The sequence below is a fragment of the Bos indicus x Bos taurus genome, chromosome 21, assembly GCF_003369695.1.
Source record: "Bos indicus x Bos taurus breed Angus x Brahman F1 hybrid chromosome 21, Bos_hybrid_MaternalHap_v2.0, whole genome shotgun sequence".
Lineage (NCBI taxonomy): Eukaryota > Metazoa > Chordata > Mammalia > Artiodactyla > Bovidae > Bos > Bos indicus x Bos taurus.
Genome location: NC_040096.1, coordinates 19,857,306 through 19,928,733, shown reverse-complemented (window position 1 = coordinate 19,928,733; position 71,428 = coordinate 19,857,306). Strand labels below are relative to the sequence as shown.

The 71,428-nt window shown below is 46.2% G+C and overlaps 2 protein-coding genes and 1 pseudogene across 2 annotated transcripts; all 3 read right to left on the bottom strand.

The window, feature by feature from the left end:
• Positions 1-13,449: 13,449 nt before the first annotated feature.
• On the bottom strand, positions 13,450-14,817 carry LOC113880088 (annotated as a pseudogene).
• A 3,191-nt stretch (positions 14,818-18,008) lies between these two features.
• On the bottom strand, positions 18,009-31,860 carry LOC113879851 (myeloid-associated differentiation marker-like). Its single transcript, XM_027521676.1, has 2 exons — positions 30,595-31,860; positions 18,009-18,094 (listed from the first exon to the last, which is right to left on the bottom strand). Exons 1-2 carry the CDS (start codon positions 31,473-31,475, stop codon positions 18,064-18,066), a joined length of 912 nt encoding a protein of 303 aa, XP_027377477.1. The 5' UTR covers positions 31,476-31,860; the 3' UTR covers positions 18,009-18,063.
• Positions 31,861-33,580: 1,720 nt separating this feature from the next.
• On the bottom strand, positions 33,581-48,221 carry LOC113879850 (myeloid-associated differentiation marker-like). The gene is made up of 2 exons (XM_027521675.1): positions 47,198-48,221; positions 33,581-35,205 (listed from the first exon to the last, which is right to left on the bottom strand). Exons 1-2 carry the CDS (start codon positions 48,107-48,109, stop codon positions 34,999-35,001), a joined length of 1,119 nt encoding a protein of 372 aa, XP_027377476.1. The 5' UTR covers positions 48,110-48,221; the 3' UTR covers positions 33,581-34,998.
• Between the last annotated feature and the right edge of the window lie 23,207 nt (positions 48,222-71,428).

Genomic DNA, 71,428 nt, shown 5'->3' with positions numbered 1-71,428 from the left:
AAACTTTTTGGTGCAGTAATCCTTTGTTTTTGTTTTTCCTTTTCTTTTTTATTTTTTAAATTATGAAAGTATGAGAATACATTTGTATGAGACTAGGAAAATACAGAACAAATTTTATGTAGTTCTGCTATATATTACTGGAGAAGGGGGCTGCCATCTATGGGGTCACACAGAGTTGGACATGACTGAAGCGACTTAGCAGCAGCAGCAGCAACTCTATATTACACTTATTTCTTTAAGTAGATAAATTAAGATTTTTAGTTGGAGTTTCAATATCAAACTTTCAAAAATTAATAAAATGACTACCCAGAAAAGTAGAAGGGTATGCATATGTGCAGGCTAAGTTGCTTCAGCCGTATCTTACTCTTTTCGACCTCGTGGACTGTAGCCCACCAGGCTCCTCTGTCCATGGGATTCTCCAGGCAAGAATACCAGAGTGGATTGCCATGCCCTCCTTCAGGGGATCACCCCAACTCAGGGATCAAACCAGCATCTTCTGTGTCTCTTGCACTGGCAGGAGGATTCTTAGTAGACCTGAAAGCACCATGAATCAATTCAACATAATTAAGATTTATACAATTTTCACATAAAAGTAGGATACAGATTCTATTTGGGTTCCCATAGACTATAAACTAGGAGACACCAGAACATATCCAGGGACATAAAACAAGGTGCAAAATTTCATGGTATAAAGGTATTGAAATCATACGGAGTCTGTTCTCTTATTACTGTGGAATTACGTTAGAAATCAATATCAAAAGATTTGAATATACCTCCATATATTTTCAAGTGCAATGTGACATTTACCAAGAGAGACATTTGACTTAGCCATTGAAAACCTCAGTAAAGTGAGAAGACTGAAAAAAACACAGAGGGTGATTGCAGAGAAGAAAGCATTTAATGAGAAGTTATTCTCAAAATGAGAAATTAATATCAAAGGTATTTTTTAAAACCCAGGTATTTGGAAATTAAATGTCTACTTTTAAGTGATGGATGTACCTAAGAAGCCATAACAAGGCAAATTAGCAAATATTTGTAACAGAATAAAAATGAAAAGAGAATTTACCAGAATCTGTTGCATTCACCTGAAGCTGCTCAATGCAACTAAACACAATGTGTAATCTTGAATAAGGTATGAAAACAAATAATGGACACTAACATTTGTGAAATTTGAATAAAATCTGTTCTTTAGTTAATAATACTATATCATTTGTTTATTTCCTGTTTTGTTTTTTATTTTTTTACAGCATAGTATTTCTTCATATTCTCAGAGTTGGATTAGAAGTTTCAAGCCTCGTTCAATTTTTAGAAAAATCACTAAGATAATAAACTTTTAGACTTTTAGCAGTAATACTAGATGCCAAAATACATGGAATTTTATTGAAGTTTTGAGTGAATATAAGTTAGAAATCTAGCATTCTATTCACATGAAGTAAAACAAGTGGAATCAAAATAATCTTTTAGCTAGGAAAAAGTTCATACATTTTATAAAATAGTTACCACATTATACATACTATATATACACACACATATATATCTGTATACAAAAGCTTTTCCACTACTCTTGATAAAGGTTTGAGAAAGAACAACAACAACAAAGAGTTGGAGAAATTGGAAAACATAAACGAATTGAAATGAGAGTACCGCACAGGAAATAGAAAAAGTGAGACACACCAGATCAAAGTAAGAGGTCATCGTATAGTCCGGTTGTTTTTAAACATGGCTGGTCATTAGAAACACATTTAGAGCTTTGGAGAAAAAAAGCAGTATGTCGGCATTTGTAGTTTTCAAAAAATTCCCAGATAATTTTGATATGCATCTGGATTTTAAAAAGTGGTACAGATTTTTCTACTAAGAGGTACTTTTAGTGACACAGAATTCTACTATTTTCTGTTGACCAATTATGATACAATGATATTAAGTGAATAGTAGTTACATAATCATAATAGTAAAGGAAGTTTATCAGTTTTCACAATCAATAGCCAGGCAAAAAATGAAGAAGATTACAATTGCCAGCCATAATGGAAACATGATTAACCTAACAGTATAAAATAATTACATACAATTTTGGGGGTAAGTAGCGTGATGTGGTAAGCAGAAGTGCATACATGCACAAGTTTCCATCTGCCCAGCCAGTCTATGTCTTTTGATTGGTGCATTTAATTCATTTAGATTTAAAGTAATTGTCATGGGTCCATGTGCAGATTGGAAAAGATTTTTCAGATGTGAGGCAGAATGAAAGGAGAATAAAGTTTATTAGAGTGAGAAACTCTGTTAGAACAGTGGGCCAATACAAGGGAGAGCCAAACCCTTTCAAACAGGCTAGTAGCCAATTTTTATAGCATCAAAACAGAGAAAATTTCTACTGAAATGGTGGCATTAGGTGATTGGTTAGGTTGCTATGGGGTAGGTAATACGCTGGGTATTTTTCTTAGTATGGGGTCAGAGAACTAGCCAGTTTAGACCCAGAGGCTCATGGCAACAGTTGCTATGGGGCTTGGTCAGTTCCAGAGATTTTTATCCTGTGACCTTGGTACAGGGCTCCACACCTGTGGCCTTGCTATACAGTCCCACATTCCCCCTCTTTTTATTTATGGACCAAATCTTTACCCCTTAACACCCTGCTCATGAATAACTGTCTACCTATCCCTGTCTTGAGCCATGGGGACCCAGGTCATTGGGGAAAGGGCCGATGACTGCCCTGGCTTCTTCAAGCTGGACAGAGGCATTGTGGGTTCCTGGGTCCCAATGCCTGATCTCGGTTAGGGTACATTTACAGAGGGAGATGAGAATCCATGGAATGATAAGGCTTCTTGTTCCACCACTGTCTGGGTGTTGGCTGAGTGATATTCTTGTTGTACTACCAGTGGGAGACTTAGTTGTATTCTAGAAGAAAGAAACTTAACAAGCAGGTTAAGGATTTATGGCCCAAAGATTAATAGAAGTAGAAAAGCTGCCAAGAGACTAGCCAGGAGAACCAGAACCAGATGTTGATCTGTGATGTTAGTGTTTCTCTAGGTACGAGAAGATGCAAGAATTTGAGCTCATGAAATTCTTTACCTGAAAACACCTGACTATCTGAAGGCCTATTCTTCCAGTTTTTCTCAGAGCACAGAGTGCCTTATTTCTGATCTCCACCCTGAACTCCTTTCAGGGGGTGTCAAAGGTCAGCAGCTTGCAGTGATCATGATTTAATTCTTTGTAGAGGCAAACAGCAAGTGCCACTTTCCAGTTGACAGAGCCCTTCAGTGTCATAAATTTGACTTTTTTGGGGGGGCATTTCATGGCCATTGTGTCCCACAGTTCTAGGAATGCTCATTCCCAGTTCTGTCAAAGATTGCCGAGACAGGCCACTCACTGTGCTGTTACTGGACCAGGCCTCACAAGTAGCAAAAGTCTCTGGACCATACCTGTATTTCTAGCCTCTTGGTCCAGGAAAATATTCTCTCTTGTTGCTTCTTCCCATACCTAGAGTTAGATTTTTACAATTCCTGATCACATATGAAACTACATATCATCATTTTATCAGAGGCTCAGTCACATATTTGATAATGTAAGAAGCAATTTTCTGAAACAGGCAACATAGAAAATATAGCTAGCTATTATTGGTAAGATCTTAAGCAAGAATTTAAGTCAAGAATTTCCTTTAGGTATAGCCCAGTATATCCCCAGGTCATGTGACCTGGTTTGGTAAATGATTATGTATAGTAAGTCACTTCAGTTGTGTCTGACTCTTTTTGCAACCCTGTGGAGTATAGCCCACCAGGCTTCTCTGTCCATGGGATTCTCCAGGCAAGATACTGGAGTGGTTTGCCAGGCCCTCCTCCAGGGGATCTTCCTGACCCAGGGATTGAACCCTCATTTCTTATGTCTCCTGCCTTGGCAGGTGGGTTCTTTACCAATAGTGCCACCTGGGAAGCCCCAAAGACTATCAGTTCAGTTCAGTTCAGTTGCTCAGTCATGTCTGACTCTTTGCGACCCGATGAATTGCAGCTATTGACTAGTGTTAATTTCCTGTTTGTAGATCTTGGAGCATCTGATCTTTATTTAAAGACTGATTACTGAGATAAACTTTAGAAACAAACTTAGACTGTCCTCTTTAATAACTTAAACCTTTTAGCAGTATAACATAAACAAGGAACTATCTCAGAAATGAGTCAAAGTAAACACAAACATTAATTAACAAAACTAAAACTTAATATTTAGTTAGACATAATTGTGTGTGGGGGGGTGGGGGTGGGTGGGGTGGGTATTAACCCTGCAGTCTGGGAAGGCTTTAACCCATCACATAAAAATGAGGTTTGTCAGGGATCTGGGGAAAGCCAAGCAGCTGTCTTGGATTTCCCACAGCCCTGACTGATACAGCTATTGTTCACCCATTTTTAATTCCCGGATTTAGGAGTAGACTATTGCCATGTTTAAGGACATCAGGATAGCCAAAGTCTGACAGTGAGGGGTTAATATTTTGAAGAAGCAGAATGAGCTTTATCTATATGCACCATAATCTTTATAGATTACCGGGGTCCAGCCCCGGTTGGATCCAGGGATTCCCTCAGGAGGACGGCGTTGGCGATTAGAATAGCAAAGCAGAGATTTATTAGATGCTCAATAATAACTGGTTTACACGGAAAATCAATATAACCTGTGACACCAGGTTAGCTCTGACCACGGAGGCCGCAGGCGCCCTCTCGAATAGTGGAAGGTGCCCCACCTTAGGCACCTTCTCAAGTGGGTCTTAGAAGCCCAGGCAAGTAAGTGGTAGCAGAGGACCCCCGCGCTCCAATTATTTTGGCATGAAGGAAGAACAGAAGAGAAAAGGAGGAAAAGGAAACAAGAAAGAATGACACGGGGAGACCGAATTTCAGTGAACAAGGCCCGCACTTTATTTTCCAAAGTAGTTTTTATACCTTAAGTTGTGCATAGAGGATAATGGGGGAAGGGGTAGAGTCACGCAAGGTCAGCAGTCCTTGATCCTTATGGAAGCCAGGCTTTCTTCCTGCAAACTTATCATATGCAAAAGTTTTAGGTGATTTACATCATCTTCTGGCTAGGAAGCCTGTTAACATTTTATGACCCTTTTCCTCAGAAAACTTATTTTTCTCTAAAGGTGATTATTCTAAAGTCAGGCGTCACCCTCCAAAAGCATTAAAGTTGCATACCTATAGGGCAAAAGTGGTGGGCTATAACAAGAAAAGAGTTAACTCAAGGGTCTAAGGTTACAAACATTAAAGCTGCTACTTACATTTCTATACACCAACTATATTAATCAATACACTCCCAGGGACACAGTAGGTAAGGGATATGGAAACTTGGCAGCAAGCATTAACTCAACAAAGAAATCCTCTACTAGTTCTATTTTACAACTTTAACTCTCTGAGAAACTCTGCATTGTTAGACTATCTTAAGCTTCCTGTGCCTCTAGTGGTTGGGAGGCTGTGAATCTGAACAAACCTGTCAGGCAAGCAAGAAAGTCATCAGAAGGGTTTGAATTGAAACACTCCTATTATGCCCAGGAGACTTATTAACTACAGTTTTAAGTTGATTTTCTTACAGAGAAAGGTGGTCGGAGATAGCCCCCCTTTAATGTCAGAGGAGTTGGTGAAAGTCGTGAAGTAGTAAAACAGACTCTGGTTTTGGGGTAGATGCTCAGGCAGGCCCAGAGGGGCACCCCTTGAGTTCTGGCTCGCCTTGCCCACCAGAACTCTCCCACATGGCCTTGCCATAGGTGGGGACTCCCGTGCTGGCTTCCAGCAATAGATCATTGTGAAATAATGCTTATTTACTTTACCAGAGTAAGAAAAGCTTTTAAAAACAAATATAAATCATTTAAAGGTAAAGAAATTCACAAAGTCTGTTATTAAAAGCCACATTTCAAGAAAACTTTGTGTTATGAACAGAAAAAACAAAACTAAATTTCACTCTGGCACCAGTTTACTATTAATTACAACATTTATTTATCTGGTTAATCTTAGAAAGTTTTTTCCATAAACCTTGAAGAAGTAGCAGTATTCTTGCAAAGGCATCAGAGTGAAACCATTGAAGGCACATTTAGAATCAAATTGCAATCAACAAAGCAACTTGGTCATTGCTGTGACATGTAACACTTTAACATGACAACAGAATTATAACTGACATTTTACCAGAACATATTAGATTTTCATGAATTCCGTATAATTTCTAGGATATCTAAATTAGTAACATCAACCAGACAATATAACCTGAGAAGATTCATCACTCCTCTACTAATACTTCCCAAGTAATTTAACATGTCAAATGAACCCAAATACTTGAATATCTCTTTGTGATGTCTCAGGGGCCCTCTGAAACACTCCAAAATTAGCTAGAGGTCCAAAGAACTTCATTAGAATTTAATTTTAGGAAGTTTTTCCAAAAATATCTAAAGCGTTTATAACAGTCAGATTGGATCATATAGGTCACTGAAACAATAGTTATTTGCTTACCCAAAGTAACACAAGATTTCAAAGGTAAACACAGAACAGATCACTTTAGAGGTAAAGAAACTTAAAACCCATTATCAAAGGCAGTTCAACATATTAAGAAAACTTGTATTATACACAAAACTCTTTTCTTGGGGTCCACTTTTCGTAAACCTTTTTTTTTTTTTAATCTATCACTTTGTTCATTTAGAAACAGCTACCTGTAAGTCAGACCTACTTTCTTTTCTCTTAATAAAATGAAATTTCATTCTTTATACCTTCTTTATTAAAAACATACATCCTACTTTCCTTAAACAACCATCAGCTGTCCTTTAGATTAGAATTCTGTAGATTTGTGAACATAAATACCTGTGATGATTTCTAAAAACATTTGTTTTCTTATAGAGAACATCTCAGGATGACACCACACATATTCATTAATAGTTCAGAATCTCTAGTTTCTCTGTAAGAGGAAGTTAGTGCTCAGTAATTAATGTTTCAGAAACTTATTTTATTTGGAAATGACCTAGCTATTTAGTAAACTTCCATCACTTAGTTTAACAAACCCCTAGAAATTCAAGTTGCCTCAATCTGGAGAGACTATTTCAAACAACATTCCTAAAGCATAATTATTCTTAATAGAGTTTATCTAAAAGCTCTTATCTTTTTCACATTTTCTTTCTTGAAGAGTTTTTTTGGACTCCAGTCACTTTCCTCGGTGACAAATTTGTGACAGATATAATAAGGTTAAACTTATATCAAACCTAGGTATAATGAAAATGTTATGTTTAATATAAGTGACTCTTAGACATGTCTACATTAATTAGATCACTAAACAAACATTAATGCCAGATATTTAATACTGAATATTTCCTAGTTTATGTGAACCTGAAATTAATTTAGGTTAATTTCTCTTGTATTTAGAATTGTTTGATTTGTAAGTGCTTACTTTTCTTTGGGTCACTTATGCTAGAGCTCATTTACAACCTAACCTCAGTAATATTATCCAAAGACAAAGACATACACTGAGACATGCATAAACCCAGACAGACAGACATAGATCTCACAGTTATCTGCTGGAGATTTAAAATGTCTCTTTGCCCTCTGCCCCCTCCCCCGCCCCACCTTTTTTTCTTGGCTTGAAGTTTTAATTTGCTCAAAGTTGAAGTCTCAGGCAAAGTGGTCTGTAAATTTCACGCATATGACAAGAGTTAACTTCAAACTTTCTCCTAGGCATAATTTTGTTTAACAAGCTAGCTTTTTCATGCAAGAACCAGTTTTGTAATTTCAAAAGATTTCATTTTAACCAGTTTTCTCCAGAGTCTACTATCATGGCCACACTATCTTTTTCCTGCTGTCGTCATTATCTCACAGCTAAATTTTATGGAGTGCTCAAATTGACTCTGATAACAGGGGCTGATTGACTGATAAAAGTTGTCCCAGCAGGAATTACCCCTCCGGGGAAACGTGGTGTGGTCCTAGTTTGATCAGAAGAATTTGGAAGGGAAAAGGAACTTGCAGGAGTGGGAAAAGCTTGGTCCCTCCCCACCCTGAGAGATAGAAGTTGGAAGGGGATTCTTTAGAATGTTGCTGCTGCTACTGCTATAAGTCACTTCAGTCGTGTCCGACTCTGTGCGACCCCATAGATGGCAGCCCACCAGGCTCCCCCCTCCCTGGGATTCTCCAGGCAAGAACACTGGAGTGGGTTGCCATTTCCTTCTCCAATGCATGAAAATGAAAAGTGAAAGTGAAGTTGCTCAGTTGTGTCTGACTCTTAGTGACCTCATGGACTGCAGCCTACCAGGCTCCTCTGCCCATGGGATTTTCCAGGCAAGAGTACTGGAGTGGGGTGAAATGTTTTTGATCCTTCAGGCTTTTGATTATGGGAGAAAGTCCTAGATCAAAGGGAACCTCAGAATCCTTTCTTTGTGTCCAACAATAGAGATCAAATGTGGATAGGAAAGGTCAAGCAAGGGTCATCTAGGAAATCTGATGGAGGGGGAGACAGTGGGGGGTGAGGGGATAGGATGGTCACAAAAGGACAGTGGTTTGAGTCCCTCAGATCTGGATTCTGATTAAGGGCCATGAAGGACTGAACAAAACGGACCTCTGAAAACTTTCCCTGCTTTGGCTACAACCTAGTGTGCCATTCAGAGGCCATTTTTCATCCCCTAATTTGTACTAGGGCTAGGTCTTTTTGAGATTTTTCAGGGTCAAATTTTTCCAGTTCCTGATAATATGGTCAAGGGGTGAGTCTGAGAGAGGCTCTTGGGACCTACCAGAATCAGCTCTTAGCCTGCATGCATAAAATGGGAGTTCTGAGAGTCACTGGCTGACAGAAAGGCATCCCTTTTGTCCCAGTGATCTCTCCATGCGGGTAACGGCACAAAACGGCCGACTGTCCCAACAGTCAGGTCTGATGGTGAGAGGTGACCCCTGGGAATTGTGCAGCTGAGGCACCATGTGTTAGCTCTAGGAAACCTAGAAGACCTCCTAGAACTAAGACCAAAAGAGATGTTCTGTTCATCATTTGGGATTGGAATGCAGAAGTAGGAAGCCAATAGATACCTGGAGTAACGGGCAAGTTCGGCCTTGGAGAACAAAATGAAGCAGGGCAAAGGCTAACTGAATTCGGCCAAGACAATGCACTGGTTATAGCAAATATCCTTTGTCAACCACCCAAGAGACGACTTTACACATGGACATCACCAAATGGTCAATACTGAAATCAAATGGATTATATTCTTTGTAGCTGAAGATGAAGAGGCTGTATACAATCAGCAAAAACAAGACCTGGAGCTGACTGTGGCTCAGATCATCAACTTCTCATAGCAAAATTCAGGCTTAAACTAAAGACAACAGGGAAACCACTAGGCCAGCCAAGTATGACTTAAATCAAATCCCCTATGAATATGCAGTGGAGGCAATGAGGCAAGAACACTGGAGTGGGTTGCCATTTCCTTCTCCAATCATATTGTATAGGAAGCAGCAAACAAAACCATCCCAAAGAAAAGAAAACCAAGAAGGCAGAGTGGTTATCTGAGAAGGCTTTACAAATAGCTGAAGAAAGAAGAGAAGTAAAAAGTAAGGGAGAAAGGGAAAGGTATATCCAACTAAATGCAGAGTCCCAAAGAACAGCTAGGAGAGACAAGAAGGCCTTCTTCAATAAACAATGAATAAAACTAGAAGAAAACAACAGTAAGGGGAAGATTAGAGATCTCTTCAGGAAAATTGGAAATATCAAGAGAATATTTTGCCCAAGTTCAGTCACTCAATCATGTCTGACTCTCTGTGACCCTATGGGCTGTAGCATGCCAGGCTTCCCTGTCCATCACCATCTGCCAGAGCTTTCTCAAACTCATGTCCATCACGTCAGTGATGCCATCCAACCATCGCATCCTCTGTTGTCCCCTTCTCCTCCCACTTTCAGTCTTGCCCAGCATCAGGTTCTTTTCCAATGAGTCAGTTTTTCACATCAGGTGGCCAAAGTATTAAATTTTCAGCTTCAGCATCAGTCCCTCCAATGAAAATTCAGAACTGACTTCCTTTAGGATGGACTTGTTTGACCTCCTTGCAGTCCAAGGGACTCTCAAGAGTCTTCTTCAACACCACGGTTCAAAAGCATCACTTCTTTGGTGCTCAACTTTCTTTATAGATCAACTCTCACATCCATACATGACTACTGGAAAAACCATAGCTTTGACTAGACGGATATTTGTTGGCAAAGTAATGTCTCTGCTTTTTAATATCCTGTCTAAGTTTGTCATAGCTTTTCTTCCAAGGCTTTTCTTTCTTCACCCAAAGATGAGCACAATAATGGATAGAAATGCTACAGAGCCTAGTAGACACTGAAGAGATCAAGAAGAGATGGAAAGAATATATGGAAGAACTGTACAAAAAGATCTTAATGAACTGGATTACTATGATGATGTGGTCAGTCACCCAGAGCCAGACATTCTGGAGAGTGAAGTCAAGCAGGCCTTCGGAAGCACTGCTGTTAATACAGCTAGTGGATGTGGTGGAATTCCAATAGAGCTATTCAAAACCCTAAAGGATGATGTCATCAAGGTGTTGCATTCAATATGTCAGCAAGTCTGGAAGACCCAGCAGTGGCCACAGGACTGGAAAAGGTCAATCCTCCTCTCAATTTCCAAGAAGGGTAGTACAAAAGAATGTGCTAACCGTTGGACAGTTGCATTCATCTCCCATGCTAGTAAGGTCATGCTTAAAATCTTGCATGCTAGGCTTCAACACTATGCAAACCAAGAACTTCCAGATGTCCAGGCTGGGTTTAGAAAAGGAAGAGGAACCAGAGATCAAATTGCTAACATTCACTGGATCATAGAGAAAGCAAAGGAATTTCAGAAAAACATCTACTTCTGTTTCATTAACCATGCTAAAGCCTTTGACTGCATGGATCATAACAAACTGTGGAGAGCTCTTAAAGAGGTGGGAATAGCAGACCATTTTACCTGTCTTCTGAGAAACCTGTATGCAGGTCAAGAATCAACAGTTAGAACCCTGTGTGGAACAATGATTGGTTTAAGATTGAGAAAGCAGTATGACAGGGCTGTCTGCCGTCACCTTGTTTGTTTAGCCTATATGCTGAGCGCATCATGAGAAATGCTGGGCTGCATGAGTTACAAGCTGGAATCAAGATAGGCAGGAGAAACATCAACAACCTCAGATATGAGGATGATGGCATTCTAATGGCAGAAAGCGAAGAGGAACTAAAGAGCCTCTTGATGAGGGTGAAGGAGGAGAGTGCAAGAGATGACTTAAGACTAAATATTAAAAAAACTAAGATCATGGCATTTGGCCTCATTACTTCATGGCAAATAGAAGGGGAAAGTGTGGAAGTAGTAATAGATTTCCTCTTCTTGGGCTCTAAAATCACTGCGGATGATGACTGCAGCCATGAAATCAGAAGACAGCTGCTTTCTGGCAGGAAAGTGAAAGTGAAAGTGAAGTCACTCAGTTGTGTCTGACTCTTTGCAACCCCATGGACTGTAGCCTATCAGGCTCCTCTGTCCATGGGATTTTCCAGGCAAGAGTGCTGGAGTGGATTGCCATTTCCTTCTCCAGGGGATCTTCCTGACTCAGGAATCGAACCCGGTCTCCCGCATTGCAGGCAGACGCTTTACTGTCTGAGCCAGATTCAGAGATATGGCAGGAAAGCTATGACAAACCTAGACAGTGTGTTGAAAAGAAGAGACATTACTCTCCCAACAAAGGTCTGTATAGTCAAGGCTATGGTCTTCCCAGTGGTCATGTGTGGTGGTGATAGCTGGACTATAAAGAAATCAGAATGCAAAAAAAAAAAAAAAAAAAAATCAGAATGCCAAAGAATTGATGCCTTCAAACCATGGTGCTAGAGAAGACTCCTGAAAGCTCCATGGACAGCAAGGAGATCAAACCAGTCAATGTTAAGGGAGATCAACCCTAAATACTTATTGGAAGGACTGATGCTGAAGCTGAAGCTCCAGTATTTTGATCATCTGATGCTAACAGCTGACTCATTGGAAAAGTCCCTGAGGCAGGGAAAGATTGAGGGTAGAAGGAGAAAACAGCATCAGAGGATGAGATGGCTGAATGGCATCACCAATGCAATGGACATGAACTGGGGCAAACTTCAGGAGATGGTGAGGGACAGGAGACCTGACATGCTGCAGTCCATGGAGTTGCAAAGAGTCAGACATGACTGGGTGACTGAACAACAACAAGGAACCATGTGACTTGGACAGGGAAAGACAGAGATCCCTGGGAGCAACTGGGTGACTCACCATTTGGTGATTCCCTGAAACATGGAAGGCACTCTTAGGATAGCTCGGAGGCAACACTTAGGTACTTGTAAATCAATCCAGACTGAAAGGGAAAGAAGTGAAAGAGACAGGGAAGATAGGTGGAGAAATCTGCCTCACAATCCTACAGGAGAGGCAGTGGCCAGGGGTGGTGGACTGTGATTTGTTTGAACCAATATGTGCCTGATATGGTACACCGAAGTTGTCTTGCTCGGGGTGGATGCCCTTGTGGCCTTGTCCATTCCATGACCCACCCACCACCCACCCCCACCACAATCCGTTATCCTTTCACAGAAGCCTTCCAGTGACAGGTGCCCTAGTGGCTTTTAAGTGCCTGACCTGTGCCCACACAATATTGATTGGCCTAGTCCTCAGTTGGAAAGTAGTAAATAAGAGAGACCCTCACTCCTTTGGGTTTCAGCTACTGGGACAGATTGAGCAGTGGGGCCTTTGGAACACATCAGAGGGTAACCCTGGCCAGAGTTCCTCAGCTGCTTCCACAGTCACTTGCCTGTTCATAGAGGGTCCCTACGAGAAAGGAGAGGCAAGGAGGTGGGGAAGAGACTCCAAGTCCTTGTACAGGCCACCAAAATGTTGTGGTCCATGCATGGGTTGGAAAAGAATTTCCAGACATGAAGCAGATTGAACAGAGAATAAAGTTGATTAGAGCAGGAGACACTGTTAGAACAGTGGACTGGTTCAAGGGAGAGCTAAACCTTTTCACAGGCTAGCTACCAATTTTTATAGCTTCAAGACACAGAAAATTCCTACTGGAATGGTGACATTAGGTGATTGGTTAAGAAGCTATAGGGTCGGTATTTTACCTAATGTGGGATCAGGCAACTGGCTGGTTTGGATCCAGAGGCATGGCTTGGACCAAGCACTATGTGCTTGGTCAGTTCCAGAGATTTTTATCCTGTGACTTTGGTACAGAGCTCCACACCTGTGACCTTGGTATAGGGCTCCACAGTAATTATCAATATGTATGGTCCTATTACCATTTTTCTTAATTGTTTTGGATTTATTTTTGTAGATCTTTCCCTTCTCTTGTGTTTCCTGCTTAGAGATGTTCCTTTAGCATTTATTGTAAAGCTAGTTTGGTGGTGCTGAATTCGCTGAACTTTTGTCTCTAAAGCTTTTGATTTCTCTGTAAAATCTGAATGAGAGTCTTTCTGCATAGAGTATTCTTGGTTGTAGTTTCTTCCCTTTCATCATTTTGAATATATCATGCCATACCTTTCTCTCTCTCTCTTTTTTGCCTTTCATATTTTCTTTGTATTTCTCTTCAATAGTTGCTTGACCCAACATCTTTCTGTCTGCTCTATACAATGAAAATACAAACTAAATGAGAATAGAAAAAATAAATAAAGCACTAAATTGTACGAATTACAAGTCTGTTCCAAAATATATTTACATTAAATAAAATATGCATTTAAGTAAGAGATCTACAGTGAATGACTCTGCATCCTGGGAACCTAGGCAGGGCTGGCATTCGTGGGACAAGCTAAGAGACTTCACACCAATCACAGTTTGTAGGAGGTTTCTGATGTCCAATCTGCAAGCTACACTGAGCGCGTCATGAGCATCACCTGTGCAGGGACTGACTGGGGGGAGGAGAAGCAACTTTTACCTCGATGCTGAGTTCATTCTCATCAACAGCCTATTCAGTAAAGTTTCAAAAAAGTAAACATGTTAAGGTAAGAAGACAACTGTTTAGAACCCCAGACACATTTTCTGGCTGTATTTATGCAGAACTCTCCAGCTACAATGGGTGGTCGTGAAGACATTCTTCCTCATGACAACATGGTCACAGGACTCGGATGACCCAGCGAGACTGAGGGGAGCCGAGGACTGTGATACAAGTCCAGTTTTGGTTTGGGACACTCTTCTCATGCACAGTCCATGGCCCTGCAGTCCTCTCCTCCTACCATCTGGCATGGCACTTAATGTAGTCTTCAGCTTTATTCTGGAAGTCCTCCTTGTCCCACAAATGATGTTCTACAGCTTTGATATTCAGTGGATCATCAAAATTCAACAGATCAATAAGCAAAATTTTAATCCCCAAACAACATCCTTCAGTGTCCTCTTAGGGGCCCGGCAGGTGCCATCAACTGGATGTTCTCTCAGTAAACTGAGACATATCTCTCCTGTTTCTGTATGTTGGGGTGCCAGATCCAGGTCAAGCATTTCACTTTGGGAGGCACCATGTTGTATGCATTGGAGACTTCAGTTTCAAGCTGAAATTTTCCATCCTAGTAGTAACTCTTCTCTGGGGTGACAGTTAGCTGAAAGCAATGAAGCTTGTTTGGATCAGGAAAATGCACTTTATACATACAAGGTAAATTAACTTCAAGTTCTGCAACCTCTTTAACAAGCAGCCTGTCTCTCACAGACACTAGCCGAGTGGAGTCAGTGGCTGTGGCTGACTCTTCAGCTTGCTTGCCAGCATCAACATCACTACTACCTTTATCCTGGGCACCCCGAGACAGGCAAGGCAAGCCCGGTGCCCAACACCAGCTGGCCAGCTGGCCACAGACAGCAAGCCATGGCCCCTCACAGCCACACCAGCTCTGGCCATGTCATTCCCTTCTTGCTTGTAGAGTTTCTGTTGAGGAATCAGCTGATAACCTTATGGCAATTCCCTTGTATTTTATTTGTCATTTTCCCCTTGTTGCTTTTAATATTTTATCTTTGTCTTTAATTTTCATGTTTGATTACTATGTGTCTTGATGTGTTCTCCTTGGGTTTATCCTGCCTAGAACACTCTGTGCTTCCTGGACTTGGCTGACTATTTCCTTTCCCATGTTAGGAAAGTTTCCAGCTATTATCTCTTCAAATATTTTCTCAAGTCCTTTCTCTCTTTCCTCTCCTCTGGGACCCCTATAATATGAATGTTGGTGCATTTAATGTTATGCCAGAGGCCTGGAAAATCCCATGGATGGAGGAGCCTGGTGGGCTGCAGTCCATGGGGTCGCTAAGGGTCGGACACAACTGAGCGACTTCATTTTCACTTTTCACTTTCATGCATTGGAGAAGGAAATGGCAACCCACTCCAGTGTTCTTGCCTGGAGAATCCCAGGGATGGGGGAGCCTGGTGGGCTGCCATCTATGGGGTCGCACAGAGTCAGACACGACTGAAGTGACTTAGCAGCAGCAGCAGCAGCAGCAGCAGCAGTGTAATGTTCGTCTCTGTTTGCTTGTTCTTTAGTTCTTCTAGGTCTTTGGCAAACATTTTTTGCATCTTCTCCACTGGTTTTCTGAGATCCTGGATCCTCTTCACTATCATTATTCTGAATTCTTTTTCTGGAAGGTTGCCTATCTCTACTTCATTTAGTTGTTTTCTGGGGTTTTATCGTGTCCTTTCATCTAGGACATAACCCTCTGCTTTTTCATTCTGATTAACTTTCTGTGATGTGGTTTTCATCCTAGCTGCTGTGGAATTAGTGCTCTTCTTGCTTCCTCTGTCTGCCCTCTGGTGGATGAGGCTAAGAGGATTGAGTAAGCTTCCTGATGGGAGGGACTGGTGGAGGGAAAAGCTGGGTCTTCTTCTGGTGGGCAGGGCCATGCTTAGCAAAACTTTGATCCACATATTTGTTGATGGGTGGGGTAGTGCTCTCCCTGTTAGTTGTTTGGTCTGAGGCAATCCAGCCCTTGGGTCTGTCAGCTCTATGGTAGGGCTAATGGTGACCTCCAAGAGGGCTTATGCCAAGGGGTCCCTCAAGGACTCCTGCTCCCATGCCCCTGTCCCCATGGCAAGCCATTGCCAAACCACCCTCCACGGGAAACCCTCCAACACTAAGAGGAGGTCTGGTTCAGTCTCTTGTGGTGTCACTGCTCCTTTCGCCTGGGTCATGGTGCATGCAAGATTTTGTTTGTGACCTCCAAAACCTCCTTTGTTTCCTCTAGTCCTTGGAAGTCCTATAATCAAATCCTGCTGGCCTTCAAAATCAAATTCCTTGGGGATTCATAGTCCCTTTTTCAGATCCCCAGCCTGGGAACCCTGACATGGGACTCAGAACCTTCATAACAGTGGGAGAACTTCTTCAGTATTATTGTTCTCCAGTTTGTGGTCGCCCACCCAGCAGGTATGGGGTGTGATTTTATCACGATTGTGCCCCTTCTACCATATCACTGCAGCTTCTTCCTTGTCTTTGGGTTTGGGATATCCTTTTTTGGTGGGTTCTAACATCCTCCTGTTGATGGTTGTTCAACAGTTAGTTGCAATTTTCATGCTGTCACAGGAGGAGATGAGCACACATCCTTCTACTCCGTCATCTTGAATCACCCAGCCTGTATCTTACTACTTTTTATATCATATATCCTAGAGATATTTACTTATCATCGTTGGAAAAGATTCCCTCTTGCACTATGCCATGGTTTATTAACTTGTATCCTAAAGATGAACACGTGGGTTATTTCCAATATTTCCTGTCTTATTTTCAAGTGAGATCTAGAGTGGGAGTTTCATTCATGCCAGGCTGCTCTAATCAGGACAAGGAAAATGGGAAGAAGTGGTCAGTACACAAGAGATAAGAAAACCAAGGAAAACCAGAAAAGAGCAAAAAAACAGAAAATTCAGAGAAGATGAGAGAAACAAAAAAAAGAGGCAAAACAGGATGAGGGCAACCACACAAAACAGGAAGGAGACAGAACAGAAGGAGAAAAGGACACAAAAAAGAGAGTGAGATGAATGGGGAAGGATGTGAGTAGGGAGAGAGAAGAGACAAGAAGACATCAGAGCTTGGTAAAGATGCATCTGGTAATCAGAGAGGCTCAGGAGTCCCCAGGCTAATCTTCAGTCCCTACAGAAACCTGGTGGGCCCAGTACACCAGGTCAGCCACGCATATCAGCAGGTTGAGGGCTGTCAGAATGGCCACAGCCATTCCTCATTCCAGGTGCAAATGTAATAGATGAGCCCATCGATACAGTCCATATAATTGGATTGCTGGGGCTGCCCGCCAAACTTCTCATTGAACTGGTAGAGCAGCCAGAGGACCAGAGTGCTGACATAGAGGAGGACAGAGAGCAGGGTCAGCAAAAACTGGAAAATGGGGACAGTCACAGGCAGCCTGTATTCCCATCCAACCAGGTTCCCCAGGATGGTCAGGGCTGCTGGGAAGAAGCAGATGGAGTACACGGCGACACACCACTCCAGGGCCAGCTGGTGCAGGTACAGGGAGGTATGGCTAAAGAACGTAAAGATGAGACAGGCCACGAAGGTCTCCAGCACTTTCAGCAGGCCTGGCATGGTGTGCACATAGCAGGGGATCTCACTGAGCTCATAATACTGCCATGAGCAGGCCACTTCCATGGCATAAAATACAGAAGCAACACAGGAGAATGCAGTGGCCACGATGGCTCGGTCCTGGTAAGGGCCATAAGGCAGGAAAGGGACATGAGTGGTGGCACAGATGATGAAGGCCAAGAGGCAGAGGAGGGCAACATAGCAGGTGTAGATGATGGTAAGTTGTACCAGAAGAAAGGAAAGGGGGACTGGAGCTTACACAGCTCTACAGTGGAGATGATGAGGATCATGGCAAAACAGAAGCGCCAGATGGACATGAACCAGTTACCTACGGCCCCCCTCAGGATGCCCATGTTGACCACGAGGGAGAAGACCATGCAGGTGCAGAAGAGCTGCGGCAGGCGGAGGAGGCAGCACATGACGTCCAAGGCACCTTGTCTCGAGATGTCACCCTGAAGAACATGGTGTTGTGATGGTCAAGCTGGTCACAGTCACCAACACGGCAGTGGTCTTCCCTGAGGACCCATCAGAGAAAGATCCGGCTCTGGAGGTGAATTAAATCAAATTCCTGGAAAAGGCTCAGAGTCCTGTGATGGCTGAGGCCCAGGATCTGTGGAGTTAGAACCAGTGGCTCAGATACCTGGGATACCAGAACAACCGCTCCAGAATTACATTCCCCACCCATCACCCTTGACATTGTCAGGAGACCTGTGTTATCCCAAACCTTCTACTGGGTTAGGTCTGACCTCAAACCATTAACGTTTTGGACCTCTTGTGCTGCGTGCCATTATCTATGGGGGCCCAAGGTAAAATGGTCCTTATATACAATCTGAAAATTTCAAGTCTCTCCAAATTGAAAAAGATTAAAAAAAAATTATTTGGTAAGCAAATTTGATCAAAATGTACATGAGACAATTTATGGTCATTATTTACATCATTTACTGTTAATGTTCCAAACTGCAGTTGCTGAAACACTAATGTGTTTCATTAGAAGGTGCTTTCAGACTCTGGGGTGATGCTATGTTCTATAGAGAACTATCTGGTCATCTGTCTGAAGCTGAAAAATTATGAGCTCTAGAGCATACCTGAGCCCAAAGATAAAGATAAAGGACTGTGGATTCTACTGCTACTCCCATGTATTGATGAGAGTTAGCCGAGAGACTCAGGTACCTTCCCCAAGGTCAAAGGTTAGGAGTGAGAACCCAGATAAAAACACCAAAGCCATGGTTTGAGCACTTTGCTCTACAACCCACATGTCATCAGGGCCGTGGGTGGGAGCCCAGGACCAAAGCTCGGGGCTTTGAGACCCGACACACCTTCGGGGCCATGGCCTCCTTCCACAGCAACTTGGAGACACACGTGCCCTGGACCTATCCTCCCTACAGCCATCACTTGAAGGAGCTGCCATCTGAGGGGACACAGCCTCACCTGGAGGAGGGAAGCTTCAGAAGTGAACAGGGAGGAGCCATGGGGTGAGAGCAAGACCATGGGGACAAGATGATGTGGGAAGTAGGGACTGTTCTGAATCCCCTCTCTCAATTTTGCCATCACATGTGACTCTTGCCCACTGGGGAGGGGAGACTTCAACCCAGCATGACTCCAAGGTGGGGCATCATGGAGGAAACACAGAATAAATTAACATAATGTTTGGCTCTGAAGCTCCAAAGCTGCCATCCAGATGGGAGTCTGGAAAGATTTAGGAGTAGTCCTACCTGTGAGGATTCTCCTGGCCTGGGAGACTGGTTAGCAGCTTCCAAGCTGGGAAAAAGGGATTAGAAATGAACAAGGATGCTGTGTTTGATGCTGATGGGGGCCTTTCAGGGTATCCAGGGAGGGGATGGGGATGGACGGATGATCACCCCCTTTAAAGGGCAGGAGATGAAAGAGGAGGCCCCTGATGGACCCCTGGGAGGAGACAACCCTGAGGATGCTCCTGGGACTTGGGTGGGGGCAGGGGGCAGGGGGGCGCAGAGTGGAGATGACTGGGGGGAGCCCAGGGCCCCAGTGGCCCCGAGGCAGCCCATTAGGGGTCTTCTGACCCAGAAGAGACGCAGGCATGGAGCCAACCTTCGCCATGGAGGAGGGGCCTGGACTGGAACTGAGACAGGAGAACAGGGGCCTGAAGGGGTTTCAGGGCTGTGACAGGGACACGTGGCCAGAGTGGCAGGGACCCTGGGGACCATGGAATTGCCCAGGTCACCTGCCCAAGACAGTCCGCCAGCCAGGGCTGCAGTCCTGCTCACACAGGGGCTCCTCCAGGGTCCAGTGTTGGGGGAGTGAGGCCCCTCCCAGCCCGCCCCCTCCTCAGGGACCGCTGCCCTGTTTCCAAGGGACTTTTTGCTGAGAAGCCACCAGGGTGGAAGGGCCAGTGCCGCATCCAGCTTCCTGCGATCAGGGGCCTTGTCACTTTTGCGATAATAAACCCTGGGACAAGCTGAGGCTGGAAAGAGAAACATAGAGCAAACCTGAGAACCTTCCTGGACTCACAAAGCTCCTTGAGGCCCAATAGCCAGTGGAGCCCTGAAGCCTGCTGGCCTCCCAGTGGGCATGCCAGGGGTGGGGAGGGATACTGGGGTGAGGGAGGCAGGCGGTGTCATGATGCCTATCCCCCAATTTGATCCCCACCTAATTCCAAGAACCCATCTACAATTCTGCCTAGAACTACAAGAGATCTTTGGATCCTTTTAATGCTACAAAGGGAGGGTTGCAGAAGGAGAGGTGTGGGGATTCCAGCTGGGTGACCCTGGGTAAGGCCTGTGACCTCTCCGGGCCTTAGTTTCCCCTACTTGAAAAGTAGGAAGTTTGTTTGAGTCTCCCCAGTCTTCCTCCAGTAAAGCATCTGCCTACAATGTGGGAGACCTGGGTTCAATCCCTGGGTTGGGAAGATCTCCTGGAGAAGGAACTGGCAACCCACTCCAGTATTCTTGCCTGGAAAATCCCATGGACGGAGGAACCTGGTGGGCTACAGTCCATGGGGTGGCAGAGTCGGACACGACTGAGCGACTTCACTTTCACTTTCCCCAGCAGCCCGTCCTCCACTGTAATCTGTGAGTGTGGACATGGTGCCCTCATCAGAACACAGCCTAAATGTGGCTGAGTCCTGCCTGCCCAGCAGCCAGGCGTGTGGACTGGAAGGCAGTGAGCCAGAAAGGTCATGGCCTGGACAAAGGAAGGAGAAGGAAGTGAGAGGGACACTCAGTTACAGGGAGAGGTGGGGCCTGGAGGAGATACTTTAGAGGTGGAAGATACTGGGGAAGTTACTCATCAGTCTCAGTCTCCCTATCTTTGCAATGGAATTAATCCCAGCTTTGTGTCAATGAATGAACAAAAGCACGTGAAGGACCCATCAGAGGGCCTGGAACATGGCACACTCAATCTATGCCCGCTACCTGTCCCCCTCCCCCTCACAGAGGACCCAGAACACCCTGGCCCCACTCTGGACATCAGCACACGCAAGCTTGATTTGTTGCAGATCAGGGGCTGCAAACCTGTTTGTACTACAGGTGGTCCAGGGATGTGTTTTGTGTTTCGTCACAGTGTTTTCAGGAAGAGATGGTGTAGAATCAGTATTATTTCTTCCCTAAGTGTTGGTGGCTGCAGTGTTTTAATTTCACATGAAAATCCAGATTCCCAGCTCCTTTTGAAGCCTCAGGAGATCTGGTGTCACTGGGCTGTGTGTCCTCAAGATGGGGGGCCAGTGAATGGAGCTGAGCAGCTGCTACATGCTATATGTTATTTTCCATTTTCATCTTTGTGTAATTTTCTGTATTTTCTTATTCTCAAGTATAATTGGCATAAAGCAGGACTATGAGTGTCTCACATGTGCCCCGTTTCTCCTCCTTGGTATGGCCAGGCTTCCACTTCCTCACAGGAGTGTCCACCCCTCTCTCCAGGGAGCATCCGTGTCCTCAACTGCATGTACAGCCTTCAACAAATTTCACATGCTCTGATGTCATATGTAGACGTGTGTGTACATACATGTACATATGCTTATAGTGAGTATCTGTATCTTTTTTTCCTGTTTTATAAATGCAAGACTATATCATCACACAGAATCTTGCTTTTCCACCACCCCAGACAGGTGCAGCTGGTCCTCTCCATCCCCTTTATTTATTTACTTCCCTCCTGGCTCCTGGGAGTGTTTGGACTGACTGTCCTTCTCTAGATCAGTGGACCCTCCCCTGTGAGTCTTAGACACTGGGGGACACAGGGGGTCCTGGATGCATGTGACCATCATGCTCTGGAGCAGGAGGTCAGGATGCTTTCCTGGAAAATTTATTTAAAATACGACATAGAGTACACTTTTTATTTCTAAAATTTCATCTTGGCTTCCTAGGGCCACTGCAGCAAATTATGACAAGCCTGGTGGCTTAAAACAACAGAAATATATTCTCTCACAGTTCTGGGCATCATAACTCTGAAATCAAGGTGTCAGCAGGGCAGTGCTGCCTCTGATGCCCAGGGGAGGGTCCCTCTTTGCCTCTTTTAGCTTCTGGAGGCCCCTTACCTTGTGGCTGTGTTATCAAATGCAGGCTTGGCTGCTCATGTCTCAAGAAGCGAAATACTGAGAGATGAGTGCTGGGCTCTGTCTGGGACAAGGTGCCGCTCCTCCGCTGTGAACACAATCATCACCGGGATGGTGGGTTGAAAAAAATACTAATGAACCATTTTTTGTGGAAGAGCTTGATATGGAGGAATGGCATTTTTCCAGTTTAGTAGGTGCAAGATGGAAAATGGAGCATAAAATTAAGCAATGGCTGTCCAAAAGGATATCCTAGTAGGAATTCCCCAGTGGCCCAGCTGGTAAAGAATTACCTGCCAATGCAGGAGACCTGGGTTTGATCCTTGGGTCAGGAATATCCCCTGAAGAAGGGAATGGCAACCCACTCCATTATTCTTGCCTGGGAAATCCCATGGAAAGACTACAGTCCACAGCTGGGTTACAGTCCACGGGGTTGCAAAGAGTTGGAAATGACTGAGCAGACAAGCACGCAGGGCTGTCCTACTGCACTCAGACCTCCTGCAGGGAACTGTCTCAGTGAAAATCTACTCCCCACCCCCCACCTCAGACCCCCCACCCTCCCACTGCCCCGGCCCTGTAGGGAACACACTCTGGGCAAACTGAGTATCCTGTTAGGTCTTAAAGAGAGAGACTACTTCAAATCTCCTTTCTTCCTCAAGCTGTGGGGGCTCTGAGGCTCTCCTCCTCTCCCCCGACCCCGCAGTCCCCCCACCGCTGCTCCTGCACTAGAATTCCCCCTCCTTCCAGAGACTGGGGGGACGGAGGCTGAAGGCTCCAGGCTCCCTTTGCCTGGGGCATCAGGATAAGAACCACAGAATTTGGGCTCTTCCTCATCTTCCCCATCTCAGTCAATGGCACTGCCTTCCTGAATGCTCTTCACAAAACACTTCGAATCCACCTACTTTTCTTCATCTCTACAGCCACCTGGTCCAGATCCATCCATCCCCTCACCTGCTTTAGTTGGTTCCTCTATTTCCATCCTTTCCCTCAAAGATGAATTTGAAATAAAGTCAAACTAAGATATTTTGAAGGCTTCTCTTTGTTCCCTTAGGATGGAACACGGACTCTAAAATGTCACTTCCAAAGCCCTGAGAGTCCAGACTCCTTTCTACTTTTCCTGCCTTATCGCCTCCCTCCCTCCAGGCACTGAGATCGTCTTCCAGTTCCTCTTGGTCATCTCAGGGCCTTTCCCCTGACATGTCTACACATCCCCTAGCCCTGAACTGAGACCAGAGCTCAGCCGGGCATACAGTAGTCCTGTGCCCAGTCAGTGTCACTCCAAACCTTAGTTTGCTCATCCAGAAAATGGAGACAATAGCCTTCAGCAGCAAGTCTGACAACGTGACTTATTACCCCTATTTCATTTTATCTTCAGGGATATTATTATTGTCATCCCCATTTAACAGATGATGAAACTGAGGCTCAGAGAGTACATTAGATCATTTTACTCAAGGTCATACACTTACTCCCTGACAGAGCCTGGATTTGAATAAACGTCTGTCTCCCTGCAAAACTCAGCAGGTAATAGAACCTCTGGAAATGCTGAGATTTACTGAATGCTGACCCCCTTCTCTTGGGTCGAAGAATCATCTCCTGCCTCCTGTGGGTCTTGGTCTGGCTGCAATGCCCTCAACTTGTCCAGACTTCCTGTTGACAAGCCAGCCAAAAAATGCCAGAGAGTGGGGAGACTTAGAGAGGTGCTGACTGGACCCTCACTGGATTCTCCTCAGCTCACTGGGCTCCCTACAGGAACTTTTAGACAGGAGCCAGACATACAGACAAGGGCCACTTGGATTGGCCATCTGCACTGGCCCCCAAGGCAGATAGCCAGGTCTCTGAGAGCCGAGGGAATGGCCCACTTCTTTCTACTCATCGGAGGATTGAGGAAGGTCAGCTCTGTGATTTTTCCAAGAAGCTGGTCCAGAGCCATGGAATGGAAACATCTGTGCCCTGGGCTCTGTTCTGGATGCAGCTCAGGACACAGTCTGGCAGATGTCGTGGGGTGGGGGGTGGAAGGGGGGTGCGCCAGCTGGAGTCACCCTGCCTGGGGGAAGCTCTGGCCGGCTGAACAGGGAGCCTCTGGCCACTGCCCCTGGAGACAGGGAGCCCAGGCCAAGCAGGGAGCAAGGGAAGGGCCTGAGGCTTGGGCACCAGGAGTCTTCTCCATCAACTGTGTGTACTAAAGGTCTGGGGTGCCGGGGTCCAGCCCCGGCTGATCCAGGGTATTCGAAGGAGAGACGGCATAGGCGAGGATCAGGAAACAATTGCTTAATTAAACGTTAATTAAGGATATAAAGAGTAATAGAATGAGGATAGCTCAGTGAGGAAATTCAGTGGAGAAAAGAGGCTGAAATAAGGATAGCTCAGTGAGGAAATTCAGTGGAGAAAAGAGGCTGAATAATTCAGCCAGAAGGTAAAAGAAAGAACGACATGGTGAGACCAAGTTTCGGTGAACAAGGCCCGCACTTTAGTTTCCAAAGTAGTTTTTATACCTTAAGTTATGCATAGAGGATAATGGGGGAAGGGGTAGAGTCTTGCAGCAAGCCAGGCTTTCTTCTTGCAAACTTATCATATGCAAAAGCTTAGGTGATTTGCATCATCTTCTGGCCCGGAGGCCTGTTAACATTTTAAGACCTTTTCTTCAGAAAACTTATTTTTCTCTAAAGGTGATTGGTCAGGAGCCACCCTTCAAAAGCATTAGATAAAGTTGCATTCCTACAGAGCAAAGGTGTGGTGGGCTATAACAAGAAAAAGAATTAACTCAAGGGTCCCAGGTTACAAACATTAAAGCTACTATTTACACCAATTATATTAACCAATACACTGCCAGGGACACAGCAGGTAAGGGATATGGAAACTTAGCAGCAAACATTGGCCTAACAAGTGAAAATCCCTTCACCAATACAATTTCTAATCAATCTTTTAACTACTCAAAAGAATCTGTGTTTAGACAGTTTAGAACATCTCCTGCCTCTCACAGTTGGGAGGCTCTGAACAATCACATGTGGCTGGAAAAACCTATTCAGGCAGGCTAGAGGATTTCCAAAGGAGTTTGTAGGTTAAACACTGTCACACCCAGGAATTATTAACTGGAGCTGTAAGCTAACTCTTTTTTCAGAGAGGTAGTGGGGGACAGCCCCCCATAAAGTCAGAAGTGTAGGTGAAAGCACAAAGCAGAAAGTAGGCAGACTCTGGTTTTGGGTGTAAATGCTCCAGAATTTCCAGGGGGACTCCTGAAGCTCAATCCCACCTTTGCGTATGCCGAGCCTCCTTCCTCATGACCTTTGTCATGGGCAGAGTTCCTCACACTGGCTCCCAGCAGTGATAGAATTCCAGTTGAGCTATTCCAGATCCTGAAAGATGATGCTGTGGAAAGTGCTGCACTCAATATGCAATATGCACTCAATATGCAATATGCCGGCTCCCGGCACTGGGGGAGTCCTGGTCACAGCAGGTGGACTTGGGGACCACAGCTCCCCTTCCCCAGATCCCTGGATCCAAAGTGCCTCCCTTCCCTCTGCCTTTGGAGACAGGCCTGTGAGAGCATCTCTCAGCTCCTCCTCCAGGCTTTCTCCTTGGGAATCAGACCCACATGAGACTGTGGAACCATGGTGTACTCTGGGTCTGCCTCTCTCTTCACTCTGGGCTTCTGTTTCATCTTCCCCTGCTTATGGTCAGCCCCTTTGTACACCCTGCAGAAAGGACTTTGCATTCCCTAAAGGAACAAAGCTCCCCAAACAGGACAAGACCACTTGGGCTGCTGATTTGGACTCTGAAGAAGTGAATAGTCAAGAATGTGCCGGAACAAGGGAGTCTGGGAGACCTCAGAATGTGGGGCCACCTGGAAGTAGTTTGTGTTTTTGACAAGAATCACTGGAGAGTTGGACCCCTGGAAGTAACTGAGGAAACTCATGTTATGAGAGAGAAACATGGTCCCCACCAAACAGAGGTCATTGGGAAGGAGGGTCTGTGTAATCAGGGAGGATGTGACCAATAAACAGGACCCAGCAGCCAAGAGGAAACAAGCAGAGAGGGTGGACAGAGGAGAGGGAGCCGGCTTCCATCTCCACATCTGAGTCTCCAGGACTGGCAAATCCAGAGGCCCCGGGAAGAAGGGGGCTGGGAGGGACCAGGGGTCTCTGGCACCCCTCCCCCATCTAGCAGATGAGGAAACTGACTCAGCAGCAGTGAGTGCCCTCCTTGGGGGGACGGAGCAGGTTTGTGCAGAACGAGGGTGGACGGGGCAGAATCCCAGCCTGGAGGATGCTGCTGCTACGCTTGTCACAAGCAGCATGGAGCCATGGACAGACAGCCGGCCTGGGGACAGGACGCCTGGTCCTGATCTGACTCTGCCACACGCAGGGTGACTCTGGACACGTCCTGCCCCTCCCTGGGGTCCAGCTGCTCCTCCTCTATGACGAGAGGGTTGGACTAAGCAGAGGACCTTTACACTCTCTTTTGAGATCCACAGTGAGGGGACTGGACCTTGTCTTGGAATTGTGAGAAATGACCCTTCACCTCCCAGCAGGAGGGATGGGGCAGCCGCCCTCATGAACCAGGAGGTTTGGACAGTGAGCCCCTCAGGTGAGCCAACCCTGGGCAATTTCTGTACTAAAGCACAGAGGCATCGCCATCTTCTGGGAAGCGAGCTCCCAGGGTTGTGTTTTATATTATTCAGGAAAATAGAATATGAGATTCTTCCACCCAGACTTGTGGAGGTCAATGCATATTTGCTTTTGTCAGTGAAAAAATTAATCAATAGTCAAGTTAGAAAGAAAAGGAAAATTTTATTCAAAGTAGCCTGAGGAGTAAAGCTGCTGAAACAGTCTCTCAGGAAGCTCTGAGAACTGTTGAGAAGAGTACGGGGGGAGCAGTAGGGATGTGGCTCAGAGAGAGGGAGACACGCCACCAAGCACACACCTTGTTACAGGTTACTGCTCTTCCAGGACAACAGCCATCTTGCTTAATGGGTTTAGTGCTTTTCTAAACATGGGATGAGATGGTTGGATGGCATCACCGACTCAATGGACATGAGTTTGAGTAAACTCTGGGAGTTGGTGATGGACAGGGAGGCCTGGCGTGCTGCAGTCCATGGGGTCGCAAAGAGTCGGACACGACTGAGTGACTGAACTGAACTGAACTGAATACGGGAAGATGCAAAAACGTGTTAGTGAAAATTCCTCTTGAAATATCTGTCTGAGGGCTGGTTCTCCCAGTTTTCCCAGAGCACAAAATGCTTCATTCTGATTTTGGCTTTGAATTCTTTTTAGGGTGGATTGCATGTCAGTGACCACAGTGGCTAATGGCTTCGTGATGGGTTGTGGGCAATATTCTTTATTACAGTCCCCTCCATTTCTGTCTTAATTTCAACAAAAGTTTGGGAGACAATTTGGACCAGTCTGTCCCAGGGTGCTAAGAATGTTCATTCCCAGGTCATTGAAGGATTTCTTTGATAAACCACTCAAGTGCTATTACTCTAGTTCTCTTAATAGTGAACAAAAGCATTTGGACCACCTATCTTTCTAGTCTATCAGGTTCCAGAAAATGGCTTCCACTTTCTGTTTCTTCCCATATCTATTGTCACACTATTACAGTCAAGGATCTTATAGAACTATGCATTAGGTCACTTGTTTTAAGCGGTTTATGCACCATTATTTTTTAACCACAAGGTTGATAACACATTTGTTAATGCAAGAAACAAAACTCTTGTAAAATAGGCAGAAAATAGCTAGGGACATTAATCATGTAATAAGTAAGCAGTGTTATCTTCTAGTTACATGGCTGGGACCAGAGGAATAAAGTGATCTTTGTGGCTGAGCATGTATTTCTGTCATTGGGGTGGGCTGGTTAATACAGATGCACAATGCACATTAGAGGGGAGTGCAGTGCAAAGTGAAAGTCACTCAGTCATGTCGGACTCTTTGTGACCCCATGGACTACACAGTCCATGGAATTCTCCCAGAATACTGGAGTGAGTAGCCATTCCGTTCTCCAGGGGATCTTACCAACCCAGGGGTCAAACCCAGGTCTCCTACACTGCAGGCAGATTCTTTACCAGCTGAGCCACAAGGGAAGTCCCTAGAAAGAAAGTTTTCCCTGACTGGGAGTCGAACCCTGGCTGCGGTGGCGAAAGCACCGAATCCTAGCCACTAGACCACCAGGGAGGGAGGAACCCAAATGGGCAGAGAAAAATTTTTATGTTTATATTTTTCTTATCCTAGCCTAAAAATACAAATTTTACTTCATCGTTTCTTAAGATTTTCCTGCTATGGGAACCCTGTCCTGGGAGCCCTTCCCCTCCACTCAACCTGCCACTGGATGAAGATCACAGGCTTCATCCCAGCACAGGACTGAGTTGCAGCAGTGGGGATTCTTCCCCTGCCCTCCCCCCCAGCTCTGCTTGCCTGGCTTGACACTAGATGCTGGGCTCTGAGGCTCTGCAGTTGAGAGCAAGAGAGGAAGAAGGCTTGTGATGCCATCCAAGCCACCAGTTACTGTAAAGGGCTGCCGGTCTCAATGCAGGCGAGCACACACACACACACAAACACACACACTGAGCGTGAACACGGGCGCACATTTTAAAGAGAAGCATCCAGGTGCTGTCATGGCCCCTTTAAGAGTTAGGGGGAAAGGATGTTGGCACTGGGGTGGGGCCCAACCTCTTGTGGGCCCACCCCCTAGGCCACACCCCCAGTGTCTGGTCCAGATATGGGCAGAGAGTCCCAGAAACTTAGGTTTGCCTGAGGATGGAAATTGGCTAGGACACTTCTGAGCTCTAGGCAAATTTGGGAAAATTACAGTGTGTGAATTTTGGTTTTGCGAAGGTGAGGAGGAGAGGAGGGCATGGGGGGGGGTGTTTATTTTCTTTTGTCTTTATGTGTATGCTCAGTCACTGTTGTGCCCAACTCTTTGTGGCTCCATGGACTATAGCCTGCCAGGCTCCTCTGTGCATGGGATTTCCCAGGCAAAAATACTGGAGTGGGTTGCCATTTCCTCCTCCAGGGGATCTTCCCAACAAAGGGATCGAACCTGCATCTCCTGCATCTCCTGCATTGGCAGGCAAATTCTTTATTGCTGCACCACCTGGGAACCACCTGGGAAGCTTTTTAATATTGAAATTATAAGGGCTTTATGAACATAGGCAAGGAACAAGGTTATTCTCTATGATTGATAGCGGGGACTGATGGGAACCAGAAGGTCCAAGGAATTTTTTGAAAATTATATATATTTGTAGAGATTATATTATGTCTGAGTCCCAGAGAAACAGGAAGAAGCAGAAGAAAGCAATTGTCACAAGAAGCATGTGTGTGTCCCCTTATGCTCAACTAACGCATCTCCCTTGACTATGAAAGCAGCAATCCCACCACCCCCATCCACCTGCCCAAGAAAATTAGAAAATTCCCCTTTAAGAATAGGGTCCCCCAGTAATTTTTGACCTCCTGACTAGAAAAAAAAAGAAAAGAAAATGAGAACACCCAGGCTAACATCCCTTTAAGGCTGCAGGGCCACACTCTTCTCCCTGCAGAGGCAGGACCTGGTGTTTTGATAACTGAGGCAGGAGGCCCACATCACTGCCCCTCATCAACACTGCAGACAGGTGTCTTCAAGACGCTGGCTTCTTCAGTAGCTCCTTTTTAAATTCCCCTGACAGCAGTTGGCATGGAAGTCACCTCAACTTCCTCTAAGATGCTATCTCGGCCAGGAATCCCCAATTTTTGGGCCACGGACGGGTACTGGTCTGTGACCTATTAGGAACCTGACTGCGCAGCAGGAAGTGAGCAACGGGCATGACCTGAACCATCCCCCCGCCCTACCCCAGGGAGAAATGGAAAATTGTTGTTCCAAAAGACTGATCCCTGATGCCAAAAATGTTGGACTCTGTTGTTCTTGGCAGTGTGTTTTAGTAAGCCTACAAAAATTCTGGAGACAATCTTAAGTGGGGCTGAGCACCAGGTGGGCCCAGGAATTCAGGGTCTCTGCTTTAGACTCCCACTCGCTGGGAGTTATTGACCTCCAGAGATTTATTCTTTAAATAGATGAGAGGCACACTGTACACTCTCCCCTACTGGGAGAAAGTGGGCCCAATGACTAGCTACTTATCCCACCCCCCACACACATACCAACTATGGCATCGCAAGGGGAACAGACACGCTTTGGCAACGAGGCCCCTCCAGAGGCCAAGGGTGTAAACAGCTGCACAGAGGGCTGTGTGCTGTGGAGTCAGCACCTTAGGAGGTGGGAGGGGCGGTGGGCAGAGAAGGAAGGAGTCTCATGTCCTGATGGATCAGAAGAAGGAAAATGGGGAGAGGTGGTCAGGACACAGGAGATAAGAAAACCAAGGATGATCAGAAAAGGGATAAAAAGCAGAAAATGTAGAAGAGATGAGAGAAGCAAGAGAAAGAGGCAAAACAGGGTGTGGGGAACCACACTAAGCAGGAAGGAGACAGATGAGAAGGAGGGAAGGAAACAGGAAAGATGAATGGGGAAGGATGTGAGGAGGGAGAGAGGGGAGCCAGGAAGAGGATGTCGGAGGATTACAGAACTTGGTAAGAAGATGGAATCCAGAGGCCCTGGGCGGAGCTCAGTACCTGATAAAAATGAAGTGGATCCAGTATGCCATGTCAGCCACATAAATCAGCAGGTTGATGGCTGTCAAGATGGCCACAGTCAGTTTTTGGTCCCAGATGCATAGTGTGGAGGCAAGCTCATCACTGCAGCTCACATCACTGGACCGCTGGGGCTGCCCGCCGAACTCCTGATTGAACTGGTAGAGTGGCCAGAGGACCAGGGCACTGGCATAAAGGAGGACAGAGAGCATGGTCTGCCCCAACAGGAAACGAGGGAAGAAGGTGTGTAGTCTGTTCTCGAATTTGACCAGCTTCAGCAGCATGGCCACTGCCCCCAGTGTGAAGCAGATGGAGTACACGGCCACACACCACACCAGTGCCGGCTGGTGCTGGTGCAGGTAGGTGTTGCTGATGAAGGCGAAGATGATGCAGGCCACCAATGTCTCCAGCAGCTTGAACAGGCCATGAATGGTAGCAAAATAGAAAGTGGTCTCACCCAGGAATAGTAGCCACAGAAAGGCTGCTTCCAAGGCGTAAAGCACACACGCGATGCTGGAGAATGCAGTGGCGGCAGTGGCCTGGTCCCGGAAGGGGCCATGAGGCAAGAACTGGATGTAGGTGATGGCGTACATGATGGAGGCTGAGAGGCAGAAAACAGTGGCGAGGCAGGCATAGGTGAAGAGAAAGCTCTTCCCAGAAAAGGGGAGACTGGGCTGGTACTCGCCTAATTGGACTATGAAGGTGATGAGGGTGATGACAAAGCAGAAGCACCAGATGAACATGGACCAGTGACTTACAGCCCCCATTCCAGTGCCCAAGCTGGCCACCAGTGAGAAAGCCGTGCACGTGGAGAACAGCTGCAGCAGGCGGTAGACGCATAACCGGGCTCTATCAGTGTCCATGTCTGGTACACCACGTGGAGGTCCTGATGGTTGTTCAGGTCACAGTCACTGGTATGGCAGTGATCTTCACTTGGAGTCCACTGGAGAAAGATCCAGGTTCCGAGGCAGATTAAATCAGATGCCAGGGAAAGGCTCAGGGCCCTGTGATGGCTGAGGCTCAGGATCTGTGGAGTTGGAACCAATGGCCCAGACGCTCGGGTAACAGCACAGACGCTCCAGAAGGATTCTCCCCACCCATCAGCCTTGGCCTTGTCACGAGACTTGTCTCATCTCACAGCTGGGTTGGGCCTGGCCTCAAACCATGAACATGTTTTAATCTCTTTGTGCTGTGTGCCATTATCCACAAAGACACAGGGGAGGGTGGCCCTTATCTGCAATCCCACTGCTTCAAGGATCTGAAAAAAAAGATAATGTTTTAAAAATATTTTGGGGTAGAAAATTTTACTAAAAGAGACATGAGACTATTTGCAGTCTATATTTATTTCACTTAGTGTGAATTTCTGAAGTTCTTTTGCAGAAACAATAAAGTATTTGATTATAAGGTGTTTTCAGACCCCAGTAGGGTGTCATGTCACGGGGAGCAGATACACCATTTCAGCTGTTGGAGGCTGAAAACTTCTAAATTCCGGAGCATGTCTGAACCAAAGGTTTTCAGAAAAGGGATTGTGGATTGTCCTGCTGATCCCGTTTTACAGATGAGAAAGTCCAGTCAAGTGCCTTGTTTAAGGTAAAAAAGTGCAGAGTGGGAACCCAGATAAAAATGCTAAAGCTGTGAATTTGAACCCTTGGCTCTACAGCCCACACAACAGCAGGGCCCAGGGGCGGGAGCCCAGGACCAAAACTTGGGGCTTTGGGACCCAGGACACACCTTCAGGGCCACGGCCTCCTTCCACAGCATCTGAAGACACATGTGTCCCAGCCTGTCCTCCCTGCAGCATCACTAGAAGGAGCTGCCATCTGAGGGGACACAGCCCCACCTGGAGGAGGGCAGCCTCAGGGGTGAACAGGGAGGAGCCATGGGGTGAGAGCAAGGCTGTGGGGACGAGATGACGTGGGAAGTAGGGGCTATTGTGAATCCCCTCCCCCCCCCACCCCCCCACAATTTTGCCTTCACATGTGACTCTTTCTCATTGGGAAGGGAGACTTCAACCCAGTATGACCCCAAGGAGGAGTGTCTTGAAGAAACTACAGGATAAATTAACATGTTTGGCTCTTAGGGCTTCCCTAGTGGTTCAGACAGTAAAAAAAAATCTGCCTGCAATGCAAGAGACCCGAGTTCAAACCCTGGGTTTGATCCCCTGGAGAAGGGAATGGCAACCCACTCCAGTATTCTTGCCTGGAGAATTCCATGGACAGAGGAGCCTGGCGAGCTACAGTCCATGGTGTCACAAAGAATTGGACACGACTGAGTGACTAACAATTTCGTTTACACTTCTTTTTGGCTCTTAAGCTCCAAAGCTACCATTCAGGTGGGAGTCTGGAAAGGTCTAAGAGTGGTCCTACCTGAGCAGGATTCTCCTGGCCTGGGAGACTGGTTAGCAGCTTCCAGGCTGGGAAGAAGGGATTGGAAATGAACAAGGATGCTATGTCTGATGCTCATGTGGAGACTTTCAGGGCATCCCAGAGAGGGGGTGGGGATGGACGGATGATCACCCCCTTTCAAGGGCAGGAGCTGAAAGAGGAGTCCCCTGCAGGACCCGTGGGAGGGGACCACCCTGAGGATGCTCCCAGGACTGGAGTGGGGCGGGGGGACAGAGTGGAGATGACTGGGGGGATCCCAGGGTCCCAGTGGCCCTGAGGCAGACAAATGACCCTTAACCCCCTGCAACAGGAGGGATGGAGCAGCCACCTTCATGAACCACCAGCCTTGGACAGTGAGCCCCTCAGGTAAGCCCACCCTGGGCAATTCTTTTACTAAAGCACCGAGGCATTGCCATGCTCCTGGGAAGTGAGAGCCTAGGTTTGGGCCCAATTTGATTCCGTAAAATAGTATAATATGGGATTCCTGCACCCAGACTGTGGAGGTCAATGCATAGTTGCTTTTATGGATAAAAAATTAATCAGTAGTCATTCTAAGGAAGGAATAGGAAATTTTATTCAAGCCAACCTGACAGTTACAACTGGGGACACAGTCTTCCCAAGGAACAAGCATCTATTTAATGGTTTCAGTGCTTTTCTGAGTATGAGAGAATGCAAGAAACTGGAATCATAAATATTTCTCCTGAAAATATTTATGTGAGTTTCAGTTTCACCAGTTTTCCTGGAGCACAGAGGACCTCATCCTTATCTTCACCCTGAATTCCTTTCAAGGTGGATTGTAAGTCAGTAACTGCAGTTGCTAGTGACTTGATTCTTGTTGAACTGGTGGTGGGTAACATTCTTTACTCACAATCTTGTTCCTTTTGGTCTTAAGTTCAACCAAAATTTAGGAGGCATTTTTCACCAATTTGTCTCCGGGTGCTAGGAATACTCATTCCCAGGTCAGCCAAGAATTTTACTGATAGACCACTCAAGTGCTATTTCTCATCTTGTCTTGGCAACAGTGGCCTAATCCCCTGAACCTCCTGTCTCAAGAGTCTGTCAAGCTCTAGAAAATGATCCCTTCCTGTTGTTTCTGCCCATATCTAATAAATGTAAATACACAAGTAATTTTTACTTCCCTAGAATTTCTGGTTACTATCAAAAACTGCTGTCAATCATAGAGAGAAGCCTTGTCCTTTCTCCCATATCTATAATGTTCTTTTTTTAAACCTTGATACAAAGATTTTAAAAAATAAAATAAAATTGACATACCCTAATTGATCTAAATTTTCTTAGAACTCAGAAAAACTGGGCAGATTTTTGTTCTCACACAAATCACCATCTCTGTGAGGTCTCCCCACAGTCTCCCCACTCCCAGCTTTCCCCAGAGCCTGGGGACATGGCCCAGCCCAAGACAGCTAGCAGTTGCACCCCCTAAACTCTTAACTTTCTGACCCCTAGCTCTTAAAAGGCCCCCACCAGCACCTGCATGACTCTATCTAAAGGTGTATGCCTGAGTGCCTGCTCAGTGTGTGGGTCTGTGTGTGGTCGTGTGTGTTTGTGTTCATACATGCCTTGACACCAAAAGCCCTTTAAAGTAACTGGTGGCTGTGAAGTCATTCCAAACCTTCTTCCTCTCCTGCTCTCAGCCAAGCCCAGCATCTTGCTTCAGCCTCTTAAGCAGTCCTGGCTCAGTAAGCATAGAGCCAGAGAACTCACCAGTCCAGCATAGGTCCAGGCCACGTCGGTGGCATAAACCACAGATGCAGGAGAATGCAGAGGCAGAGCTGGTGTGGTTCCAGATGATGCCTTAAGGCAAGACTGAAGGTAGATAAGGGGGTTACTGATGGAGGCTGAGAGGCAGTACTGGGTGACATAGCAGGCCCACGTGATGAGAAAGTTGTCCCAGGAGAGGCATAGGTGATACTGGAGCCCAAAAAAGTCAACTATGAGGATGAGGAGGGTCACGGTGAAGCAGAAGCACCAGATGAACATGGACCAATTACTTAGGTCTACCGTCCAAGTGCCCACTCTGGCCACCAGGGAGAAGGCCATGCAGAGGGAGAGCAGCTTCGGGAAGTGGAGGGAGTAGCCCATGATGGTCAGAGAGCCCAGGCCGGAGGATGGTCAGAAGGAGGATGTGATGGTCCTGCGGGTCACTGTTGGAGGACTGCACTTTGATCCTCTGGAACAGACACCTGAGAAAGATCTAGATTAAGAGCAGATTAAGTCAGACGCCTGGAAAAACCTCAGGGCCCTGTGAGGGCTGAGGCTCAGGATCTGTGGAGTTGGAACCAATGGCTCAGACACTCGGGTAACAGCACAGCAGCTCCAGAATGGTTCTCCCCACCCATCACCCTTGGCCTTGTCAGGAGACTTGTCTTATTCTGAACCTCACTGCTGGGTTGGGTCTGGCTTCAAACCGTGAACATTTTTAAATCTCTTTGTGTTTTGTACCATTATCTATACATTATCTATACAGTCCATGGAATTCTTCCAGGCCAGAATACTGGAGTGGGTAGCCTGTCCCTTCTTCAGGGGATCTTCCCAACCCAGGGATTGAACCCAGGTCTCCCACATTGCAGGCGGATTCTTTACCAGCTGAGCCACAAGGGAAGCCCCCAAGTATACTGGAGTGGGTAGCCTATCCCTTCTCCAGTGGATCTTCCCGACCCAAGAATCGAGCTGGGGTCTCCTGCATTGCAGATGGATTCTTTACCAACTGAGCTATGAGGGAAGAATACTTTTAAAAAAAGGTTCCTTAGAAAATTTGACCTGAACAGACAGTAGACACTTCATGGTTTTTATTATTTTACTTAGTGTGAATACTTAAAAGTTCAGTGACAGAAACACTAATGTGTATGATTATAAGGTGCTGGCCTCCCAGTGGGCCCCGCCAGGTGTGGGGGAGGGGCACCAGCTATCAGGGATGCCGGCAAAGTCTTGCTGTCTGTCTGCAAATTTGTTCCCAACTTAACCTCCATGAAGTAAGCCTGTGATATATACTTATGGTTAAATGACAAGTTTGGATCCATTGAATGGCATAGAGTGAGTTTTTGGGGAAGGAGAGCCATGGGGGTTCCTGCTGTGTGACCCTGGGTAAGGCCTGTGCCCTCTCTGGGCCTCAGTTTCCCCACCTGGAAAGCAGCAGCTTTGCCTGAGCCACCCAGCAGCCCCTCCTCCACTCTAATCTGTGAGCCTGGACATGGTGACCCCGTCAGAGCACAGGCTGGATGTGGCTGAGCCCTGCCTGCCCAGCAGCCAGGCGTGTGGACTGGAAGACAGGGAGCTGGGAAGGTCATGGCTGGGACAGAGGAAGGAGGAGGAGGTGCAAGAAGGGCAGAGAAGGAGGAAGCTAGTAGGAAAGACACTCAGAGTGACAAGGAAGTTGAGGGTCTATCCGAGGACCTGTAACATGGTGCACTCAGTCATGCCAGCTACCTGTTCCCTTACCCATCCCCCTCACAGAGGACCCAGAAGGCCCTGCCCCACTCTGGACATAAGCACATGCAAGCTTGATTTGCTCCATATCAGAGACTGCAAACCAGTTGTACTGGAGGTGGCCCATAGGTGTGTTAAGTTTTCCTTCACAGTGTAAAGTATTATTTCTTCACTAAGTGTTTGGTAGCTGCAGTGTTTTAATTTCACATGAAAATCCACATTTCCAGCTCCTTTTGAAGCCTCAGGAGATCTGGTGTCACTGGGCTGTATTCCCTCAGGAAGGCAAGTAGATGGAGCTGAGCAGCTGCTATGCCATTTATATTGTTTTCCACTCTCATCTCAGTTTAATGTTTTCTCTATTTTCTTCTTCTTATGTATAATGGACATAAAGCAGGACCGTGATCATCTCCCATGTGCCCCTTTCCCCTCTTGGGCGTGGCCAGGCTTCCTGCCTGCTCACAGGAGTGTCCACCTCCCCATCCAGGAAGCACCCAGGTCCTCAACCTCATGGACAGCCTTCAACACATTTCACAGGCTCTGAAATCATATGTAGACATGTGTGTACATACATGTACATGTGTCTGTAGGGCATATCTGTATTTTTTTTCCTGTTTTATAAACATGAGATTTTGTCATCACACAATATCTTGTTTTTCTACCACCCCCGACAGTTGCAGCTGGTCCTCTGCAGGCTCCTTCGTCCTCTCCATCCCCTTTACTTATTTCCTTCCCTCCTGGCTCCTATGGGTGTTTGGACTGACTCACTTGTCTAGGTCAGTGGATCCTCCCCTGTGAGTCTCAGACACAGGGAGGACCCAGGATATGACAAGGGGTCTTGGAATCTATGTGACTATCATGCTCTAGAACAGGAGGTCAGAATCCATTTCTGGAAACTTAGAAAAAGATATGACAAAGACTCTATTTTTTACTTCTGAGTATTCATCTTGGTTTCCTTTAACTATATCCAAAAAACTATTACTATTTTGATTGCTTAAAACAACAGAAATTTATGTCCCATAGTTCTGGAAGCCAGAAACCTAAAGCCAAGTTTTCAGCAGGGCTGTGCTGTCTCTGATGCTCCAGGAGGGTCATTCCTCTGTTCTTTTAGCTTCTGCAGGCCCCTTAGCTTGGGCTTCCCTGGTGTCTCAGACGGAAGAGTCCGCCTGCAATGTGGGAGACCTGGTTTCGATCCCTGGGTTGGGAAGATCCCCTGGAGAAGGGAACGGCTATCCACTCCTGTATTCTGGCCTGAGAATTCTATGGACAGAGGAGCCTGGCAGGCTACAGTCCACAGTTGGACAGGACTGAGCGACTTTCACTTTCACTGGCTTGTGGCACTAGTGGTAAAGAACCAGCCTGCCAGTGCAGGGGACATAAGAGAACTGGGTTCAATTCCTGGGGCAGGAAGATCCCCTCTAGAAGGGCACAGCAACGCCCTCCAGTATTCTTGCCTGGAGAATTCCATGAACAGAGGAGCCTGGTGGTCTACGGCCCATAGGGTTGCAAAGAGTCAGACACAACTGAAGCAACTTAGCATGCACACATGCACAAAGAGAAAACAGGGGAAAAGAGAGTTATTGGAGTGGGGTGGGCAAGGCTGCTGTCTTCGGTGGGTGGATGCTGGGAGCCGGTGAGGCATTCCACTCATGACAAAGGTCATGAGGAAGGAGGCTCGGCATACGCAAAGGCGGGATCGAGCCTCAGGAGTCCCCCCGGATATTCTTGAGCATCTACCCCCCAAAAAACCAGAGTCTGCCTACTTTATTGCTTTGTGCTCTCACCTCTGACTTTACTGGGGGCTGTCCCCCACCACCATCTCGCTCTCTCTGTCAAAGAGTTAACTTACAGCTCCAATTAATAAAGTTCCTGGGCAATTAGGAGTGTTTAAATCCAAACCCCTCAGATGGCTCTCTAACTCACCTGACAAGTTTACCCGGACTCCTACAGCTATACATACGATTGTTTACAGTCTCCCAGCCTCGAGAGGCACGGAAGCTTAAGATATTCAAATAGCTTAGAACCTCTCAGAGAGTTAGAAACTGTCAGAATAAACTAGTAAAAGATTTCATTGATGAGCCAATGCTTGCTGCCAAGTTTTCACATCCCCTGAATTGTATCCTTGAATGTGTATTAATTAATAGTTGGTATGTAGAAAAAAAAGTAGTGGCCTTGGTGTTAGTAACTTTAGACCCTTAAGGTAATAAATTCTTTCCTTTGTTGTAAACCCATTACACATCCGCCGTATAGGAATGCAATTTTATCTTCGGAAGATGGCGCCAAACCTTAAAATAATTACTCTTAGAGAAAGTAAGTCTTTGTTGTTAAGTCCTTGTCAAGAGTCATAAAATGTTAATAGGCCTTCTGGCCAGAAGATGATGTAAATCACCTAAAGCATTTGTATGCGATAAATATGCAGGAAAGAAACTCTGGTTTTTGATAAGGATCAAAAACTGCTGACTTTGCATCCCCTATTATCCTCTATGTGTAACTTAGGGTATATAAGCCCCTGTTGAAAATAAAGCTACGTGCCTTGCTCACCAACGTTTGGTCTCCCCATGTAATTCTTCCCTTTAACTTCCAGCTGAGTCTCCATCTGGAGCACGGAACCCACCATGTTTACTAATTATGCCTGGGCTTCTAAGATCCGACCGGGTAGGCCTCAGTGTCTCCTCTCCTTCGGGAGAACGGAAGGACGCCCGCGGCCTACGTAAGTGGTGCAAACTTCTTGTCTTGAAGTTTTATTGGTCTCTCGCGTAAACCAAGCTACTCAGCTTCTTTTCTCCACTGAATTTTCCTACTGAGCTATCCTCATTCTATTACTCTTTATATCTTTGATAAATATGTAAATAGTCGCCGACGCCGTCTCCCCTTCGAATACCCTGGATCAGCTGGGGCTGGACCTCGGCAGGTGGAGATCAAGATGCTTGATGGATGTGACGTATAAGAAGATACTGAATGAAGTGAACAGGTTCTATGATGACGACTCCCCAGTTCCTGCCTCCGGAGCTGATCTCTCTTGGATCCACAGTCACACCCAACCGCCTCCTGATCTCTTCCTCTGGATGTTTCAGGACACGTCACACTCAACACGTCCAGTCCCACCTTTCAATCCCCCACCCCCAACATATACTGATCCTTCCTCCTCTTTCCCATCTCAGTCACTGGCACCACCTTCACAGATGCTCTTCACAAAATACTTGTGAACCCACCTACTCTTCTTCATCTCTAAAGACACCTTCTTCATCCCCAGATCCATCCATCCCCTCACCTGCAGCTTCTAGTTGATTCCTCTATTTCCATTCTTCCCTCAATGTCTGCTTGGACTGAACTCAAACTAAAACACCTTTGAAGGCTTTTCTTCACTCTCTTGGGATGAAACACAAACTCTAAAACATCACCTCCAAAGCCCTGCAAGCTCAGACCCCTTTCTACCTCTCCAGCTGCCTGAGTCCAGCTCCAGCAGCCAGGGAATCAGCTTGAAGGGATGAGTGGTGTCGGTGGAGAATGATGTAGCCTCTGACTCGAGGTACAGGCCTACATGTTTATTTCAAGCTTCAGGTTCTCTTTTATACTTTTTCAAAAGCATCAGGTAAGAGGTTTGACATTTGCAGTTCCCCCTCACCCAGATTATTGTCTCATTGCTGCCCTTCAAACAGAGTTCCTGCTTCAGCGATTCTCTCAGAATCGTGTCTACTTGTGTTTACATTGTAACTCATGCTTATGTCTGGGCTGCATACCACATTCCTCAGTTTATTTCTTATCTTTCTAAATCCTGCTTGCCCCTAGTATCTTAAGCTCACTATCTCCTAAAAAGGCTTCTAGCTATTCTTAATTATTCCTAAACCCTAAGCTCAGTAAACTTCCTTTGCCATAAACATTTCCCTCACAAACAGATCTCAGATACCAATCCTTCCCATGGCCTCAAGCTGTGGCCTACGTGCTCATCCTGGAACAATCTTCGTAAAGATCCTTGAACAAATGTCAATGGTTACTTTATAGATTATTTTTCTGGGCACAACTACAGAAGGCTTTGTGCTTTCTCATGTTTCTCTCAAGAACAATAAGCACCTTAACATTCTTTCCAGATAACTCAACTGAAGAAAGGAAGAAACAAGTCAGAATCACAAGAGCTGACTCCTTCATCCCGGGTCTGTGCCTGCGGAATGAAGAGATGGGGCTGGGGCTGTGCCTCCATTTTGTCAGTAATGCCTAACGCGGCTCCCGACATCCAGCCTCCTCACCTCCCTCCTTTTGAGAGAGTCTGAGCCACTGAGAATGTTTTCCAGTTCCTCTTGGTCATCTCAGAGCCTTTTCCCTGACATGTCTACACACCTCCAACCCTGAACTGAGACCAGAGCTCAGCCTGGCACATGGTAGTCTTGTGCTCAGTCAATGCCACTCTAAGCTTCAGTTTCCTCATCCAAGGAATGGTTATAGCACCTGCTTTTGGACATGACAAATCCTAATTACATCCTGTAAAGAATATCATTGACAACTTAAGCAGAGAACAACTGTCCTAGAAGCCTGCTGGGTAGCTTGGAGAATTATTAGGGAGAAACCAGGCTTAGACCAGGCTTAGATGAGGAAGGGAAGGAGGGGTGCTGGGCAGCCATAGCCTAGGGCAGTTGGTCCAGGCACTGTGGCCACTGGAAGCAGACAGCGGGTGCTACTGCTTCCAGTATTCCAGCTATTCCTACTGCAGGCCCCGCAGAAGGAGTTCTGATCTGACCTGTGTCTGTGTGTCACCTACTACTTATGTGTGTGTCCAGACACCACTTGAGGGGAAAATCAGCTATTTATCTGGCCTCTTAAGTTTCTTATGTGTCTGAGGCCTAGTCTCTCACCAAGACTTACATGATGAGGACATCTTTAAATACTGTCTCAGGTTCTCAGTTGTCCCCTCCCTGGAGACATCCTTCATGCAAGGACTTGGGGTTGTTAGGAGGAATATATGAGATAAAACATGTCTGGTAATTCTCAAACATCTCCCCTAAAGGCAGAAGAGTTGGAATGTATCTTGATTGGGAGGTCTAGCCTAGAGTCTGATCCTGTAAGCTCCTGTAATATTTGTTCCACAAATACCTCAATGTGCCATGCTCTCTTCTCAGCATTGGTAATACTTTAGTAGACTCACCCAGCAGTGAGTGCCCTCCTCAGGGGGATGGGGCAGGTTTGTGCAGAATGAGGGTGGATGGGGCAGAATCCCAGTTTGGAGGATGCTGCTGCCACATTTGTCACAAACAGTGTGAGGCCGTGAGCAGACAGCCAGCCTGGTGAAAGGACACCTGGTCCTGACTCTGACTCTGCCACACACAGGGTGACTCTGGACAAGTCCTGTCCCTCCCTGGGGTCCAGCTGCTCCTCCTCTATGATGAGAGGGTTGGACTAAGCAGAGGACATTTACACTCTCTTTTGAGCTCCACAGTGAGGGACTGGACCAGGCTTGGAATTGTGACAAATGACCCTTAATCCCCCAACAGGAGGGATGGAGAAGCCACCCTCATGAACCATGAGGCTTGGACAGTGAGCCCCTCAGGTGAGCCCACCCTGGGCATTTCTTCTACTAAAGCAGAGAGGCATTTCCATCCTCCTGGGAAGTGAGATCCCAGGGCTGTGTTCAATTTGATTCAGGAAAAGATCATGAGTTTCCTGCATTTAACTTGTGGAGGTAAACACATACTTTCTTTTGTGGATGAAAAACTAATAATCAATCTATTAGGAAAATAGATGGAAAATTTATTTCAAGCCAACCTGAAGATTGCAACTGGGGAGAGAGTCTCTCTGTCTGTTCCCAGGATGTAAGAGGGGGAGGACAATGCCTATATGACTTGGGGGAGGGGACATGGCAACCAGCACACAGCTTGGTAGAAGGTTACTTCACTCAGGAGGAACAGATATCTTAGTTAATGCTTTTAGTGCTTTTCTAAGTATGGCAAGATGCAAGAAACTGGGCTCATGAAAATTTTTCCTGGAGATATCTAAATATCTGAGGGCCGGTTCTGTCAGTTTTCTCAGAATACTGAGTGCCTCAGCCTGATCTTCACTCTGAATTCCTTCCAGGATTGATTTTAAGTCAAGGACTGCAGTGGTTAATGACTTAATTCTTGTAGAACTGGGTGGTGGGCAACATTTTTATATCACAGTCCCTTGCCTTTTGGTCTTGATTTCAACCAAGGTTTGGGAGACATTCATAACCGGTTTGTCCCAGGACACCAGGTATGCATTCCCAGGTCAGGAGAAGATTTTGTTGGTAGGCCTCACCTAGTCCTGTTAATAGTAACCTCAGTCCTCTGAACCACCTGTTTTACTAGTTTGTCAGATTCCAGCAAATATTCCCCCCTGTTGCTTCTTCCCCTCTCCAGAGTCATACTGTTACAACAATGGATCTTACAGTACTATACTTTAGGTCAATCATTTCAAGTCATCATTATTTCTATCTGAGGCTCAATCACATATTTTTTTTAAAGCAGGAAGGAATTATCTTAGGAAAAGCACAGAACACAAATAATATGGCCTATGACATTAACCCAGTCATAAGTAAGTAAGGATGTCTTCTAAGGAGTTACATGATTGGGGCCTGAAGAAGAAAATTTATCTTTATGGTGGAGCAAGTAGTTTTGCCCTTGAGGAAGTCAGGTTAACGCATAATGCAGATAGATGCACACTGCACACCAGAGGGGAGAGAGGAGGCCCAAAGAGCAAACTAAAAATTTTGTCTAAATTTTTATTGTCTTGCCTTAAAATAGGGAAATTACTACATCTTACCATTTTTTCGCCACAGGGATCACCTCCTGGGAGCCCTCCCCATCCACCCTATCTGCCTGTGGGTGAAGATCACACACTTCATTCCAGTACAGGATTAAGGGGCAGCAGTGGGGGGCCTTCCCCTGCACCCCCCCCCCCCCCCGCCACAGCTCTGCTTGCCTGGCCCCTGTGGCCCTGCTGACGCCAGGATGCTGGGTTCTGTGGGTTTGTGGTTGGGAGCAGGAGACTTTGGGACCATCACAGCCACTAGTTACTGCAGACAGCTGCTGGTCTCAGTGTGCTCATGCCCAGGAACACACACACTGAGCATGCACACAGGCACATATCTTTATAGAGGGGTCTCCAGGTGCTATCATGGCCCCTTTAAGAGCTAGGGGACAGAACGCTGGGCATTGGGGTGGGACCCAACCACTAGATCTGCAGCACTGAGCCAAGCCCTTAGGTTCTGGCTAATATGGAAATTGGGAGACAGTGGGACAGGTTTACAGAGATGGTGGTTTGGGTGAGAATGGAAGTCTGTTCAGTTGCTTCAGAACTCTAGGCAAATTTGGGTCAATTAGATTGTTGATTTTGTTTTTGTTTTTTACTTTTATCTTTCTATTTATATTTTTTAAAAAGACATTATGGATGAAGGAGAAGGAACAAGCCTTCTCGCTATGATTCAAAGCAGGGACTGTTGGGACCAAGCAACTCCAGGTAATTCTTTAAATTTATATACATTTATGTAGATCATGTTATACATGAGTCCCAGAGAAGCATGTAGGAGCAGCAGAAAGCAACTGGCACACGGAAACTTGCTTGTGTAACATAGTCAGGCACTGGAATTATGTTTACTTTTGTAGCAATAATATCCACCCACCCAACCCACCTGCCAATTGAAAAAGGGTTGAAAGACACTTCCCTTTAAGAATAAGGTCACATAGTAATTTGGCCCTTGATCAAAAAGAAAAAGATGAAATGAAAATGATGAAAAAAGATGAAAATGAAAGAAGAGAGTGAAAAAGTTGGCTTAAAGCTCAGCATTCAGAAAACTAAGGTCTGGTCCCATCACTTCATAGCAAATAGATGGGGAAACAATGGAAACGGTGACAGACTTTATTTTTCTGGGCTCCAAAATCACTGCAAATGGTGACTACAGCCATGATGTTAAAAGACGCTTACTCCTTGGAAGGAAAGTTATGACCAACCTAGACAGCATATTAAAGAGCAGAGACATTACTTTGCCAACAAAGATCCATCTAGTCAAGGCTATAATTTTTCCAGTGGTCATGTATGGATGTGAGAGTTGGACTATAAAGAAAGCTGAACGCAGAAGAATTGCTGCTTTTGAACTGTGGTGTTGGAGGAGACTCTTGAGAGTCCCTTGGACTGCAAGGAGATCCAACCAGTCAGTCTTAAAGGAAATCAGTCCTGAATATTCATTGGAAGGACTGATGTTGAAGCTGAAACTCCAATACTTTGGCCACCTGATGTGAAGAGCTGACTCATTGGAAAAGACCCTGATGCTGGGAAAGATTGAGGGCAGGAGGAGAAGGGGACGACAGAGGATGAGGTGGTTGGATGGCATCACTGACTCGATGGACATGGGTTTGGATATACTCCGGGAGTTGGTGATGGACAGGGAGGCGTGGTGTGCTGCAGTTCATGGGGTCTCAAAGAGTCGGACACAACTGAGCGACTGAACTGAACTGAACTGAGTGTGAAATGGAGTATTTCCTGCCATATCAATAAACAGGATGTCACAGTCTTCCAGCCCTCTAAACGTGAATTTCTGAGCCCAGGAAGAACAATGCCTGCTGTCCAGCAGCTACTGAGTTGGCAACATGAGCTGCTGCCACTCCCTACCATGAACAAAGAACTAAGGATGTGAGTAATCAAATCTCTGGATGCTGGCCCAAGACAGCTGAGATGCAAATGAAAGGAATGATTTTAGTAAGCTCAGACTCTTGCATCTTCTCACAGAAAAGTGTTAAATTCTTTAACTAGAGAGATCTGGATTTCCTTAATTAGCAATAATTCTTTGATGTTTAGATTACCTCCTCCTTGTTACAAGCTTCTATATAATCTGACTCCTGCCCACCTCCCAACCCCGCCTCCTCAAAACATATCTCTCAGGGTCACTTGAGATGCTGGCTGCCGGGCTTGAAGTCCTAAAAACTCCCATCAAATAAAACATAACTCTCATCTTCTAGGTTGTGACTACTTTTTAAAGTTGATACTAGCTAACATCAGCTTTAAATGGCTATTTTTCTTTAAGCGGCAAGGTCCATGTTCTTCTGCCTGCAGAGGCAGGATATGCAGTTTTTAGCTCTGAGGCTGTCACATCCCTGCCCCTCTAAAATACTTCAGAGGTTGTCTTCAAGAAACTGCAGTTCTTTTCCAGTTCAATTTTTGACTCCCCCTAGTGTAATTGGAATGGAAGCCATCTACCTCTTGCTAGCTTTAAGATGAGGTCTAGGCAGAGGGTTATAGTGAGCCCACAAAATTCTGGAGCCAATCTCAGGTGGGACTGAGCAACAGGCAGGGCCTCTGGATCCAGGGTCTCTGCTTTAAGCTTGTAACTCACTGAAAGCTATTGACCTCTGGAGTTTTTTCTTTTAACTGAAAGGGGAAGTGCACTGTACAAGGCCCTATCCTGAGAGAAAGGGGGTCAAATCCTTAGCTACCTGCACATACACCAAACACACACAGCAACTAAGGCACCGTCAGGGAGACAGACACCCTTTGGCAACGAGGCCCCTCTGGAGGCCCAGGGTGTGAACAGCTGCACAGAGGGCTGTGTGCTGTGGAGTCAGCACCTTAGGAGGTGGGAAGGGTGGTGGACAGAGAAGGAAGGAGTCTCGGGTCCTGATAGTGAAGGAGGAAACAGACAGAACGGGCTGCATCTTGAAAGCAGGACTCCATCTTGGGCCGGACTGTGGACTTTGAGCCCAGTATCTATGGAAACAACATACCAACTGGAAAACCAGACCCCATCCCCACCCCTTCACCCCCCATGGAAGAACCCCAGGGCTCGTACTTAGACTCTCCCTCGCCTAAAAGAATACCGTAATTATCTGTGTAAACCAATAGAATCATAAATTCTATTATGCTTACTGGAATATAACCACAGGCCTATTGATAACGGTCCTCTGTTAACTACCTAGGCCTAAGGCATCTGAGGAGAAGGCAATGGCACCCACTCCACTACTCTTGCCTGGAAAATCCCATGGATGGAGGAGCCTGGTAGGCAGCAGTCCATGGGGTCACAAAGGGTAAGACACGACTGAGCGACTTCACTTTCACTTTTCACTTTCATCCATTGGAGAAGGAAATGGCAACCCACTCCAGTGTTCTTGCCTGGAGAATCCCAGGGACAGGGGAGCCTGGTGGGCTGCCGTCTATGGGGTCGCACAGAGTTGGACACGACTGAAGTGACTTAGCAGGAGCAGCAAGGCATCTGAATCATGGGTCATCTTTGACTGTATCTTTCTTTTCCTTTGTTCAGACTAGTTTCAGGGAATTTGGGGAGGTGGGTTTGGGCATGTACACTTAAGGTATATAAAGTTTTCACAAAAACTGGTCCAGGTCCTTGACTAAGAGGAGACTCTGCCTTGGGCCCACCAGTGTAATAAACTGTACTCCACTATCTGCATTATCCTTCTGAGTGAGTTTGTTTCCTGGAACGCATGGTTATGACAATAGATCCAAAGAAGGAAAATGTCCTGGTCTGGAAACAGGAGATGAGAAAACCAAGAATAACTGAAAGAGGGCCAAAAAGCAGAAAATGTAGGAAAGGTGAGAGAAGCAAGAGAAAGAGGTAAAACAGAATGTGGGCAAACATGCAAGACAGGATGGAGACAGAGCAGAAGGAGAGAAGGAAACAGAAAAGAGAGTGAGATGAACGGGGGAGGATGTGAGGAGGGAGAGAGGAGCCAGGAAGAGGGCATCAGAGGAGGCAGAGCTCGGTAAGAAGAGGGAATCTGGAGCCCCTGGGTAGAGCCTCGGTCACTGACCACAGTCAAGATCATCAGGTCCACCACGTAAATCAGCAGGTTGATGGCTGTCAGGATGGCCACAGCAAGTCGTTGGTCCCAGACGCACACGTAGGAGGTGCGCTCATCAATGCACCTCAACTCTTTGGAACGCTGGGGCTGCCCACCGAACTGCCCATTGAACTGGTAGAGAGGCCAGAGGACCAGAGCAGTGGTGTAGAGGAGGATGGAGAGCACAGACTGCCCAAACCCCAAACAGGAGTAGGGCAGACTCTTGTCACAGTCACACCGGTGCCACAACATAGCCACAGCCCCCAGGATGAAGCAGATGCAATACACGGCCACACACCACACCAGGGCTGGCTGGTGCTCATACGGGTAGGTGTTGCTGAGGAAGGCGAAGATGACACATGCCACGAAGATCTCCAGCCTCTTGAGCAGGCCTAGCAAAGAGTAGAAGGACTTGCCAGTCTGGGCACAGGTCCAGACCACTTCGATAGCATAAGCCACAGAAGTGATGCAGGAGAATGCAGTGGCAGCAATAACATGGTGTTGGGGGGAGCCATCGGGAAAAATCTGAAGGTAGATGATGGGGTAAGTGATGGAGGCAGAGAGGCAGAAAAGGGTGCAGTAGCAGGCAGAGGTGATGAGAAATCTATCCCAGGAGAAGTGAAGTTTATCCTGGAGTGCACATAACTCAGCTATGAGGGTAAGGAGGGTCATGGCGAAGCAGGAGTACCAGACAAACATGGACCAGTTACTTATGAGCACACTCCAAGTGCTCTCCCTGGTCACCAAGAAGAAGGCCATGCAGGTGGAGAGCAGCTGCAGGAAGTGGAGGAAGTAGCTCTTGTTGGTCACAGAGTCCAAGCCTGAGGACAATGACGCGGATGTCATGATGGTCATGTGGGTCTCTGTCAATGGAATGGCCATGGTCCTTGCAAAGGACTCACCAGGTAAAGATCCAGCTCTGGAAGTGGATTAAGTCAGATGCCTAGAAAAGGCTCAGGGCCCTGTGACAGCTGAGGCTCAGCATCTGTGGAGTTTGAACCAATGGTTCAGACACCTGGGTAACCGCACAGCTGTTCCAGAATGGTTCTCCCCACCCATCACCGTTGACCTTGTCAGGCTTGGCTTATCCCAACCTTACAGCTGGGCTGGATCTGGCGTCAGACCATAAACATTACTTATCTCTTTCAGCTTTTGCCATTACTATCAGAGACACAAGGTAGAATTGTCCTTATCTGTAACTCCAATCTCCAAGGCTCTGAAAATTATACAAGTTTTAAAAAATTTATTTCATAAGAATATTTGGCCTGAATGGACATGAGACAATTTATGGTCTTTATTTCACTTAGTGCAAAAATTCAAAAGTTCAATTGCAAAAACACTAACATATTTGACTGGATCTTCCCAGGTGGAGCTATGGTAAAGAATCTGCCTGCCAACGCAGGAGATGCAGGAGACATGGGTTGATCCTTGGGTGGGGAAGGGTCCCTGGAGTAGGAAATGGAAACCCACTCCAGTGTTCTTGCCTGGAGAATCCCATGGATGGAAGAGCCTGTTGGGCTACAGTCCATGAAGTTGCAGAGTTGGAGATGACTGAGCACACACAGAACCGAATGTGTTGATTACTAAGTGCTTTCAGAGCCCAGTAGGGTTTTATCTCCTGTAAAGTAGATGCACCATGTCACCTGCCCGAAACTGAAAAATTCTGACTCTGGAGCAGATCTGACCTCAAAGTTTTCAGAACAGTGATTGTATAAATACATTGTCCTCCTAATCATCTGACAAAGAGAAAATTAGGCTCAGGGAACCAAGTGCCTCAAATAACATTCCGTGGATAGGAGTGAGAACCCAGATAAAAACGCCAAAGCTGGGAGCCTGAACACTTTGCTTTACAGCCCACATGTCACCAGGGCCCATGGGTGGGAGCCAAGGAAAAAAGCTTGGAGCTCTGGGACCCAGGACACGCCTTCAGGGCCATGGCCTCCTTCCACAGCAACCTGAAGACACACGTGTCCCGGCCTCTCCTCCCTGCAGCATCACCAGAAGGAGCTGCCATCTGAGGGACACAGCCCCACCTGGAGGAGGGCAGCTCCAGGGGTGAACAGGGAGGAGCCAGGGGTGATAGCAAGGCCGTGGGGACAAGATGACATGGGAAGTAGGGACTGTTGTGAATTCCCTCCCCCAGTTTTGCCTTCACATGTGACTTTCCCACTGGGGAAGGGAGACCCCAACCTAGCAAGACTCCAATGTGGAGTATCATGGGGGAACCACAGAATAAATTAACATAATGTTTGGTTTTTAAAGGGCTTCCCTGATAGCTCAGTTGGTAAAGAATCTGCCTGCAATGGAGCAGACCCCAGTTCAATTCTTGGGTGGGGAAGATGCGCTTCTTGGGGTTCCCTTGTGGCTCAGCTGGCATAGAATCAGCCTGCAATTCGGGAGACCTGAGTTCGAACCCTGGGTTGAAGCTGCCATCCCACTGTGAGTCTGGGAAGATCTAGGACTAGCCCTACCTGAGTGAAGATTTTAGGCCTGTGAGACTGGTTCAGCTGTGTTATGCTTAGTTGTGTCTGAGTCTTTTTGGCCCTCCAGACTCCTCTGTCCATGGAATTTCCCAGGCAAGAATACCAGAGTGGGTTGCCATTTCCTTCTCCAGGGGATCTTCCCAAACCAAGGATCAAACCTGTGTCTCCTGCTTTGGCAGGTTGATTCTTTACCACTTAGTCACCTGGGAAGCCCCACCCCCTCCCCTAGCCCCCAGTTAGCAGCTTCCAAGCTGGGAAGAAGGGATTGGAAATAAACAAGGATGCTGTGTCTGATTATGACATGGAGCCTTTCAGGGTATCCAGGGAGGGGATGGGGATGGACAGATGATGGGGCCCTTTTTAAGGGCAGGAGCTGAAAGAGGAGGCACTGAATGGACCCCTGGGAGGGACAACCCTGAGGATGCACCCAGGACTGGGGTGGGGTTGGGAGTGGCAGAGTGGAGATGACTGGGGGGATCCCAGGGTCCCAGTGGCCCTGAGGCAGCCCAGTAGGTGTCTTCTGACTCAGAAGGGATGCAGGCATGGAGCCAACCTTCCCCATGGAGGAGGGGCTTGGACTGCAACTGAGACAGAAGAACAGGGGCCTAAAGGGGTTTCAGGGCTGTGACAGGGACATGTGGCCAGAGTGGCAGGGACCCTGGAGACCACGGAATTGCCCAGGTCACCTGCCCAAGACAGTCCCGCCAGCCAGGGCTGCAGTCCTGCTCACACAGGGACTCCTCCAGGGTCCAGTGTGTGGGGGGAGTAAGGCCCCTCCCAGCCTGCCCCCTCCTCAAGGACAGCTGCCCTGTTTCCAAGGGACTATTTGCTGAGAGGGCTGAAGGGCCAGCAGCCTGAGCCCCAGCCAGCTTCCTGCCATCAGGGGCCCTGTCACCTCTGCTGATAATAAACCTGGGACAAGCTGAGGCTGGAAAGAGAAACACAGAGCAAACCCTGAGAACCTCCCTGGACTCACAAAGCTCTTTCAGCCCCAATTGCCAGTGGAGCCCTGGAGCCTGTTGGCCTCCCAGTGGGCACTGCCGGGGTCGGGGAGGGGCCCTGGGGTGAGGGAAACTGGAGGGTCATACTGTCTCTTCATTTTTCCCAACTTACTACCAAAATGACCCTATGATTCATACTTAAGAGTAAATGACAACTTTGTGTCCATTTAATGTGACAGTCATGAAATTAAAAGACGCTTGCTCCTTGGAAGGAAAGCTATGACAAACCTAGACAGTGTATTAAAAAGCAGAGACATTACTTTGCTGACAAAGGTCTGTATATCAAAGCTATGGCTTTTCCAGTAGTCATGTACAGATGTGAGAGTTGGACCATAAAGAAAGCTGAACACCGAAGAACTGATGCTTTTGAACTGTGGTGCTGCAGAAAACTCTTGAGAGTCCCCTGGACAGCAAAGAGATTAAAACAGTCAATCCTAAAGGAAATCAACTTGAATATTCATTGGAAGGACTGATATTGAAGCTGAAGCTCCAGTACTTCGGTCATCCGATGAGTAGAGCCAACTCACTGGAAAAGACTGTGATGCTGGGAAGTATTGAGGGCAGTAGAAGGGGATGACAGAGGATGAAATGGTTGGATGGCATCACTGACTCAATGGATATGAGTTTGAGCAAATTCTGGGAAATTGTGACGGACAGGGAAGCCTGGCATGCTGCAGTTCATGGGGTCACAAAGAGTTAGACATGACTTAGTGACTGAACAACAACAGCATGTTTGGTTGCTGTACAGCACTTTAATTTCACTTGAAAATGTAGATTTCTACCTCCTTTAGAAGACTCAAAAAATATGGTGTCACTAGGCTACATTCCCTTGGTGATAGATAATACGGTTGGGTGGCTGGAGCTGAGCAGCTGTTACATGCTCTATATTGTTTCCATTCTCATCTCTGTTTAGTTTTCTATATTTTTCTTATTCTCAGGTGTCATTGACATAAAGCAGGTCTATAATTATCTCACATGTTCCAGTTTCCCTTCTTGGACTTGGCCAGGCTTCCTGCCTACTCACAGGAGTGTCCACTCCTCCATCCAGGGAGCATCCATGTCCTCAACCTCATATACAGCCTTCAGCACATTTCACATGCTCTGAAATCATATATAGATATGTGTGTACATACACGCACACATGTTTGTACAGGGCACCTGTAGATTTTTTTTCCTACTTTATAAACATGAGCTTATGTCATGCACAGGGCATCTTGCTTTTCCACCGCCCCTGACAGATTCAGTTGGTTGTCTCCAAGGACCTTAGTCCTCTCCATCCACCTTACTTATTTTCTTCCCTCGTGCCTCCTGTGGGCGTTTCCACTGACCACCCTTCTCTAGATCAATGGATCCTCCCCTGTGAGTCTCGGACACTAGGGAACCCAGGATATGACAACGGGTCCTGGGATCCTTGTGACCACCATACTCCAGAGCAAGAGTAGGGCAAGCTTTTCTGGAAACTTTAAAAAATATGACAAGGATTATATTTTTAATTTCTGCTATCTGGAATATAGAAAGAAAATTTGCAACTTAATAATAAATAGGCAAACAACCCCCCAAAATGGGCCAAACTTCCTAAGAAGTTTTAGTGTATCTGACTGATTTAAATGAGATAACTTTTTTTATATTTCTTTATGTATTATAGAATTCTAACAACAAAGTTTTCATTTGGTATTTTATCCTCTATACAAATTTAAGTCTTGCCTCTGGGGTCTGGGTCTACGAGAATGGTTACTGTTTTACAAAAATGAAAATTAATATAAGAGATAAATGATTTAGATGCACTAAACCCACCTAATCACCAATTGTGCTCTTTTGGAAAAGTGTATAAATTGTGTCAACTGATAGTTGCACTGTGTTGGAAAAATGAGAGTTCATATAAGAAATAAGTCATGTAGTTCAAATGGCATAGCTTGATTGCAAAAATAGGCTGAAATATTTTATAAAGACTGATATCTAAATGGTAGGTAAACACATTAAAAAAATACTCAAACTCATTAATAGTGAGGAAAATGCAAGGTATAACCTCAATGAGATATCACTACACACCTTAACCAATGCAATGATAATTTTTAAAGAAACAGTGAGCAATGAGGCAGAAAACACAAGTCAATGCCAACTGAAGAGGATCTCAATTGTCACAAGGAGAAGTTTGAGTTTTATCTTTTAAAAGAAGTTTGAGGATTTTGAGAAGGGTAATGATATGATTTTAAATGAAGTTTCAGAGGACCTCCCTGGTGGCACAGTGGTTAAGACTGTGCGCTTCCAATGCACAGGGCACAGGTTCAACCCCTGGTCAAGCAACAAGATTCCACAGGTTGCATGGTCCTGACAATTAAAAATAAATAATAATAAATAAATAAAACTGGCACACTATAACTGTTTAAAATTAATAAAAATAAAGTTTCAGGAAGATTAACACATTCATAGAATGGCTAATTTAATAAAATGATGTAACATGAAAAAATCTAATAAAAACATAGTATTTCTTTTAATAGAAGGTAAGTATTAAAGTCATTAAAAATCTGATGGCCTAAGATAAATAAGCAAATCTGATTGTCCATTTGACATGTTTAAAAAGTTGGGACTAAACTTATCTTGCAGCATCTCCAGGAGTTTATTCTATTGTTTGAATATTTTTACAGGACCTTCCCCTTAATACATTCTGCTACTGTTACTGCTGCTAAGTCGCTTCAGTCGTGTCTGACTCTGTGCGACCCCATAGACGGCAGCCCACCAGGCTCGCCTGTCCCTGGGATTCTCCAGGCAAGAACGCTGGAGTGGGTTGCCATTTCCTTCTCCAACGCATGAGAGTGAAAAGTGAAAGTGAAGTCGCTCAGTCATGTCCAACTCTTCGAGACCCCATGGACTGCAGCCTACCAGGTTCCTCCGTCCATGGGATTTTCTAGGCAAGAGTACTGGAGTGGGGTGCCATAATACATTCTAACTTTGTATAAAACAATAGTTGTAGACAATTAGCTGGAATATTATCACATAATAAAAGACAATAATGCCTTAGTCTTTCTATAATTCACTCATTTTAACTCTTCACTATCTGACTATTCCAGATGTTCAAGCTGAATTTAGAAAAGGCAGAGGAACCAGAGATCAAATTGCCAACATCTGCTGGATCATACAAAAAGCAAGAGAATTCCAGAAGAACATCTACTTCTGCTTCATTGACTAACGCTAAAGCCTTTGACTGTGTGGATCACAACAAACTGTGGAAAATTCTTAAAGAGATGGGAATACCAGACCACCTGACCTGCCTCCTGAAAAATCTGTATGCAGGTCAAAAAGCAACAGTTAGAACCAGACATGGAACAACAGACTGGTTCCAAACTGGGAAAGGAGTACATCAAGGCTGTATATTGTCACCTTGCTTATTTAACTTTTATGCAGAATACATCATGTGAAATGCCAGGATGGATGAAGCACAAGCTGGAATCAAGATTGCCGGGAGAAATACCAATAACTTCAGATATGCAGATGATACCACCTTTATGGCAGAAAATGAAGAACTAAAGAGCCTCTTGATGAAAGTGAAAGAGTAGAGTGAAAAAGCTGGCTTAAAACTCAACATTCAAAAAGTTAAGATCATGACATCTGGTCCCATCACTTCATGGCAAATAGATGGGGAAACAATGGAAACAGTGGCTGACTTTATTTTGGGGGGCTCCAAAATCACTGCAGATGGTGACTGCAGCCATAAAATTAAAAGATGCTTGTTTCTTGGAAGGAAAGCTATGACAAACCTAGACAGCATATTAAAAAGCAGAGACATTACTTTGCCAACAAAGGTCCGTCTAGTCAAAGCTATGGTTTTTCCAGTAGTCGTGTATGGATGTGACAGTTGGACCACAAAGCTGAGTGCCAAAGAATTGATGCTTTTGAACTGTGGTGTTGGAGAAGACTCCTGGAGTCCCTTGGACTGTAAGGAGATCAAACCAGTCAATCCTAAAGGAAATCACTCCTGAATATTCGTTGGAAGGACTGATGCTGAGGCTGAAGTTTCAATTCTTTGGCCACCTGATGAGGAGAACTGACTCCTTGGCAAAGACTCTGATGCTGGGAAAGGTTGAAGGCAGGAGGAGAAGGGGACAACAGAAGATGAGATGGTTGGATGGCATCACTGACTTGATAGACGTGAATTTGAGCAAGCTCCAGGAGTTGGTGATGGACAGGGAGGCCTGGTATGCTGCAGTCCATGGGGTCGCAAAAAGTCAGACGCTACTGAATGATTGAACTGAACTGAAGCTGGCTACTTAGTTTTGCAAAGTTAATTTTTTGTGTTTGGCAAGACATTCTCAATGAAGGAAGCAGTGCATTGATTCGCCGGCCCAGCCTCCTTCATCTGGGTCATGTCTGTCTTGCCACTGCAGCTGGACCATCAGCACAAACTCCAAACTAAACTTAAACTCCAGGCCCCATTGTCTGGCACTGGTCATACCCCTGGATCTTTGGACAATGTCAAATTACTATAAAAGTTTATAAATGTTCACTCACTGTGTGTACTTATCTCATTGTGGACCAAGAACAGTTTGCAACTGGTACTACTCCACAAACTGCATTTTGAGGAGCACTGTGCAGAGCGCTCTCTGGGAAATGATGGATGAGCCCCAGGCTGGGGTATAATGTAGAGATGAACTAAAGTTCTAAAGAGATCCCTCCACTAAGGGATTCTCTGATGCTGTGCTTTGGGAAGGCGACAAGCTTGGGAAATTAAAAGCTCAGAGAGGGTACCAGATCTTTCTGAACCTGCTTGTCCTGATGCCAAGAAAGATCACTGCCCCAGATGGGCAATCCGGAGAGATCTCAAGTCCATGCTCCCTCACTTACTCAGTTTGGTTTAGGAACATTGGCAGAGCCTACTTCTTTGGAGTTATGCAGGAACCACCCAGAGACTCTTTAATATTTTCTGCACGTAAATCCGTTTGACTATATGATTGTCCCAGGAATATGCATTCACATGCATTGGAAATGTTGCATTCAGTTACAGGGCTCTTGTAGATCTCCTAGAGCCCATTCCAGGACATTAGTGGACCCATGGGCCTCAGGGTAGGAAGCAGCCTTGGAGAAGTAAGTCAGGTGATTCCTGCACTACCTTTCCTTCAGGTGTGGGTGAGCAGAATCCTGGGCTCATACTTAGGGCTCCCCCTTGTGGCTCCTCCCCACAAATACCAGAGGCCCCAGATAGACAAGAGAGTCCCTCTGGAGGCAGACCAAGGAGTCTGAGTCCTGACAATGATGCCCACACTCACCTTCATGGTCCCCTTTTCCTGCTTTGATTTAGGAGTTTGGGGACCCCCATCACAGGACCCTCAGAAGGTAACTATTTAAACCTTTGGGGAAGATGGAGTGCTGCTGGATTCTCTAACATTTGGATCAAACTCTTAAGAGTTGATTGTGGTCTGAAATATGCATCCTCAGGGAATGAGGGGCTCCTGAACAAAGGCTTTGTTGGGGGAGGGGTAATTCTCACAGGAGAATCCAGGGACAGAAGGAGTGAGCAAGGTTTATAGGAGAGAGAAAGTGAGAGAGAGAGAGAGTAGACTCTGGCAGGAAAGGCCATCCCACCCTTGGGTACCATATTAAGCATTTGGGACTCAGTGGGAAGCCATGCTGAGATGTAACCAGATGTTCACATACAGAGAAGCTTCTGGATTTCCCTCCAGAGAGCAAAATGGCAGATATGCAATAGGGTCAGGGGAGGGTTCAAAAAGTGAGAGGGACCCTGAGCTCAAACTAGCAGGCCTTCCAAAACACTGGGCAGGTGCAGGCACATGCTGGGGTCTGGGAGCTCACCCAGGTAGAGAGGTCCAGGGAGGCGGGCTGGACACTAGGAACTGAGGCCACACGTGGGCCCTTGCAGCTCAGTAGATGTTTATGAGGCACCTGCTCTGGGCCAGGCTGGACCAGAGGCTGAGGACCCAAGTGAGCAAGGCCCGGCCCATCCTTATGAAACCCTCAGATGAAGGCAGGGAGACCCATGACCTGACCATCAGCAAATCCACGGGGCATGTCCACAGAGGGGAGGGCAGGTGTCCTGAGCGGGGACGGAGGACGAGGGGCAGGCAGGACACCAGTTCTGAGTGGAGGGTGAAGGCCGTGTCTTAGTGGAGGAGGCGGGAGAGGGGGCCCAGGAAGGAGAGAGCCCGAGCTCCAGCCTGAGGAGTGGGTGTTGGCTTGTCTGGGGAGAAGGGATGTGCAGGAGGCGGGGGGTGGGGCTGAGTTTGGGCCCCTCTGTAGGGCCTGTGGCACCAGGGACTGAGGATAGAGAGTTATCACCTGGATTCACTGAAGAGCCCTGTTCTCAACATGCTGAGCAAGGAGACTTGTGGAAGTCAGTACGTAGTTGCTTTTGTAGATAAAAAATTAATCAATAGTCAATCTAAGAAAGAAACTGAAAATTTATTCGAGCCATCCTGATGATTATAACTGGGGAGACAGTCTCTCAGGAAGCTCTGAGAACTGTTCTGAGGAAGTAAGACTGGAGGCCTTAATGTGTATGTGACTTGGGGGGAGGGGGACATGCAATCAGCACACAGCTTGGCAAGAAGGTAACTTCACGCAGGAGGAAGGGATATCTTAGTTAATGGTTTTAGTGCTTTTCTAAGTATGGGAAGAAGTGAGAAACGGGGTTCATAAAAACTTCACCAGAAAATGTTGACCAGAGGGCTGGTTCTGCAAGTTTTCTCAGAGCACAAAATGCCTCATCCTGACCTTCGCACTGAACCCCTTTCATGGTGGATCATAGGTGACTGCAGGGACTAATGACTTCATGCCTGGAGAACTGGGCTTGGGCGACATTCTCTATTACACAGTCCCCTCCATTTCTCTCTTATTATCCATTTTCAGAGGCATTTTTTGACTGACTTGTCCCAGGGTGCTGGGAATGTTCATTCCCTGCTCAGAAGACAAGTCTGCTGATAGACCACGCAGTGTGCTGTTCCTCATCCAGTCCCGTAAACAGCAGCCAAAAGCCTCTGCACCACCTGTCCTACAAGTCTGTCAGCTCCAGGAAATGGTTTCCATTTTTTGCTCCTTCCCATCTCTAGGGTCACAAGATTACACTCATGGATCTTATAGAGCTGAATATTATATAAATAATTTCAAGTAGCCTAGTCGTCATTAAATTTCATCACAGACACAATCACAGAACTATTAATGGAAAAAACAAGAACCTTATAAAAATAGGCAGAATACAAGTAATAAAGGTAGTGATATTAATCTAAGTATTGTACTATATGTGTGTTAAGCCGCTTCAGTCATGTCCGACTCTGGGTGATCCTATGGACTGTAGCCCTCCAGGCTCCTCTGTCCATGGGATTCTCTAAGCAAGAATACTGGAGTGTGTTGTCATGCCCCCTCCGGTGGATCTTTCTGACCCAGGGATCAAACCCATATCTCATATCTCCTGCATTGGCAGATGGGTTCTTTACCATTAGAGCCACCTGGGAAGCTGGTCATAAGTATCAGGTTGGTACAAATATAACTGCGGTTTTTGCATTATTGAAATTTGCTGTTTGGTATTGGAATACATTCTAAATAAATGTGGATATGCTACGCTACTGCTGCTGCTGTGTCGCTTCAGTCATGTCCAACTCTATGTGACCCCATAGACTGCAGCCCACCAGGCTTTACCATCCCTGGGATTCTCCAGGCAAGAACACTGGAGTGGGTTGCCATTTCCTTCATGCATGAAAGTGAAAAGTGAAAGCGAAGTCGCTCAGTGGTATCCATCTCTTAGTGACCCCATGGACTGCAGCCCACCAGGCTCCTCCGTCCATGGGATTTTCCAGGCAAGAGTACTGGAGTGGGGTGCCATTGACTTCTCAGTGGTTATGCTATATATCATTTTAATTACACGTATCTCATTTTATGTTTTTTGCTAATGACTTACTACTTGCTGTTTATTTTATATTTATTTTAGAATATGGAAATGCTGTTAGACAAAAAGCAAATTCAAGTGATTTTCTTATTTGAGTTCAAAATGGGTCTTAAAGCAGTCTTTAAATGGGTCTTAATTGCAACATCAGCAATACATTTGCCCCAGGAATCGCTGACATACAGTCCAGTGATGGTTCAAGAAGTTTTGCAAAGGAGACAAGAGCCTTGAAGACAAGGAGCATAGTGGCCGGCCATCAGAAGTTGACAATGACAACTGAGAGCAACAAGTAAAACTGATCCTTTTACAAATGTACAAGAAGTTGCTGAAGAACTCGATATCAACTGTTCTAATGTCACATGCCATTTGAAGATATTGGAAAGGTGAAAAAGCTTTATACCTGGATGCCTCATGAACTGACCAAAAATCAAAAAAAACATCTATTTGAAGAATCTTCTTCTCTTTTTCTATGCAACACAGCGCTGTTTCTTGATCAGATTGTGGCATGCAACAAGTGGATTGTAGGGGAAGTGGAACGGATGTTCAAGAGGGAGGGGTCATAAGTACACCTGTGGTAGATTCATTATTGTTGTATGGCAGGAAGCAACACAATATTGTAAAGCAATTATCTTTCAATTAAAAATAAACATTTTTTTTCTTAAAGTGGATTGTACGTGACAACCAGCAATGACCAGCTCAGTGGCTGGACTGAGAAGAAGCTCCAAAGCACTTTCTAAAGCCAAACTTGCACCAAAAAAAGGTCATGGTCACTGTTTGGTGATCTGCTGCCCGTCTGATCCACTACAGCTTTCTGAATCCCGGTGAACCCAATACATCTAAGAAGTATGCTCAGCAAATCAATGAGATGCACCCAAAACTGCAATGCCTGCAGCTGGCATTGGTTAACAAAGAGGACCCAATTCTTCACAACAACACCCGACTACACGTCGCACAAGCAACACTTCAAAAGTTGAACAAATTGTGAACAAGTTTTGCCTCATTCGCCATGTTCACCTGACCTCTCACCAACTGACTAACACTTCTTCAAGCATCTTTGTACAGAGAACACACTTCCATAACCAGCAGGAGGCAGAAAATGCTTTCCAAGAGTTTGTTGTATCCTGAAGCACGGATTTTTATGCTACAGGAATAAACAAACTTATTTCTCATTGGCAAAAATGCAGTGATTGTAATGGTTACTATTTTGATTAATAAAGATGTGTTTGAGCCTAGTTATAATGATTTAAAACCCATGGTTTGAAACTGTAATTGTGTTTGCACTGACCTAATATGTAGGCAGCATTATCTTCTAAGGAGTTATTTTTAAAAATTAACCTTTATGGTGGAGCAGGTATTTCTGCCCTTGGGAGGGCTGGTTTGCACATAATGCTGATGCACAATGCACTAGACGGGAGGGAAGCGGTCAAAACCGGGAGAGATAATTTTTGTTTAAATTTTTCTTATCTTGTCTTAAATTTTGAATTTTATTTCATTCCTTCTTATGATTTTCCCCAATCCAACAAAGGCCGCTGGTGCTGATCACTTGATTCATCCCAGTACAAGAGTGAGTGAGGACTCAGGGCCACAGTTTCCTTCCACAGCAACCTGAAGACACAGTGTCCCGGCCTCTCCTCCCTGCAGCATCACCAGAAGGAGCTGCCATCTGAGGGACACAGCCCCACCCAGAGGAGGGCAGCTCCAGGGGTGAACAGGGAGGAGCCATGGTGTGACAGCAAGGCCGTGGGGACAAGATGACATGGAAAGTAAGGACTGTTGTGCATCCCCTCCCACCAGTTTTGCCTTCACATGTGACTGTTTCCCATCGGGACAGGGGACCCCAACCCAACATGACTCCAAGGTGGAGCATGGGGGAACCACAGAATAAGTTAACATAATGTCTGTCTCTAGCTCCAAAGCTGCCATCCAGGTGTGAGTCTGGAAGAATCTAGGAGTAGTCTTATCTGAGTGAGGATTTTCTTGGCCTGGGAGACTGCTTCAGTTCAGTTCAGTCGCTCAGTGGTGTCCGACTCTTTGAGACCCCATGAATCACCAGCACACCAGGCTCCCTGTCCATCACCAACTCCCAGAGTTCACTCAGACTCACGTCCATCGAGTCAGTGATGCCATCCAGCCATCTCACCCTCTGTCATCCCTTTCTCCTCCTGCCCCCAATCCCTCCCAGCATCAGAGTCTTTTCCAATGAGTCAACTCTTCTCATGAGGTGGCCAAAGTACTGGAGTTTCAGTTTCAGCACCATTCCCTCCAAAGAAATCCCAGGGCTGATCTCCTTCAGAATGGACTGGTTGGATCTTCTTGCAGTCCAAAGGACTCTCAAGAGTCTTCTCCAACACCACAAACATCAATTCAAAAGCATCAATTCTTCGGCACTCAGCCTTCTTCACAGTCCAACTCTCACATTCATACATGACCACAGGAAAAACCATAGCCTTGACTAGACGAACCTTTGTTGGCAAAGTAATGTCTCTGCTTTTGAATATGCTATCTAGGTTGGTCATAACTTTCCTTCCAAGGAGTAAGCGTCTTTTAATTTCATGGCTGCAGTCATCATCTGCAGTGAGTTTGGAGCCCAGAAAAATAAAGTCTGACACTGTTTCCACTGTTTCCCCATCTATTTCCCATGAAGTGATGGGACTGGATGCCATGATCTTCCTTTTCTGAATGTTGAGCTTTAAGCCAGCTTTTTCACTCTCCACTTTCACTTTCATCAAGAGGCTTTTTAGTTCCTCTTCACTTTCTGCCATAAGGGTGGTGTCATCTGCATATCTGAGGTTATTGATATTTCTCCCGGCAATCTTGATTCCAGCTTGTTGTTTCTTCCAGTCCAGCGTTTCTCATGATGTACTCTGCATATAAGTTAAATAAGCAGGGTGACAATATACAACCTTGACGTACTCCTTTTCCTATTTGGAACCAGTCTGTTGTTCCATGTCCAGTTCTAACTGTTGCTTCCTGACCTGCATACAGGTTTCTCAAGAGGCAGGTAAGGTGGTCTGGTATTCCCATCTCTTTCAGAATTTTCCACAGTTTATTGTGATCCACACAGTCAAAGGCTTTGGCATAGTCAATAAAGCAGAAATAGATGTTTTTCTGGAACTCTCTTGCTTTTTCAATGATCCAGCGGATGTTGGCAATTTGATCTCTGGTTCCTCTGCCTTTTCGAAAACCAGCTTGAACATCAGGAAGTTCATGGTTCACGTATTGCTGAAGCCTGGCTTGGAGAATTTTGAGCATTACTTTACTAGCATGTGAGATGAGTGAAATTGTGCAGTAGTTTGAGCATTCTTTGGCATTACCTCTCTTTGGGATTGGAATGAAAACTGACCTTTTCCAGTCCTGTGGCCACTGCTGAGTTTTCCAAATTTGCTGGCATATTGAGTGCAGCACTTTCACAGCATCATCTTTCAGGATTTAAAATAGCTCAACTGGAATTCCTTCACTTCCACTAGCTTTGTTTGTAGTGATGCTTTCTAAGGCCCACTTGACTTCACATTCCAGGATGTCTGGCTCTAGGTGAGTGATCACGCCATCATGATTATCTGGGTTGTGAAGATCTTTTTTGTACAGTTCTTCTGTGTATTCTTGCCACCTCTTCTTAATATCTTCTGCTTCTGTTAGATCCATACCTTTCTTTCCTTTATTGAGCCCATCTTTGCATGAAATGTTCCCTTGACATCTCTAATTTTCTTGAAGAGATCTCTAGTCTTTCCTATTCTGTTGTTTTCCTCTATTTCTTTGCATTGATCGCTGAGGAAGGCTTTCTTCTCTATTCTTGCTATTCTTTGGAACTCTGCATTCAGATGCTTATATCTTTCCTTTTCTTCTTTGCTTTTCACTTCTCTTCTTTTCACAGCTATTTGTAAGGCCTCCCCAGAGAGCCATTTTGCTTTTTTGCATTTCTTTTCCATGGGGATGGTCTTGACCCCTGTCTCCTGTACAATGTCATGAACTTCATCCCATAGTTCATCAGGCACTCTATCTATCAGCTCTAGGCCCTTAAATCTATTTCTCACGTCCACTGTATAATCATAAGGGATTTGATTTAGGTCATACCTGAATGGTCTAGTGGTTTTCCCTACTTTCTTCAATTTCAGTCTGAATTTGGCAATAAGGAGTTCATGATCTGAGCCACAGTCAGCTCCTGGTCTTGTTTTTGTTGACTGTATAGAGCTTCTCCATCTTTGGCTGCAAAGAATATAATCAATCTGATTTTGGTGTTGACCATCTGGTGATGTCCATGTGTAGAGTCTTCTCTTGTGTTGTTGGAAGAGGGTGTTTGCTATGACCAGTGCATTTTCTTGGCAAAACTCTATTAGTCTTTGCCCGGCTTCATTCCGTATTCCAAGGCCAAATTTGCCTGTTACTCCAGGTGTTTCTTGACTTCCTACTTTTGCATTCCAGTTCCCTATAATGAAAAGGACATCTTTTTTGGGTGTTAGTTCTAAAAGGTCTTGTAGGTCTTTGCTTTCAAGCTGGGAAGAAAGGATTAGAAATAAACAAGGATGCTGTGTCTGATGCTGATGGGGAGCCTTTCAGGGCATCCCAGGGAGCGGGGTGGGGATGGACGAATGATCCGCCCCCTTTAAGGGAAGGAGCTGAAAGGGGAGGCACCTGCTGGACCCCCAAGAAGGGACGTGTTGAGGATGCATCTGGGACTGGGGCTGGGGTGAGGGGCGGGGATAGAGTGGAGATATGCAGACCCAGGGGGGGATTCCAGGGTCCCAGTGGCCCTGGGGCAGCCCAGTATGTGTCTTCTGACCCAGAAGGGATGCAGGCATGGAGCCAACCTGAAATAGGGTTTCAGAGTTGTGACAAGGACACATGGCTAGAGTGGCAGGGACCCTGGAGACCATAGAATTGTCCAGGTCACCTGCCCAAGGCAGTCCCGCCAGCCAGGGCTGCAGTCCTGCTCACATAGAGGCTCCTCCAGGGTCCAGTGTTGGGGGAGTGAGGCCCCTCCCAGCCCGCCCCCTCCACAGGGACAGCTGCCCTGTTTCCAAGGGACTATTTGCTGAGAGGCCTCCAGGGCGGAAAGGCCAGCACCCTAAGCCCCAGCCAGCTCCCTGGCATCAGGGGCCTTGTCTCCTTTGCTGATAATAAACCCTGGGACAAGCTGAGGTTGGAAAGAGAAACACAGAGCAAACCTGAGAACCTCCCTGGACTCACAAAGCTCCTTCAGCCCCAATAGCCAATGGAGCCCTGTCATCACACAGCATCTTGCTTTTCCACCAGCCCCCAACAGGTGCAGCTGGTCCTCTCCAGGGGTTCCACTTCTGGAAACTCATTTTTGTTTCCTAGGGCAACTGCAATAAGTTAGCACAAGTTGGGAGACTTAGCACAACAGAATTGTATTTTCTCACAGTTCTGAAGGTCAAAAATTTGAAATCAAGGCCAGCAGAGCTTTGCTGTCTCTGATCTTCCAGGGGAGGGTCCATCCTTGGCTCCTTTAGCTTCTGGAGGCCCCTTTGCTTTGGGGGCATCTCCACCTCCCCCTCCACATGCTCATCTTCTCTCAACCCTGTGTGTGTAAACTCTCTGTCCTTTCTCTTATGAAGATGCCAGTGGTGCTGCAGGATCCACGGACAGGGCCCACTGTGGACGGACCTGAACTCCAGAGACATAGGTTGGATTTTAGCTGTAAGTGATGAGGCCTCACTGACATTCTGTAAGGAAGGGCTGATCCATCAGAGGCCCACTCTGGAATTAAAACTCTGGTTGTAGAAGAAAAACTAAATCAAGTCCACCAAGAAGCTAGGCGGCCAGTTTGGAGGCTGATTGTACAGTCCACATATGGGATGATGGACCTTGAGGAAAGACACTTCAGGGGTGGAAGGCAGAGGCAGATTTATGAAATATTTGGGAGCAAATATTCAACTGGTCTTGATGAGGGGAGGGGCCATGATTACTGACACTTGATGCCCCAGGGGCAGCTGTAACCTCACCTCTCCCTTCTGCTCCCTTGACATCTCAGGCTCTGTCCAAGGTGCTCCTAGCGCTCTGCCCCTCTCCCTGGGCACCACCCACTGAGTACTCTGGGAAGGAGGCTAAGAAAGGGGGAACCAGCTGGAGCTCAGGGAGGCAGCCTGGGCTCCTGCCTCTGCGTCTCCTTGAGACCCCTCCAGATACACGTGCTCATCTCTCACCTGCACCTGAGGCCTGGCTCGCGTGCTTCTAGAGGGATGAAATTTGTTAAGAAATGGATCTCTCCCCGCAGTTCACCTGAGTCAGGAAACCTTGTCTGGAGTGATGGTCCTCCTGTGGCTCAGCCTCTGTCCTTCTGTCTGTCCCTTCCCCTCCTCCCCTTCTCCCATTGTCTGAGTGTCTCAGGCCACTTAGACCATCTCTTCTCTGTGCACCTTCTCGTCCTCATCCAGGCCGATAGCTTTAAGATTTCACTCAGTTGACAAATGATGTTGTGTACAGAGTGTGTGCCATGCACCGTTCTAGGCACTGCACAGAGAGCAGAGAAAAGAACCAGTAATTCTGCCTCCATGGAGCTTACACTATAGTACAGGAGATGGAGAGTGTGCAAGCCAATATGTATTAGGTCATTGGGTGATAAATGCCATGATAAAGGGAAAACAGGTGAAGAGAGAGTTATTGGAGTTGGGGGTGGGGGGTGGGCAAAACTGCTATTTTATTAATAGGTAGGTAGAGGTCAGGATGCTCTATGAATGTGACACTTAAGAAGATATTGAATGGAGTGAACACGCCATATGATGACAACTCCCCAGTTCCTGCCTCTTGAGCTGATCTCTATTAAGACCCAGAATTGTGCCCAACTGCTTTCTGATCTCTCCCTCTGGGTGTCTCAGGACACCTCACATCCACCAAGTCCAATCCCACCACTTGAGCACCCTTCCCCCCACCCCCGACACTGATCCTCATCTTTCCCATATCAGTCGATGGCACCACCTTCACAGATGCTCTTCACAAAATACTCCTGACCCACCCACTCTTCTTCATCTCTAGAGCCACCTGGTCCACATCCACCCATCCCCTTACGCAGATGCCTGCCATAAGCTTCTATTTTCATTCTTTTCTTCAATGTCTACTTTGGAGTAATTGCAATGCAAATTAAAACTGAGTGGAGTAAATTCAAACTAAGGTACCTTGAAAGCTTCTGTTTGCTCCCTTAGAATGATACACAAATTCCAAAAGATTAAGCCAAAGCCCTGCAAGCTCAGATCCCTTTCTACCTCTCCTGCCTCCTCACCTCCCTCCCTCCAGCCACTGAGAACTTCTCCCAGTTCCTCTTGGCCATCTCAGGACCCTTCCCCTGACATATCTACACATCCTCAACCCTGAACTGAGACCAGAGCTCAGTCTGGCACACGGTAATACTATGTTCAGTCAATGCTGCTCTAAGCCTTAGAGATTCCTGCACCCAGACTTGGTAAGGTCAATGCATACATGCATTTGTGGATGAAAAATGAGTCAGTAGTCAACCTAAAAAAGAAATGGAAATTTTATTGAAGCCAACTTGAGGATTATATTTGGGCATACAGTCTCTCAGGAAGCTCTGAAAACTATACTAAGGAAGCGGGGAGGACTGTGTGTATATGACTTGGGGAAAGGGGAACATGCAACCAGTACACAGCTTGTAGAAGTTACTTCACCCCTGAGGAAGAGATATCTTGGTTAATGTTTTTGGTGCTTTCTGGTTATGGGAAGATGCAAGGAACTGGGTTCATTGAAAGTCTCCTTAAATTGTCTAAGTATCTGAGGGTTGGTTCTGCCAGTTTTCCCAGAGCACAAAGTACCTGATCCTGACCTTTTCCATGACTTCCTTTCAGGGTGGACTGTAGGTCAGTGACTGCAGTGGCTAGTGACTTGGTGCTCGTAGAACTGTGTGGCGGGCAACATATTTTATCACACAATCCCCTCCATTTCCATCTTAATTTCAACCAAGATCTGGGGGGAATTTTGACCATGTTGTCCCCAGGCTTTAGGAGTGCTCATTCCCAGGTTGGACAAGGATAATTGAAAAACCGCTCAGTGTGCAAGTACTCATCTAGTCTTGGAAACAGTAGCCAAAATCCTGAGGATCGCGTGTGCTACTAGTCTTGTCAGCTCCAAGAAATATTTCCCTCTTCTTGTTTCTTCTCATATCTAGAGTCACACTACTGCAATACAATCTGATAGAACTGTATATGAGCTCAAGGGTTTCAAGTCACCTGGTCATCATCATTTTTGTCTAGGCTCAGTGTTACATCCATTAATGCAAGAAACAATACTCTTGTAAAATGGCAGAATACAAGCAATATATTAAGAGCTACTGACATTAATAAGGTCATAAGCAGGCGGTGTTATAAAAGTTAACACGGCTGGTGTAGAAGAACCAAACTGGTCTTGATGGTTCAGGTATCTCCGCTCTTAGGAGGGCTGGTTAACACATACTGCAGATGCACACTAGAGGGGATGGAGGAGGCCCAGATGGGCAGAGAAAATTTTTATGTTGATATGCTTTTTGTCTTGTCTTAAAATATGAGTCTTATTACATTGTTCCATAAGATTCACCTTCTGGGAGCCTTCCCCATCCACCCCATCCACCCCATCCACCCCTGGGTGAAGAGCTCATGCTTCATCCCAGTACAGGAGCGAGAGGCAGCAGCGGGGGGCCTTCCCACCCCCTCCCCCACAGTTCTGCTTGCCTGGGGCCCCTCTGGGCCTGGTGACGCCAGGATGCTGGGCTCTGAGGCTTTGTGGCTGAGAGCAGAAGAAGAAAAAAGATTGTGGTGTCTTCCTGGCCATCAATTATTATAAAGGTTCCTGGTCTCAATGCATGCGTGGCATACAGGCACATATACAGGAAAATACACACTGGGCATGCACTCAGGCATGCATCCTTAAATACAGTTATTTGGGGTCTGGTCCTTCAAGAGGCAAGGGGACAGAAAGTCTAGTGTGGGGGCACAACTGCTAGTTGTCTTGGGCTGGGCCATGCCCCTAGGTTCTCAGGAAAGGTGGGAGTAGGGAGACATTGGGAAGGGCTCCCAGAGATGGGGGTTTGGGTGAGAATAAAAATCTGCTCAGTTTTTCTGAGTTCTAAGAAAATTTGGGGCAACTAGGGTATGTTGATTTGTGCTTTATTCTTTTATATTTGTGTTGAGGTTTAAAAAAGAACATTATAGATTTGGGAGAAAGGACAGGCTTCTCTCTATGAACAGCAGGGTTTGATGGTATCCAGAAATTCCAGAGAATTAAAAAATATATGTATATTTACATTTATTTAGATCATATGACAGGTGGGTCCCAGAGAAGCAGGAAGCAACAACAGAAAGCAGCTGGCACATAGAAACACACGTGTGTACAGCACACACCCAAGAAATGCAGGTTCTTCAACAGTAGCAGCAGCAGTGCTCATCCACCCAACACCACCCCCCAAACAAAACTTTGGAAAGAAACTTTCCATGCAAAATATAGTCTCCCCATAATTTTTGCCCTTGAGACAATAAAAAGGAAAAGAAAATACCCCAGACTAACATCATCTTAAGGTTGACAGGGCCATGCTCTTCTCCCTGCAGAGGCAAAATGAGCTGTTTTATCACTGAGGCAGGAGGGCCACATCGCTGCCCCTCAAAAACACTGCAGGCAAGTGTCTTCAAGTCTCTGTGGTTCTTCACCAGCTCTTTTTTTTAATTCCCCAGAGAGTAGCTGGGATGAACAGTATCTACCCCTGGCTTCCTCTAAGATGGCCTCTAGGCAGCGGGTGTTTAGTGAGCCTGCAAAAATTCTGGAGCCAATCTCAGGTGGGGCTGGAACACCCAACCTGGAGCACCAGGTAGGGCCCAGGGACCAGGGTCTCTGCTTCAAGACTCCTGTCACTGAAAATTACAGACCTCCAGAGATTTTAGCTTAAGTTAAAGGGCAGGTGCCCTGTACACTCCCCTCCCACGGGAGGTGGGGGCCGAATCACACAGAGGACTGTGTGCTGTGGAGTCAGCACCTTAGGAGGCGGGAGGGGTCAGTGGGCAGAGAAGGAAGGAGTCTCAGGTCCTGATGGATCAGAAGAAGGAAGATGGGGAGAGGTGGTCAGGACACATGCTGTTGCTACTGTTCAGTCACTAAGTCGTGTCTGACTCTGTGACCCCATGCGGCACACCAGGCTTCCCTGTCCTTCACTGTCCCCCGAGGTTTGCTCAAACTCATATCCGTTGAGTCGATGATGCCATCCAACCATCTCATCCTCTGCCGTGCCCTTCTCTTCTTGCTATCAATCTTTCCCATCATCAGGGTCTTTTCCAATGAGTCAGCTCTTCATGTCAAGTGGCCAAAGTATTGGTGCTTCAGCATCAGTCCTTCCAATGAATATCTAAGGTTTTTTTTCCTTTAGGTGATGAGAAAAAAAAAGGATGACCAGAAGAGAGGAAAAAAGCAGAAAATATAGAAAAGATGAGAGTGGAAAAAGAAGGCATCTAACAAGGTAAACAGAGAGACAGAGCAGAAGGAGGGAAGGAAATGAAAAGGGAGGGAGATGAATGGGGAAGGATGTGAGAGGGGAGAGAGGGAACCAGGAAGAGAACATCAGAGCTCAGTGAAGAACCTGCAGGTGAGAAGAGAAATAGGGAGCCCCGGGGCCCATCCTTGGTCCCTACAAAGCCTCCGAGGCCATGTACAGCAGGTCAGCCAAGTAAATCAGCAGGGTAGCGGCTGTCAAGACAGCCACAGTCCAGCATTCATCCCAGACGCACACAGAGCAGGTGAGGGGTTTTTTTTTTTCCCCTCTATTTTATCATGGCAGCTCACATCACTGGACCACAGAGGCAGCCCACCCAACTTCTCGTGAAAGGGGCAGAGTGACCAGAGATCAGAGCGCTGGTAAAGAGGAGGATGGAAACATGGTCTCCTTTTACAGTAAAGGATAGTAGACAGGTGTCCGTGTTTCATTGTTATCTTCGAGCAACAGGGTGGACATCATCCCCAGGTAGAAGCAGATGGAGCACAGGATCGTTTGTCTCACCATGGCAGACGTGTACTGGAAACGGCTGTTGCAGTTGATAATGGTGCTGAAAATTAAAGCCAAAATGACATAGAGCAGGAAGATCAACAGTCTCTCGAGCACGCCTGGACCAGCAGGCACAAAGCAGGATGTGTCGCCAGCCAGGGCGCAGGTCCAGGCCCCTGCGGCGGCGTAAAGCACAGCACTGATGCAGGAGCAGGCAGTGGCGGAGATGGCCTGGTTCCGGGTGTGGCTCTGAGGCAAGAACCGGATATAGTTGGTGGTGAAAATAGTGGAGGCAAAGAGACAGAATAGGGTGAAATAGAAGGCACAGTGGTAGAGAACGTCATAGCAGGACAAGGGGAAGTGGGATTGGAGCCCACACAACTCCACTATGAAGACGGTGAGGGTCTCACTGAAGCAGAAGCACCACAGGAACACAGACCGGTTGACTGTGCACTCACTCCAAGTGTCCATGCTGGCCACCAGCAAGGAGGGCAACCAGGCGGAGAGCAGCTGCCCCAGGTGGAGGAAGAAGCCCACCGTTCTGGAGCCCAGGCCTGAGGAGGTTCCCGTGGTGATGGTGACGGTCAGGCAAGTCACCAGCACTGGAGTTGTAACCTTACTGGTTTTAAAACCAAAGGCTTGTGAATAATTAAAAAACAGCTCAGGGTTTTGACGGACTGGTTCAGTTTCACTCTGCCTGTTTAGTTCTGTTTCTGTCTTTGTTTTTCCAGAAAGATACAACCACCAATCCTAACAATGTAAGGACCACACTCACGGTCTCACTCCAGCAAGATGGTTTCTGGTTCCTGGTTACTGTTCAAAGAAAGAAGTGCAGCACACCCGCAGTGTGCAGCCTGCAGCCACTTCTTGCTCCCCTCCATGTAAGTTCCCCTGGCTGAGCCTTGCCGTGTTGGGAGTTGATTCTTCTGAGTAGTAAAAAACCTTCTCCCCTGGTGGCTGGCTTCCTTAAGATAAAGCTACTTTTCTTTTACCCAGCGCTTGTCTCTCTGTATTGGCTTCTTCTTCTTTTTTTTTTTTAATGTAAATTTATTTAATTTAATTGGAGGCTAATTACTTTACAATATTGTATTGGTTTTGCCATACATTGACACGTGGCAGATTCATGTCAATGTATTGGCTTCTTAAGCAACGCACAGTCGAGACTAGCTGGGGGACAATGCTGTGCATCCAGGCAGGAGTCAGGTCCCCTAGGCTCAGCCCCTCCACCTCCTTCTGGGGCGAGGAGAGGGGTGAGGCTGAGAAGGTTGGGGAGGATCTATAGGCATTTTCAAGCAGAAGCAGAACTTGCTAGTTTCAGGAACTTGCCTGTCCCTCCCACTCCTCGCTCACAGCCTGTGTTCGCTTTCTGTTGAGAGACAGAAACTGGCCTCTGAAGGAGCAGTCGCGCTCTTGACCGAGTGAGTAGAGGGCTGTGCACCTGGAGATCCCCCCATTCTCACCCATTTGGGAATAATATTTGCCCTTTGGGAATTTGGGGTCAACTTGGCCACTGCAGGAGTGGAAAGTGGCTTGCTTGGGATTCTGTACGAGTCTCTCCTTGAGGCAGAATTGCTTTGTTTGAATTCCGTTCTGGGGGAGCAAGTGAAGTGCCTTCCAGAACTTCATAGGGGAGGCATCTTGGCAGGTTGCCAAACTAGACTATGACCCTGTAACCAATAAAAAAATGTTTTTTTTAATTATAAGCCAGGCTTCCCATGTATGTTTTCAATTCTGAAGAATGGTGGCCCCTAAATGTGTCTCTAAATTCCTCACTATTTTGCAGTTAGAACTGACTTGACCATGATCTGGTAAATGGGAGGAAATTCCATGTGCAGGCCTCCTTGTTTCTTACACTAAGGATTC

Excerpts from the sequence above, each read along its gene's own strand:
- LOC113879851 (XM_027521676.1), bottom strand. The coding sequence starts at position 31,475 with ATGGACACTGATAGAGCCCGGTTATGCGTCTACCGCCTGCTGCAGCTG. Across the intron at positions 18,095-30,594 it reads ATCCACTTCATTTTTATCAG|ATCCTGGGCCTCAGCCATCA; the intron begins GTACTGAGCTCC and ends CTAACTCCACAG.
- LOC113879850 (XM_027521675.1), bottom strand. The coding sequence starts at position 48,109 with ATGGCCATTCCATTGACAGAGACCCACATGACCATCATGACATCCGCG. Across the intron at positions 35,206-47,197 it reads ACCTGATGATCTTGACTGTG|ATCTTTCTCAGGTGTCTGTT; the intron begins GTCAGTGACCGA and ends CTCTTAATCTAG.